General features: G+C 38.4%; 2 protein-coding genes across 2 annotated transcripts; one reads left to right on the top strand and one right to left on the bottom strand.

The window, feature by feature from the left end:
• Positions 1-40,678: 40,678 nt before the first annotated feature.
• mrpl22 (mitochondrial ribosomal protein L22) lies at positions 40,679-45,452 on the bottom strand. The gene is made up of 7 exons (XM_079586805.1): positions 45,372-45,452; positions 45,233-45,275; positions 44,924-45,059; positions 44,778-44,843; positions 42,101-42,178; positions 41,877-41,946; positions 40,679-40,965 (listed from the first exon to the last, which is right to left on the bottom strand). The coding sequence occupies exons 1-7, from the start codon at positions 45,397-45,399 to the stop codon at positions 40,757-40,759; spliced, it is 630 nt and encodes a 209-aa protein (XP_079442931.1). The 5' UTR covers positions 45,400-45,452; the 3' UTR covers positions 40,679-40,756.
• A 182-nt stretch (positions 45,453-45,634) lies between these two features.
• gemin5 (gem (nuclear organelle) associated protein 5) lies at positions 45,635-70,692 on the top strand. The gene is made up of 28 exons (XM_079586804.1): positions 45,635-46,161; positions 46,246-46,400; positions 47,764-47,945; positions 48,039-48,190; positions 49,531-49,632; positions 49,733-49,865; positions 49,944-50,106; positions 51,157-51,369; positions 51,470-51,555; positions 51,763-51,845; positions 52,181-52,317; positions 52,394-52,467; positions 53,831-54,012; positions 56,215-56,354; positions 58,302-58,473; positions 61,889-62,104; positions 62,239-62,355; positions 62,823-62,945; positions 63,677-63,772; positions 63,863-64,000; positions 65,628-65,775; positions 65,868-65,987; positions 66,398-66,608; positions 66,977-67,231; positions 67,619-67,781; positions 68,618-69,068; positions 69,144-69,222; positions 70,423-70,692. The coding sequence occupies exons 1-28, from the start codon at positions 46,020-46,022 to the stop codon at positions 70,591-70,593; spliced, it is 4,404 nt and encodes a 1,467-aa protein (XP_079442930.1). The 5' UTR covers positions 45,635-46,019; the 3' UTR covers positions 70,594-70,692.
• Positions 70,693-72,089: the final 1,397 nt, after the last annotated feature.

The following is a 72,089-nucleotide window of genomic DNA, read 5'->3' as shown; positions in this document are numbered from 1 at the left end:
AGAGGGTGATGGGCACTTCTCAGAATTGCTGCCATTGATGAAACTCCATAAAACTGGCTACATGAAGTAAATGCTTGAATACAGCTTTTAGATCTTATCGGTCTACTCTGGATGCATGCAGCCTTGCCACACAGGGTCAAACACTTTTACAAGCAGCTGGAGGAAAGGACCTTACTGAGTGGCACTTTTCTTGAGGAGTTATTGTGTTATCGCTTGGATGTTTCCTCTACATTCATGCCAACAATAAGCCATTAGCTGCCACTCTGCAAAGAGAGACACTTTTATTTTATTGAAATATTTTGGAGTATGACATGTGACCTCTTGGAATTGAATCAAGTGGAAAGAATTGAAAGTCCCTACTTTCCTACATTGAAAGCTAATTCTAGGACTATTAAACATGTAAATATCTTAAGTGATGTACAACTGGTGTCATAATAAAATCATAAAACCTGGCATGGTGATCAGAATCTGATTTCACCTGAAAAGAGGTTTATTTAGCACAAAAAGAAATGACGATGTCAAGTAAAATGTATTTGTATAGCACTTTCACATTGTTCCAAAGCTGCTTTACAGAAAATGATGATGTTATCATGCCTTCTAGTCAAATTTAACAGATTAGAGCTGTTATAATATTGTTACTGATATAGTGATTTCAGGTACACGCTAATTGTGGTTTATTATAATATTGTTAGTTATTAATAGCAATCATGTTTAATTTCAACAGGAAGTCAATTTGCGCATGCATATTATTTTGCCAGTGGTGACAATTATGTACACAAAAGATTATTCTTATCAATAGATGCATGAAATGAGCAACATTTTAGAGATAATGCCTAACCACAAGAAGGTTAAGACTGTATGATGTTCTAATCATGCTCATCCAACTTTATAATTTACAAATGATTATAGTCGCATTCCATATTTGTTTCTTCCCAAGAACATTTCCCTCTAATTGTCTTATGCAATTACCCATAACTTCAGGATGAGTGTGGCGGGAGGAGCAAACGACAGACACAGTGGGAGTGGTGTCAAGCCTCGGAGAGGCATTTATTAAATTAAATAAACATAAAATGTCCAAAATTGGGGAAATAAAGTGTTAAAATAAAAGGGGATCTGATGTCCTTGTCGTGCCAGGGAATCATGAAGGAAGGGTAGTGAAGGGGCGGCGGCTTCTGCATCACGGCTGGTCCTCTTCGATAGGCCCCAACAACGGAGGGAGGGGAATAGCGGCCCGGCATGTTTTTCTAATGAACCTAGCTGGTTTTAATAGCATTAAATAAAAAGTAAGTGTCAGTGTAAACCAGGAGTGGTTTAGGGTTTCAGGTAAGCCTAACTTAAAGTCGACATGAAATCAAAATGGACCCTATTTACTTTGTTAGCGCATATTACTAGTCTTGTGGTGAACAATTAATTCGTGCAAGTTAATACACAGAACTTTTTTTTTTTTTTGCTGTGGTAATCTTTAATCAAAATTTTGATGACGTCAGTTTGACGGCTTGGGTTGTAAACGCACCTGAGACGCGTCTCTCTCTGTAGGCAACGGCATGGTTAGCTGTTACCCTCTTATGTCACAGGGCCTCACAACTTCCAATAGGAAAATTCAACTGCAGTAGCCACCGTTCAACCTTAAGAGGGCAGCACTCAAACGTTTTACACCATATATTGTAGAATTAAAACACTTTATACCCAAATGTCAAAAAAAATAACTTGAATCAATGAACAGCATTAATAAAGCCCCAGTCTTACAGATCATTAACTAAAAAAAGTTTAACTAAAAAAAGTTAAGGGTTTAGTTACCCTTTAAGTACAAATCTTGCATAGTGTGCCTTTAAGGTTATTTAACATCAGAAATTGAATAGTCAAATGTAAAAATAAAACACAGCTTAATCTTCACTGTACATGTACTATTGTAAAAAGTGTTTTGAGGTCATAACATAATTGAGTAAGGGAGGTGAAAATAAGTCTTTAATCTTTAGTCTTTAGTCTATAATCTGCACCTGTAATCATACAGTAATTGTGTGTAAAAACGATTAAAGTGCTTGCTGTTTTACTGCCTCTTGTGTTCATTTCTGTTAGAAACTGTAGTGATGTATTGTTATGTATGTACATGTAAAAATGTTGCCACAGGTAGGCTACGTTTTTCCAGTGAGCCTGTGTTGAGTAAAACTCTGCTGTTCACTTTCACAAGTTGTGGGGATGCTTTCCTCTCACAAAAAGAATGTGAAACATGTATGTTGGTTATTTAATTTTCAGTTTTTAAATATGTTTTACAATTTTTAATATAGTGTAATTATATTCAATTGAAAAATTATATTTTTGATATAATTAACATTTATTTTATACACTCAAAGCATTATTGTATCGCATAGAGAATATCGGATTATTGCATATCGCATCATTGCATATCGCATTATTCTTCAGTATCGTGCAGCCGAACATTTATCAGGAGATTAGTGAATCATTATTATTATTATTATACGCTTTACATCCATCTTCTCAGAAAATCCCTAAAATGAATCCTGGATTACCACTGAAATGATGCTGATTTTGAAATACTAAATGTTTGTACATTATTTAATGAATTTCCTCTTGATTTTTTAAACTAAATGTATCTCTACACAAATAATGGATAGGGATCCAAAAATAACTTTATTTAATTTACAAAGTTATTCAACACCCACATCTCCTATCCACTTAAAAACACAATAACACATAATAACCTCAGGTTGTAATGACTGCAACCAAATTGCTTAGACTTAAATTTCCCATGTGTAGCAAAAAAATTAGCACACCAGTTTTGGATTTATAAACATGGAGTGATACGTATGTTCAAGCCAAAGAACCTTTTTTAGGTTTATTTTAATTTATTATGTTTTTATTTCACCCAAAATTACTTGATACATTCATGACATAATAATTTAAAACCATTCACAAAAAGGCTTTGTTCCAAAACCTAGTAAGCTGCTGCTTTGTCCTCCATCTTAGATGAATTTAGTCACTGAACTAATTGCAGTCCATTATGGGATAGCTCTCAACAAAATTGGTAGTACTGCCGTCAAATGAAAAGTTTGAAGCTAAAAGCAAATGATTGCTAAAGAAAGTGGTCTGATACGTTAAGAAAACATGTAGCATTGCAAAAATGTTTCGTCATTCTTTTGGTTTTTAGACACATTTATTCAATCTTATGTCTTACATTATTAAAGCTAATGCATAAGAATTGGGGTCTCTGTAAATGAATGTGACACTGTTTGTGTAAACATGCCGTGCCTGTAATATTTAAATAGCTGTATTTTTAGCCCTCTGGCCTAACTGCATCTTTCAGATCTTGCTAAAGTGTTTCTACTGGGTATTGGTTGTAATCTGGTCTTCATTTTGATTTCATTCCAACCATTCCAACCAGTCTGAATCATTGTTTTGCTGCATGGCCCAACCATGTTTTAGCTCACAGACATTTAAGTGACAGTGCAGTGTTTGCAGGATTCTACATTCAACAAAGCACATGGAAATGTTTAAATGTCTCTTTTTGTCACCAGAGACGTTCAAGGAATGTCTGGAAATCAGGGATGTTTTATCCTAGGAGGCAAGGGAAGGAATGCCTCATCCAAAAAAATGAATGAGAAAATAATCCATATTACATCAAATAAAAGCGCAAATATTACAAAATGTGACATTTAGACATGTATAAATAACTAGCATGTATAAATAAATAACCCCATGGCAGCTCCAGTAGTATAATGAAAAGATTTATCTTGAACTCTGTAATGGAAATTATGTATAAACCTTAAGTAAGCAATTTAATAATCAATTAAAAAGAAATTTATACCTGTATGATGTTATTCTGTAGCCACATTGGACCAGTTTAAAAAATGCATCAATGATTCATCTGTGGCCGCTATCTTGGTGAGACGGTGGAGTTAATTCGGTGCGCAACTTTTACAGTGCATTATGGGTATTGCCTACATCAAAGACTATAGATATGGGACTATGGCATACATCAGTTGTACACTCATTATTGCGAAGCATTGTGGAATTGAATGAGTGCGCTCGATAACGTCCACTGTGCTTTCGAACACCACTACAAATGGCTGTCCCCTTAAATAGTGCCCTATTTATGGTATAGGGATGGATTTTGGACACTGCCTTAGACCCCCTAAAGCGTGCGGTGGGTTTGATGGGGGGTAATTGAGAATGAATGGGGGAAAGTCACATGAGAGGAGGCAATACCTCCATCGCGCTATGATTGGTTATGGTTTGATATGATAGGTTAGTGATAAATCCTGCCTCTTGTTTTCGTGCACGCTCGCGAATCGAAAAATGATGATGCTAATAGGAAAACTAATAATTAAAAAGTAAGTAAACAACTCACCCACTTATATCACCCTTTATCACATCAAAATCAAACTTTAAATGGGGGGGGGGGGGGTAGTTTCGTTTTCATGGACATTTAGTTTGTAGGCCTATTCATTATTTCCTGCTGTCTTTGTTCAAGTTTCCCGCCAATCGTTAGTTTCTATGGACACTGATTATCATCGCAGTTCTTTGTCATTATCTCATTATCACTGTGTAGTTAGTTAAGTTCCTCATTGTTCACTCTTCAGTTGTCGGTTGTTGTTTGTGTTTGGCACACACTGTTACGCTTTCATGGATTATCAGAGTTTCTTTTATTATTAAAGTAATTCGTATTGGAAACTTTCGACTCATCTTCATCTTTGGACTCCTTAATCTGTGACACCTATATTTTTGCTTGTGACTGACTTTATTTATTAGTTTGGAATACATGTAAAAATGTGTAAAAGATTTATACTTGTTTTAATAAATAGAACATTAATTACATTGTTAAAGGGGTGGTATAATGCCCTTTTCACAAAATTGTAAAATAAATCTCAGTGTGAATGTGAAGTTTTAGCTCAAAATACCCCACACATATTTTTAAAGTTGTCACTTTTTGAGGGTGAGCAAAAAAGCACAGTTTTTGTCTGTCCCTTTAAATGCAAATGAGCTTTCGCTCCCGGCACAGGGGGTGGAGCTTCCACAGCTTATGTCCTTTTACCTCACACAGACATGCACTGAAAATTTCAAAACCTTTTAGCCTTTTATGTTCAAACCGAAGTCAGAAAGATGGAGAGACTCAAGAACAAGTGAAAACATGTAGACAACATTTCTGAATGGTTAGTTGATTAATTCGTGTAGCTTATTTGTAGTTATCTTCTAATCATTGATTAGCATATTCTGTCTTGATAATCTATAAATCGTGTTCCGGTTTATGTCAATTCTAGGGTTCATGAATTCACTAACCCGGGAGGAATGTTGTGTATACCAGCCGTTTGTTTAGTCTTTAAAAAGCAATTTCTTTAAAAGAAAATATCTCCCTTTGCTTTGAACTTTGAACGTCGTAATTTTGTTTATGCTCAAACACCAACATTACACACTAACTAAAGTTAGAAAAGTGACATCATAATCTACCACCCCTTTAATGTAAAAAATACCAAATAGAATTGTATTTATTTTTTTCTTTTCTTTTTGCTGTTATGTCAAGTAATGTTTATTTAACCAGGAAAATGTGACAACATTAAGTGTAACTGCAACATAAATTTACATTTGATTTTTAAAAAACAAAACAGTGAGGACCTTGCCTCCTCATTTCAGAACATAACTGCACGCCACTGGTGGAAATACAGCCAGGCAGCAGCATGTAGCATGACTCCTCACCTAGAACCAAGGCTGTTTTCTGCTCCAGCGCAACCGTTGCCTGCTATTGTCATTATGAATAATGTCGCATTGATCTCAGTGGGCTCTTGAAGTGCGCTCCACGCATTAATGAAATTCGCAGCTCCACTCATGTCAGGATCCAATCCAAACAGCTCGGAGATGAAAGTCGTGGTATCACTCAAAGCAAATTCTCTTTGGTTTTCAACATGCGTCTACGTTTAAAACATCAGCACCAGAGTGTAAGGGCATGGAGAACCGTGCCAAGACAATCGCTTTACACATTTATTTTTTGCAGGATCAGACAAATATTATCGTTGCAATCAGGAAACATAACATAATTTACTTTGAAACCTCTGTAGATCTTCACAACAGTGTGGACCTCTGTGAAGGTGTTTCTTACATTTTTAGCATATTTGATTTTAAAAGGAATAGCTTTTTACGCTTTTCTTTCTAGAGCACAAATAAAATACACCTTTGTCTAGAACTTTTTTATCTTGCCATTTTAGACCATCATTTACCTTTGCTACTTTTCAGTTACTTTTTTTGTTACATGTGATATGTGCAGAAAAAGACAAATCCAACCTGGTCTCATTAGAAACTATTTTTAAGATTTGGTACATTTATTGGTGAATTCCTATGAATTTGTATGATTTGATTCGTTCAAGAACATACATCCATACATAAAATAAAAAACATAAGCATGAATTTTGTCATATTGATATTTGTGAGATTTAGTCAGCCAAAATAGTTTTGAGGTTAATTCATCTAATTTTGTGTCTCTAGAAAATACATTGTATTACAGTATGATTAATATTTTTTGTGTCTTTTTGTTAATGAGGGATTTGTGGACACAATGTTTTTAGATTTGTGGAGTAAAAGTTAGTAATAACGTCTCGGGTTACGACTGGATCCCTTGTTCCCTGAGAAGGGAACTAGACACTGCGTCGATGGCGACACTATGGGGAACAGCGTAACGTGTCTGAAGCATGAATGAAACTAATCCAATGCTATTGAACATATTCAACATATACAAAATTTATATAATGAGCGAGTTCATCATGAATCCATTTTCCAATCCGTGTTTTTGTCTTATCCAGAACCACTATGGTACTCCTATAATAAGTGTTTACATTGGGACTATTTTACACTGGTTCGGATCGCTGCTGCTGCGGAGTAGCCCAGTGCCTGCGTGACTCGTCATAGACGTACACAGAGAGAAGTAGTTCCGGCTACAATGTTCTTCCGAAAGACGCATTATTCTGTTAATGAACGCAAGTTTATTATCGCTCGCTATAGCGCCAAAAGCGTCAAAAATAAAGCCTCACATTGATAAAGCCTCACAAATAACATGCAAGTATTGAGGCCCCAGACAGCAGTCATTTAGTAATAGCCTATATTCTTTTTTTTTTTACCTACACACCAGTGTGAATATTTTTGTTACTGCATTTCAAATAGGGCCAATTTATAGGCTACTCCTATGCTTACGTTTTTAAATTACAATGGGCCTACTGATGTTTTTGTTATTGTATTTTCAATATTATAGGCTAGTATTTGTGCATAAACATATCTGGTTATAGTAAACATATAGTATCATTAAATGTGAAGGGGGGCCCTAAAATATTTTCTTGGGAAAAAGGGGGTCTCAGACAAAAAAAGGTTGGGAACCACTGCTCTAGAGGACGCCATGCCTCTGATAGAGTGAGCCCTCACAGAAAAAAAAAGTGAAGGCAAACTGCGCACCTGATAGGCCAGGGAAATAGCCTGAACAATCCAATTACAGATGGTCTGTTTGGATGCGGGAAGCCCCTTCTTGGGCGACCCGAAACACACCAGCAACTGGTCATCCTTCCTCCACTGAGAAGACCTCTGAACATAGATGTTTAGTGCTTTGACAGGGCAGAGTAAATGAAGTCTCCCATCTTCCGTCACATGAGGTGCGGGATGAAATGCCTGCACAAGCATCAGCCTCGTCATATTAGGTGGCCCCTTAGGGACATAGCCCGGTCTAGGGTGCAAGATGGCCTTAATTCTCCCAGGAGCAAACTCCAGGCACTGCGGAGATATGGAGAGTGCCTGGAGATCTCCTAATCTCTTAAGAGAGGTGATGGCAAGGAGAAATACCACCTTACGCAGCAAGTTATCAGGTTAACACCTTACCTCAGCCGACTCCAGAGGTTCGAAGGGGGCCTCAACCAGCCCTTCGAGAACCACTGCCAGGTGCCATGTGGGAACTTTGGTCCGAGTTGCAGGTCTCATCCTCCAGGCCCCACAAAGGAAACGTACGACCAACTGATGTCTTCCAGGAGGCCCATCACTCAGAGGAGTGTGGAAAGCCGCAATGGCAGCCATGTACACCTCTCCCTTACGGGGCCTGTCAGGAGTGATATCATGTCTGAGAACCATACTCGGGCCAGCCACAACGGGGCTACCAGTAGTAAACTGACCCCGTCGTGACGGACTCTCTCGAGAACTCCCAGGAGCAAAGCGATTGGGGGAAAGGCGTACAGACGCAGCCTCGGCCACGCCTGCACCATGGCATCCAAACCCAGAGGGGCTGGATCCGTGAGAGAAAACCACAGTGGACTCTGTGTCGTCTCTCTAGACGCAAACAGATCCACTTCCACTGGGCCGAACCTCTCGCATATCGACTCCACCTGGGAGTCTCCACTCACCGGGCCTCAGCCCCTGCCTTGACAGGATGTCTGCTCCCCGATTCTGGTCCCTGGGACATACATTGCTCTGAGAGACAACAGTTTCCCCTGGGACCACAGGAGGATCTGATGCGCCAGTCTGGATAGAGGGCGCAATTTCAGGCGTAATTTTCTGGTCGGCTTCATCAAATACAGCCAGGCAGGAGCGCAGCATATCATGTGTGTCCCCACCCGTGATAAAACGAGGGCAGGGATGCACACACTTTTTAAACTGCTCGCTTGCCATTTCACAATATATATATATCACAAACAACACCAAATAGACGATTCATACAACAAAAAGCGGTTGTTTAAGAGCATTTGATGAAGAGTGTTTGCTGAAGAGCAAAAGCTAACGCTGTTGTGTGCTGGCGTCCCTTTGTAGCTTCCATGTATGCCATCACACGCTACGTCATCACGCAACGCCAATAGAATTGGATTAGTTTAATTTATGCTTCAGACGCGTTCCTTAGTGTCGTCATCGACGCAGTGTGAGTTCCCTCGAAAAGGGAACTTTGAATTTAAGTTAGTAATTATTTTGAAGTAATAAAAAAAACTCAAACTTTTGAGTTAGAGTGCCAGAATTGGCACAGGCACATTCTGTAAAAGTTTATCAAGGGTTGGGGGGCTCTATTACCCCTATTTTAATATTTTACATTTTGTGTTATAACAACTAAATCAGCAAATGTTTATATTTATTTCCTGTAATAACACATTAGCTGATGCATTATCATCCTGCACATACTAAACTTATATCTAAATATGTTACAGTTTAAAAGTAAATCTACATTGTTCTTAAGGGGGGCATCTTCCCTCATGTTGCCTTAACCCCACCCTTAGAAACCTAACTATCAGTGAGGGTGAGCAGAGTATACAAAAATCTACAAATTAATTGTACAAATTTATATGAATTTGCCACCAATTCGCAAAAATGTCAAATATTTAACCATTTCCAAGGGTTTGAGTTGTAAAAAGGTAAATATCACTTGACAGCAGAATTTATTTGTGTGTCTTTTCCAATCTAATTTGTATAAAATTACAGAGAGAGATATTGACTCAAGTGCAGGAGTTTATTCATCAAACAAATAAAAAACAAATAGGTATTCAGGCAATGTGCTTCGAGTGATTCATCACAGGCTTAATCATCAGAATTCACAGATTCAATGCACTCAACATACAGATTTTGAGTCTGTGAAAATCATAAATTCATATAATTATAGACAGATAAACATAAATATATGCTTCTGGGGGTTATTCCAGATATGTAGGCGGATAACCTTAACTTTCGGTTCCAAAAACAGAGGTAACTTTCAGGGTATGTAAGTTACTCTCTAAACATAAGCTGTTAGTTTCCTTCAGAGGTGTTCACCGCATGTGTGACCTATTGATGAGACTCATCAATGACAGATTGTGCACAATATTATATATATAGTAAAAATAAATTTTAATTGTCACACCTATAAATGTATTTCTATAATGAAAAAACATGATTTATCTTACCTTTAAAGAGTTAGTTCACCCAAAAATTTAATTTCTTTCATTAATTACTCACCCTCAGGCTGTTCCAAACCCGCAAGATCTTCGTTCATCTTCGGAATACAAATGAAGATATTTTTATAAAATCCGAGAGGTTTCTGAACCAGTCATTTCCAAGGCCCAGAAAGGTAAAGACATTGTTAAAATAGTCCATGTGACTACAGTGGTTAAACCTTAATGTTATGAAGATAAGAATACTTTTTGTGTGCAAAAAAATAACAAAAATAACAACTTTATTCAACAATTTCTTCTCTTCCGTGTCATTCTCCTAAACTGTTGATGTAGTGTACACAGTGAAGAGCTTATGGGTTCTACGCCAGTACGCCCAACGCTATTCACGTGAGAATCACAACATGCATGTGATGCTGACGCGACCCATCACCTAAACTTCATATTTCAAGCTTCTGTCACCTCATCCCGGCGGCGGAGGGGGTGAAGAAGTGAGCGGACAGCTTATCCGTTTCCATCATATAAGAGATGTCATACTCACCAGAACTCTGCAGGGGACGGTAATCCAGGCACCGTCCGCTTAAGAGTGTACCTCAAAGGTGAACTATAGGTGGCTTCTCGAATCATAGCTGCATGAGGAGAAAGATTCTGAAGCAGTTGGCGCCCAGCACTGGCTATACAGAGGCTAGGCCCGCCCACCGCCAGAGTGCTTGGACGCCATTGGCTATTGCAAGTGCAATAGCTTGATTCTATCAGGCTTCAGGAATTTTGGAGAAAGGAGTTTCCCCAAAGCGTAAGCTATTATGCAATGTCTCGTTCCCTCCTCTCAGGGAACCACAGTTAAGTTGAGTAACCCGAGACGTTTTCACTTTGTGTAATTTTAAGCCAACTTTGGAGTTCCCATCCACTTGCACAGAATAAACTCACAGAGACGGATTATTTTTCAAAAAATCTAAATTTGTGTTCCACAGAAGAAATTACGTCATATACATCTGGCACGACATGTGGGAGTAAATGATAAGAGAACTTTCATTTTTGGGTAGAGTATCCCTTTAAGAAAGTAAATAGGGTTCATTTTGATTTCATGTTGACTTTCAAGTGGGTCACCTTAAACTCTGGGCCCACCTAAACCTCTAAACCTACCTACGCCCATGTACATTGAGTGTTTTCTCACCTGTCACTGAAGGGCTTTCTTTTCCACTAGCATCTGTAACATGACATGCTGGAGAGAAGCTCTCCACTGCCATCCTTCCCAGGGGGACTGTCTCATTTGCTTGATGCTGCTGCCGCTGAGGTTCTCTGATAATAAAGGACAATGTCACAGCCCACACAGCTCCACTACCCCCCTGCCCCAAACACACACACACTTAAACTCCTTCTTCGCAGCCGGACCCGCCACTCAAATTAATCAGCCTGAAACGGCATCATCCCCGGCAACTCTGTCACCACACGCGTCGACAGAGATGTTCCAGACGCTTCTCTGCTGCCCGTCCAGCCCGAGTCATCATTAGTCCCAGCAGCCACAGCTGCAGCCGAGAGCTCCACCTGCCAATTAGGGGCACCTGTCCAAACACCACTGCCAGTCACTCACTGCTCACAGTGCGAACACACCCCCGTAGTTCACATTGAGCCGGGGCACTTTGACATTCTCTGCCGTTTTGGTCTGAGATTTTGCAGAAGAGGACAAAGTAATGGCTGAATAAATAAATGACTGTAAAGTGACAGATACAGTAAGACAGTTATTTATGAGTAATATGCATTCAGAGATTTTCAAAATGCCTTGCATAAAGGTAATTAAATATCATGTTGCACTTTAAACCATGTAAATCATGTTCTGTGCCAATAGGTGTGCCATATAGATGACATTGAGCTGTAAAGTTTTTGGTAAATCCTGCGACACCTGACTCTGTTACAGTGTTTTCGGTATTTAATCACTCTTGCGGTATTTTGATGTCACACACCGATCGGTCTGAGCAGCGTCGCTTCAAGTCAAACGGTGTGACATCTCTTCTCTGATGACGTGTTTACTGGCATCAGGGCAGGACAACCTGTTACTCACATGAGATCAACCAATAGCAAACCACAAAAATCCAATCAATTCCCAATGGACAAAATCAAATCCCGCTTTACATTTATACTTGTTTAAGAAACGGGAAGAAAAGACTATTGCAACTTCCATTTCATGCCAACTTGAATACCTGTAACTGCATTTCACGATCAGTTACATGTTTGAATTTGTGCTCTGCATTTCACCCATCCAAGTGCACACACACAGAGAAGTAAGTATTGAACACACACACCGTGAACACACACCCGGAGCAGTAGGCAGCACACCTTGTTCAAGGGCACCTCAGTTGTGGGTAATGAGAGTGGAAGAGAGCGCTGCTCATTCAATCCCCCCCCCCCCCCCCCACCCCACCCCCCACCTACATTCTCTGCTGGCACTGAGACTCGAACCCGCAATCTAAAAGTTTGACTCTCTAAACATTAGGCCACAACTACCCCAACATGAAGTGGAGGAACAACAAAGGTGAGTATTCAGGTAGGATACCTAGCCCTAATCTTAACCACATTTTTAGAATTTATGTGCATCATGGCGTTTCCATCCAGCAATTTTTTTATGCGATATCGCAAAATTCACAAAAATAATTGGATGGCAACACAGCAAGTGACTGAGTGTGACAGGAATACATCACACATGAACATTCACACAAACATACACAGCAGTTGTTTTTTGTGCAAAATTTTAATTCCTAAAAGAAATGTAATATAACGTTTTTTGTCACTTTAAATTGTTCAATGTATTCAAAAGGGATTATTCTTTGTTCTTTAAGTTATTGCATAAATCTAAATATTATTTATCAAATTACCTCTTATTGTTACATCTATGCCCAGCTAGTGTTGCAACTCACCCCAGGAGTGGGATAGGTTGTGACAACAGAACTCTTTGTATTCAAAATTATCGCACATAATCTATGATTGTGTCGTAGGCCTACACATCCAAGTGAGTTTTATTTGTAGTAGACAAAGGTGGTGTCAGTAACAGTAGGAGACAACGCAGAGAATTCAAACCAGTAAGTATATTTATTAGTAGGTTTCATCGGCTCAGTCTGGCCATTGGTCTAAGGGTGATAACCGGATGATAGGCTTATTTAGATCCCCAAAAGTCGAAAGAAGGTCTGCCAGACTCTGGATATGAATTGGGGTCCGCGTTCTGATGCAATATCTGCGCAAAGGCCGAAATGACGGAACACATGATGGAATAATAGTTCCGCTGTCTCCATGGCTGTTGGAAGACCTTTTAGAGGGATTCGTTTATAGGCCTTGGAGAATCTGTCTACCACGACAAGGATGCAGGTGTGGGACTGTAAGCAGGTAGGTCGGTCATAAAATCAACTCCTATATGGGACTATGGTCTGTGAGGAATGGGTAGTGGAACCAGTTTGCCTTCCAGGAGTTTGCATTTGGAGATGGCACAGACTGAGCAACCCTTCACATATCAGGAGACATCCTGGGTCATGGAGGGCAACTAGTAGCGATTGTGGAGGAGCGAGAGGTTTCGCTGACTGCCTGGGTGTCCAGATCCCGGAGAGGTATGTGATGAGTCCATGAGGGACAGTCGTAGGGCGGATGGTACATAGATCTGCCCCTCAGGACCTCCCGGCGGAGCTGACTCGGAGCGTGTGGCTTCGGTGAAGAGATCGTCGAGGGACCATTGGAGTGGACTGACGATGATGGCCGGAGGGAGAACTGGTTCTGGAGGTAGGGACTCAGGTTCAGGATGGTACAGATGGGAGAGAGCATCGGCTTTGCAGTTCTTGTGTCCAGGTCTCCATTCCTCCAAAGCCATCTTTATAGCCAGAAGCTCCCGGTTGCCGATGTTGTAGTTGCGCTCCGCCAAGGACAGCTTTTTGGAGTAGAAGGCGCATGGATGGAGGTGTGGAGGCTCACCCTGCCGCTGAGACAGTACAACTCCTACCCCGGTCGCGGACGCGTCGAACTCAACAGCGAAGGGAAGTTCCGGGTTAGGATAGACCATGGATAGGAGCCATACAGAAAACCTCTTTCAGCCATTGAGACAATAAAGTTGTGAGTGGTGAGCTGATGAGACTGAAGTTGTGGATGAATCGTCAATAGAAGTTAACTAACCCAAGAAAATGTTGAAGTTATTTCACAGAAGAGGGTTGGGGCCAGTTCTGTATGGTTTTCCAGCCCGGTCTCACCCCAAAACGTCATATACTGACGGGTCTTGACCATACGTCAACATACGACGAAAAGGGTACCCCTATAACGTCAATATGAGACGCAGACATAAGCGCACCAGCAGCGCCTCCTAGCGGTACCCTAACGCATACCTAAACCCAACCATACCCGAATCGTCACACATGGACGTTAAAGGGTACCCTTTTCGTCGTATGTTGCCGTATGGTCAAGACCCGTCAGTATGTGACGTTTTGGGGTGAGACTGTGTTAGGTTTCCACCTTCCTCTGGTCCATCTCAATACCTTGATGATCGATGACATATCCTGGGAAATGGATGGTGCTTCGTTGGGAATTGTATTTCTCTAGTTTCAGGGAGAGATGTTGTTCCCAAAGCCTTTGGAGGACCTGCGTCACGTGGAGTATATCGTCGATGTAAACGATGAAGAACTGCTGAAGGAACTCCCAGAAGATCTCATCCATATACCCCTGGAACACGGAGGGTGAGTTGGAGAGTCCATAAGGCATCACGAGGTATTCATAGTGAATAGTTTACCTGTGAAAGGTGGCTACCGTCTATCAAAGTTTGAGAGATCCAGCACAAACAACCTTACTGATGCTCAAACTAAAATTGTTACTACCATCCTGTCACCCCATAAATATTTTTCTTCATCCAGCGTTTTTTTTTTTTTCTTCTTCTATTTTGAGTGAGAAACCTCTCCAGGCAATTGAGTACATGATTCATTGCACTGTTCATGATTAATACTGAATCAACTGAAGCCGTTTCACTTTTTCATATAGCCTGGAGCCTCCATATTGATTCATTGAAAATAACTGACTCAAAAGAGAGATTCATTGGTTAAGCGGACATTGCTAGTTCTGATTCTAAACAACATTCATATACATATATGATTTTCATTATGTCATTAAACTCCAGTGCCAGGTCCAACAAGAGATGTGAACACATCAGGTAGTTTCAAACTCAGAACATTGTGTATATAAACGTAATCTGTAGAGGATTATGAGAGAGTCATTCTTGGTTATCCTCAAAGCTCAAGGCTGTCATGAGTTGTTTCTCTTGTTTATCTCTCTAAACAGGGGCTACAAACCTGCCATTAGAAGGTGATGGAGTGAGACCCCCAGCCTCCCACCCATCACCTTGTGTATTCATTCTGTGGTGTGCAGAGGTCACCATCCTAACCTGAAATCATCTTTATGGCCTCCTGCACGCTGGGACGGTCAATAAAGTCCACTGTATTGGGACACTCATGCTCTGTGAATTTAACCCCTAAAATGGTTCTTGATGACCACTAGTGTAATGGACAACTCTTTTAGCATTATAAACCAACTGAATCCTTAGATATGCTTTTAATAGATCAGAAGCTTTCCTGTGACGCAAAGTATAGATTATAGACAGGCATTGTCAAATTTATAATTGATCCAAAACCCTATTCAAATGTAAAATTTTCAGAAATGTTCTTTTTAACTCATTTCCAGTAAGGTAATTGAATGGATTAAAGCTGACGAAAATAAAAATGTACAGTTTGTCATGCTACACCATTGCTTTTTGAACAAAGTATGTTGTTACTGTAAAAGCTAAACTATTTTGAAAGCAGCTGAGCTACTGGCATGCTAGCATCACTACTTTTAGTTATATAAGGAAGGGTAAAATTCCCAATGCATGACATCAGACACATTTTTGAGCCATGACTTATTAAGATATAATTCCCAGGACAGTGATTTGACTCTATAGTGTGTAATGCAAAAGAAATAAAACATTCATTTTATCTTTAAATGTTTGTTTGTCGTTTGTTTTACCTGGCCATTTTATAATCATGACTATTTTAAAGAATTATAGCCTATATAACTTAAATCTAATTTGATCTAAATCTTTAATTTTAGTTCAATTTAAGTATGTTTATGAAAGAAGTCTCTTATGCTCACCAAGGCTGCATTTATTTGATCAAAAATACAGTAAGAACAGTATATTGGGAAATATGATTTGAATTTAAAAATGTTCTATTTGAATATATTTTAAAATGTAATTTATTCATTTGATGGCAAAGCTGAATTTACAGCAGTTATTACTTCAGTCTTTAGTGTCACATGATGCTTCAGAAATCATTCCTTTATACTGATTGGTAGATATTGTCAAATGAGAAAATGAGTTCAAACTGAGAATGTGGTGGAAGAATATCTCTTTATTGTCTCGCTGCAATCTATTTCAAGATATTTTTATTGCTGAGAGGTTGCTCTTTTGCTCTTTTTAAGCTCAGGAGATTCTCAAATATCTCTCTTTTTAGTACAGTGTCTCAGATAAAAAATACTTTCACTCTTATTATAGGCTTAAACTCTGAAAAAAGCACAGTGTGTGATGTTGTTGAGATCTTTCTGAATTTTTTAGACAAATGTGAGCGATCCAGAGTCTAAGGAGAAAAATCTGAGCACTGGGTGTGATGTTTTTAAGATCTCTTCTAAAACTTTAAAGGAGACAAATGTGAGAGTGTTAGAGTGTTTGTTTCAGGAGACAAGCGTGAGAAGCAGGAGATTTAAGCAAAAGTCTCCATTTGATGTTAAAATAACCACATTTTTGTCTAGGAGAAACGTTTGAGATGTTAAGGAGATCTCATTTTTGTATCTTTATTTCTTCTGGGATTCCCTGTGTATAGGCCTAAGCCTTTAAGCCTCATTCAGACTATCAGTCCAAATCTGATTTTTGGGCATATCCGACACATATTTCTACACATTGTCATGTTGTAACATGTTGCTGTTGTTATTTGCATGTGCCTACCAGCACCACATTATTGCCATAGAAACCAATGCAGATATTCAGGAAAATGAAAGAAAGCCAATGGACACACAAATTGGATCTGAACAGTTGCGATACATAATTACAATTCCAATCGTATAGACAAATAATAGGATTTAGACTGACCATGCCTAGCAAGGAATTTTGCGTTTAAAAGACATCTAATAGCCGGCCAAACACAGACCTGTCGTCTAGGTTAAGACAAGGCAAAAGTCAGTGAAAATGTAATAGAATAGAATAGACGTGCAGGCTACGCATAGAAAATGTCAAAGAAATGAAACCAAACACCTTGTAATCACTGTTGACTTTGCTTACCTGATGGAATATCATACATCTCGTAAGTTATGTTGGCAAAAACGACATGTAACCAAATTCAGCAGTAACCAAAGGTTATTTTGGCTAGAAGTGGGATACTCATAGCTGGACTATATCGGGTCTACAGTTAACCGAGATGGTGAAATGACAGCTATTGCTTGCTGGGTGGTGAACGTAGCCTTAGTTCTCAAAGTTCTTTGTTCGGTGTCATTATTTTATGTGATTTTGCTATTCTGTTTCCCTAGAGATCTCGTGCATGTTCCTTGTTGGATTTAATATTAAAGACTGTTTATTTGATATTCTCCTGCATCGCACAATGTAGCACTTTAGGGTGATTTGCGGTTGGAAACATTCAGACTCACTATTGCAAAGACGGGTATTTTAAGAATTGCTAATCAAAAACACATTTTTTATCCACTGTATATTTAAGAGACAGGCAGCTATGGAACTGTCTCTGGTGGTTACAGCACTGGGATTTTGGAAGCATATAATTTCTTGAAAATGTAGAAGTAACCTTTTCAAATGAAATGATAAGGGTGTGACTGAGAGGTTTTCAGGCACAAACTGCACCATTTCCTATAAATGACCTGTCACTACAAATGGCCAGAGTCCATATTGGGTTTCTTGGGGGATTGCCATACAAAACTGAACTTGAATCAATCATGACAGTGGTGCTAAATGAAACATGTTATATCTACTCAAATACTTCATGTAGGATGAACTTCATTGAATCAAGTTATTTGGACACATGCAAGTTTAGTTGAGATTACTCCATTCAGTTTAGTTCATCCTACAGTATGTTTCCACCTAATAGAACATTAACAAGTCTCCCCATTTTCTCATCTTACTAAAAATGCATAAAATAGCACTTTATTTCAACATTTACTCTCCCTATCCAGCCCTGTGCAAAGCATGATGTGAAGAAACCCTGTTTCATATTTGATTGAGATAATAAATGTTCTTTCAACATGAAAACATTGAGTTTTGAGTACAAAGAGTAAAGGTCCTTGCACACTGAGTCTGAAATTCTCGTCCCAATATAATGGACCCAATATTTCCTCTTTATTTTTCTCTTTTTAAGAAGAGAAAGGACAACAAATTCATGCTCACTGCTTGAAGACTCCATTTTGTATTGTTTTGTGATTTTAATAGCTAATTAATACACATCGGACTCAGTGTGCAAGGTTTCTGTGCGTGACGAATTTTAGGATGATGAATAAACTGTTTCAAGTCAGCTTACCATGATGCAATCATGAACACGACAACTGATACAATGGTGTTAAATCAAAATGAATTATTTAAATAAAGTATATTTTCTTGTCTTATTTTCTGTTGATTGCGTGATACTCCTCATCATATTTTTAATAACACAGCAAATCAGCACAATATGTCTGCACAGACTGTAAGAACAAAAGATGTATTTCATTTTTTGACCAAATTCTCAAAGAGAAATCTCCTCTACTTTTCTTTTCCCTTTGTCAGCTAAGACATCCCTCAGCTGAATAATATCTCAACAGTTATGACAGCGAGGGTCATCTCATGTCAGTACGCTCTGAGAGGCCTTTTTGTTTTCATTTCAAACAGACGAACAGCTCAAATTAGTGTATTTCATCTTGCTGGAGTTTGAAGCCTTTGATGAATATCTAAGTGGTGTCTGGAGCCACAGGGCTTTTGACCAACCTACAGCTCCATTGATATCCATCTTGCTGCCAGTCGCTGTACAGGGATAGAAAGAGAAGCACTCTGCCATGGAGAGCTGGAAAATGGCAGTCACTTATCCCCTCACTTCATTATTCAACATGGTACGAGTTAAGTCTAGTGAGACATGAGACATGAACCTCACAGGTGAGGCGCCTTTGTCCTGTTAAAGTACTTCAGAAGAACCGTGAGCTGGCGAGTAATTACAAATGAAATGGATGTATTTAACCCAGAAGTGAATAATCCGTGCTGCCTAGAACGCAAGGAAAATTTGAATGCTCTTGACTCTTTGTACCTTGCTCTCCCAGGGACTGTTTTGCTTTCTGAGATCATGTCCGTCATTGCCCGGGGCAGCTGTGGCATCTGCAACCGCCGGAATGTCTTTGCCACAGGCGATGAAACTTTGGCCCTCTCCCGAAAGATATCGGAAGTGAAAGAGTTCAAAGACGAGACTTTGTGTTCTTATTCTTTCGTTCCACCAGAAGTCACATCCAAATCTCCCACTGAAAAAAAAACTGAAAAGCGTATTTATGCAATTTCATCAGTTGCCTGCAGTTCCAAATCGTTGAATTTCTGATGATCTCTTCCCGGAATAAGAAATTCCCACTTACTCCTTGCTGGGTGATCAGCGGAGTACTCCATCAAGGTCTTCTCTCCGTCTCTCTCATTACACTTCTGTACCAAAATCAGGATTCCGTGTAGGTCACTAGGGTCTCCACATTACAGTCGGTGTAATTGAAAGAACAGTGATGAGAACCGTACGCCTGGTGCAGAACTTCACTCATGCATGACCACACCTTTTCTTCAGAAAATGTAAGAAAAGACACTATTAAGAGCGTTCAGGCCAATGTCAAGTGTATTTCACATGTTCACTTGTGTATTGAATACTCACAAGCTGGTCTACAAATGAAAACACTGCTGTTTTCAAACACGGCGAGTGCTAACCTCTAACATTGCAAGTTACTTAAAGCATCTATTTTCTAAGCATCGAAGATTTATGTTTCACAACATTTATTAAGTCTTCTTGCCGTAGAGATAAATCACTCTCAAAAACAATTATTCACTTGAGTGCTGTCCTTAATACACAAAAAGAAAGTCAAATTCCTAAATAGAGGATTATAGCCCAAAAATAAAATATAAAACTAAATAAAATATTGTCTGGAACAGGTTTGTGCTTCATTCCGATTTGAGAACGGCATTTAAATTCCAATTCAATTCCTGAATTTGCATTGAGGTTTGGAAATTGGATGCAATATGGCTGGATGGATGGATGGCTGGATGGCTGGATGGCTGGCTGGCTGGCTGGATGGATGGATGGATGGATGGATGGATGGATGGATGGATGGATGGATGGATGGATGGATGGATGGATGGATGGATGGATGGATGGATGGATGGATGACCATAGTAGTCACTAGTTAAGCAGCCTGGCAGGGACACCAGCATCCAAAAGACAACATATGCTGTTTTTTGCTGTTTTTTGCTGTTTTTTTTAGTAGAGTCAATATTCATGGTCCAGCTGTCAAGGATTCTGTTGGATCTCAGTAAGCCGAGCTGTAACTCCCTGTGATAGCTGTTAGAGGGTGGTTTCATTTGATGATAGTGTCATCCAACACTCAGTGCATAATGCAGGGAACATGTCAAAATTATAGAGCGTAACGAATAAGTGACCGAGACTGAGAATTTTCCTCCTAATGGGGTTGCCTAGAATGTGATCCAGATGCACATGCACATTACTTTTTGAAGGGCAATAAAAGGGGGATTCTTGATGGTACTCTCAGGCAAGGAGAGAACATTATTAGTCTCAGTTCCTGCAGATGTAAAGAGAGTTTGTTCCTTATTTATCTCCTGTCGGCTGCAACTGGATCTCCGGCAAGTCGACTTCTTGAGATAATACATTTCCAACATTCGTAATGCCACCTTAAGTGCCTCTAGAGGAGTACAGTAAATTAATAGGCTGCATACCTCGATCTCAGGCAATTACATTACCCACTGATTTATGAAAAAAAACAGTCACAAATGGGACAGTAACCTTGAGCCTGTGAAATGCAAAGTGAATTGAGTTTTCGTGGAATTCGAGTCCCCGCAAGAGAAACTTCTGGGTGAGCAAACTTTTAAGAGTTTGGAATACTTATCAATACACCCCACGTCACTGATGGCATAGTCAGTCTGCACAGAAGTAAAGGCTGGTATACACTACACAACTTTTAAAATAGGAACAGATTTTAAAACACTAGGCAATTATACACTTGCGGACTTTGTAAATGGTTAGAAAGGAAAAACTGGGCATCATGCACAAAACGACTGAGGATCATACACCACCAGACTTTCAAGCGGTTCCAAAAAAACAAACTCATGCAGAGCCTTGTGCCTCATTTCTAGGAGACGCATGACAAATGAAAACAATATGTGTTCTAAAATCAGCTCAAAATATCAGGCACATTTGTTTTCGTTCAACTGGACAGATTCAAAATTTGAAGCTAAAAAATGTTTCACTTTATTTAATGGTCCCTTTAAAATCTCATTAGAGTGTTAGTAGAGTATTAGTAAACTGGTAGGGTTAGGGTTTGAATTAGTTTTTGGATTGCAAAGTTACTTATAGTCAGTAGAATGTCTGTTGGCAGACCGTCACACTAAAGAGTTAGCAGATATTAAGCAGACAGTCTAATAATACTAGTTAGTGAACATTTAGTTGCAAAGTTACTTATAGCCAACATAATGTTCAAAAGCGACCATCAAATAAATGGTACCCAAAAAATGTGGTCTGAATCCATCAAAATCCCTATGTGATTTTCTTTCAACTGCGGGCTGGCTCTGACTTTCGGCAACTGACGTCAACTTATCCAGACTGCAAATTGGGGCAAAAGTCGTGTAGTGTATTCCAGCCTTAAATGACATGAGGCTTTTTTTTGTCCTTTAGTTTATATTTATTAAATATTAAGTTCAGTTACATAACTACAAAACTTTTAAGCTTCTCAATGAAATATGCTATATACTCTGTGTGCAGCATTATAAACTAGCTTGCGGGTGGTAGATTTTGCATACCGACTGTTATGTCCCTGAGCATTTAAGATGTTCTACCAGAAAGACTCAGGAGATAGATTGATGTAACAAAGCATTAATTTATTGACAGCCCAGCAAGCAACTATTTATAAAGTTCTTTGGCGTAGGCCCCATCCATAGTGCATAATCCGAGAGTAGCTGATCTGCATCTCCTGCCTGAAGACGGAGGCAGGGGCGCAGCCGACCCCCCCGGGAGGTGTGGACAGGACCATCCTGGTGTTGGTGGGGAGGGTGGAGGTAATTTTTTGCGTCAGCATCTGCGAACTCAAACATGTGTAATACCGATCTTTTATTCAGCAAGTATTAGGACATGATTGGATAGATGTGAAGGTAATAAGTGACGTACTAATCGAGTCTTCCTGGCAGAACTTTGAATCGGCTCTGTCACTCTCTCTCCTCTGGTGTGTGGTGACATGATTGTAAAGCGCTTTGTACAGTAGTACATATGAAAAGCGCTATATAAATGCCTCATTCATTCATTCATTCATTCATTAAGCTAAAGCTTTCATATCTGTTAGCCAACGGCAACCTTGTTTCTAAATTGTATTGTCTCTTCATTAAATTCTTTCACCTCTTGAACACAAACCCCCTGATGGTATTCACAGGCCACTTCCATTGTCGATATTTAATCAGCTATATGACTTGTTGTGATCAGCACACTTGCCTTACGGCTCTGGGGAACTGAAATGGAGGAACAACAAATGCATCTGATGGACACTTTGCATGATTTGCTTGTCAGTTGCATGAATTTGCCACAAGCTGGCGAGCCCCCAATAACAGATTAAAGCAAGGCCTGTTATTGTTTGAAGCCTAAACAGCTAGTGACAGCTTATTGTCTCAAGAGGCTGAAAAGAACCCTCCCGAGTTACCGCCGCTGGACTTGTCACCACGGCGTGTCAATATTCTGACAAATCGGCCGTGCTGCTTTCATCGTAAACATTATCTTTAGCTCTTGTGCGCATTTGTGCATGGCGGGGCGAGAGGCCGGCAAATCTTGGACTAGCTGGTTCTGTGCCGTTTCTATTACAAAAGGTAATGAGGAGAGGCTGAAGGTGAGAGTTCTCATCCACCCGCAGTAATTCCCGGGAGCGAGTTGTGCTGCATTTGGAATCTCACAGTGGATGACTGCACACCTCCTGTATTCGGCAGCTGTTAAGTCCTTGCTCTTTTTCAGCAAGTGCTGGGAGAGTATACTGCAAAAACTCATCAAGACAAACAAGCCCGAATGCATGCGGTATTATAATGAATATTTTCAACATTAAGGTGCAGGTGAACCATGTAGCCTTTGAGAAACTCAGTCCAGACTTTTGTGAAGGGGATGGGAAGGGTAGAAGTCGTTTTAGCTAGTCACTTTGGCATCAGGATCCCTGTTGAGTGACAAAACACTTAAATTCTCTGCTAGAGTATACACTAAAAATGCTGTTGCCATTAGACAAGGGCAAGATCAATTTGGGGGTGTCAAAATGGGCCTTTAGAGGTAAAGTGCTATTCTGAAATGCTTGACACCGCTCAATTTGGCAGCTATAAGGTGAGGTCTTGTTTTTATGAGACTAAAGATTGCTGACTCCATAAAGATCAGTACCAGAGAGTCTCGGTTTCCAGAATCTATTCCCTCACGCTACATACAACACATAGAGTGTGGCGCATGATGCGATGCTTCTAGGGATACGACTGACGCATTTGTTCCTATTCAGAATCTTCTGTTCCAAGCAAATCTCATTTATGCTGGCAAAAGCATTTATCTGGGTTTCTGTTCCTGCTGTTGTTGAAAAATTTGCCCAGTTGTGACAATAAATCGTTAGAGTATTTCAGCCAAATCCTGCACAGGCAACAAAATGCAGCTTTACTTTACTGTAGCATTTACGCGACGTGGCGGGGAGGGAAGACGGACACACGGGGGATTACGGACACGTGATTTTAACAAGCTTTTATATGACAAAACACAATGCATATAAAAAGAACCGAAAGGGAGTAAGGAGTAAGGCAGGGGGTTGTGTAAGTCACTGCTTCAAAGGGATAGTTCACCCAGATATGAAAATTCTGCTATCATTTACTCACCTAAATATCATTCCAAAGCCGTAAAAAAAACAATCTTTATGATGTCATATAGGGCCATACACGAAAATAAAACTTTACGAAACGTATACGAACCCTGAAAGGAATAGTTCACTTAAAAATTTAAATTCTGTCATATACTCACCCTCAAGTTGTTCCAAAGCTGTATGAATTTCTATCTTCTTCCTAACACAAAAGAAGATATTTTGAAGAATGTTGCAACCAAAAAGTTGATGGACCCCATTGATAAAATACTATGGAAGTCAATGGGGTCCATCAACTGTTTGGTAACCGACATTGATTGTTCATCAAATTAGATGACCATGCACAAAAACAAAGCGAGTAATACAATGAAACAGCATTCGGAAATGAAAAATAATGTAGTGAGTGCAAAGTCGCAAACATAACATATTTCTGTAAGGAAACAACAATTGAATCCAAATTAAATCTTTGGTTTCATAATCTGCTTTGGGTTCTAACCACAGCTGCACTTGGAAAGCAGCATAATTCAATGTCCTATAAGATCATACATCGCCACTTTGACACAAAGCAATTAATATCTTGAAATGTCCTGCAATGGATGATGACAAAAGAAGGACAAAGACAGTTGGCAAATATCCTGTTGTAGTCACAGAGATTAGCATATGTGCACAAGCAAATTGCAGTCCACCCATAGAGCCGAGCTGTTTATGATGAACTTGATAAATGACCATTAGCACATACACAGGGGTCAAGTGTGCGGGGGTCACAGATTAATTCTCACCGACAGGATAAAAGGGGACGCAACTGTCTGGCTAAATAATTGTTGGTTTTCTTACGGTATATACTTGATTTGTAGGGCCACTGAATGTAAGCTAAAGGCTACATTCATGATTAACTCATTCACTTTAGTCATGAGGAAAGTGTCCTTTGACCTACCCTATTGATTTTTGAAAATATATAGGGGTGGTTACACCGAGTGCTTATAATTAATTAGCATGTCATTCTCATATGTATGCAATGAAATATGCAGGGCTTAAAGAGTTTACCCAAAAATTAAACATTCTTAAAAATATCTTGATTTTTGTGTTACAGAAGAAATAAAGTAATACAGGTTGGGAACAACTAATATTTTTCTATTTTGGGTAGCAACCCTGCTGGAAAAAAAACAAACAGCTAAAACCTAAGCCTAAGCTGGGATGCATTTCTCAAAGTCAACTATGGTCCAAAGTATATGGTGCTTTTTTACTGCACTCAAAGCGCTTTACATAGAAGGGGGGAATCTCCTCAACAACCACCAATGTGCAGCATCCACCTGGATGATGCGACGGCAGCCATATTGCGCCAGAACGCCCACCACACACCAGCTTCTTGGTGGAGAGGAGACAGAGTAATGAAGCCAATCAGTATATATATATATATATATATATATATATATATATATATATATATATATATATTATATATATACATGTAGGGTATATTTGGGGATAATTAGGAGGCCATGATGATGGATAGAGGCCAATGGGCAAATTGAGCTTTTAATGACCACAGAGAGTCAGGACCTCAGTTTAATGTCTCATCCGATCTTTTTTGACAGTATAGTGTCCCCATCACTATACTGGGGCATTAGGCACCAACACAGGGTAGCAGCACCCCCTTCTGGCCTCACTAACACCTCTTCCAGCAGAAGCCTAGTTCTCCCAGAAGGTCTCCCATCCAAGTACTAACCAGGCTCAATCCTGGCTTCAGCTTAGCTTCAGTGAGAAACCAGTCTTTGGCTACATAATGATAACGTGGTGCGACCATGGTCGGCTAACAATGTTTTTGGGAAACGCACCCCTGGTTGGCTGGTCATAACTGATGTTCAGCATGGTTTCCCATCCTGACCAGCTAAGACTCTCCGAACCAGCTAAAGAAATTGCCAAAAATCCTCTAAAAGCAGAGCTTTCCTGTAGCTCAAACAGTGGAGCATTGGCGCTTGCAACGCCAAGGTCATGGGTTCTATTCCCAGGGAGAGCAAGAACTGATAACAATGTAAATGTGTACCTTGAAATGCAATGTAAGTTGCTTTGGATAAAGGCGTCTGCCAAATGCATAAATGTAAAACCAGCCTGATAAACCAGGTAAAACCAGGCTGGAAGACAAGTCAACCAGACTTTTATTTATCCCTTTGAAGAAGGCTGGACTGAAAGTGGAATTTTAAAACTTGCATTTTATCACATAGGTTGTTTAAAATTACGAAAATGTAATTGTTATTCTGCAGACAGTCACTTTAAAGGCACAGTACACTGCTTCACTGCTAGTTTCACTGCTAGAGGTCGCGTATTCAAAACAGTGGAAAAGACTTAGCTTGATGACGCAGTGATGGAGCGTGGAATCATGGGAGTTGTTGTGTTCACCCCCATGGCAGTTTTCGCTTTATGGGGTTATCTTTGGCGACGGAACCCCCAGCAAACTATATTGAATAATTGTGGTCCATCACGAATGTGCAAAACAAACAACTGAGGCTAGCTAGACACTACCTACACTCTAAAAGATGCTGGGTTGTTTTAACCCAAATTTGGGTCAAATATGGACAAACCCCAGCCATTGGGTTACATTTTTTAATTACATTTTTAACCCAATGTTTGAGTTTGTCCATATTTGACCCAAAATTGGTTTAAAACAACCCAGCATTTTTTAGAGTGTAGGTAGAGATCGTCAGGTTTGATGCTACAACTACTACTTTAGCATTTTTTCAGGAAGCGTTCTGTGTTTCCATGGTTTCTACCATATGACCATACGACACAATGACACAGGCCATGTTACTGGTTAAAATTGTGGATTTCTCTGGATTTAAACATTGTTGAAAACATTTGGGATAGTGTAAGTATAGAAGTCAACAAAATATTTAACAATGTTCCAGTGGTGTTTGGATATTTGGTAGCACTTTATTTTACAGTCCTGTTCCCCATGTACATACTAACCCAGGTACTAACCCTGAACTTACCCCTAAACCCATGTAGTTACCTTATTTTAACCAGTACTTTCTTAGGTAAGTACACTGTAAGTACACGTAAGTGCACGTACTGTAAAATAAAGTGCAACTGGATATTTGAATGCAAAAAAATTGCACATATTGTACCTTTAACCCAAGGGCACATTGATCGAAGTCCAACCGACTAGCTGGGCGAAATCTCTGAGATGATATCTCTATATCACGCTTGTAAACATTTACGACTAGGCCTCAGCATTTTGAAAAAGTGCTCATCATAAATGTCCTCGTTGTATATAACCGATGCCTGGTGTCTCCTGTGTGTTTGTGCACCCTGCCCCATATGTCATTTTGATCAAAGGGAGAGTGTGTGTCAGAGAGGGGAGCTGGATCAATCTGAGTGTTTCACTCAGGGCTTTCTTCAACCCTGAGCTCTGTAATCACCTGCTTTAATGATGCCCAAGAGTCGCCATCATGCAGCCTTGACTCCGTCCTGGCACTTGGCAAGTCAGCAGCTGTGTCCTTACTGCTCCATGAGCAATCATGTCCATGAAATTCTCACCTTGTGTTGCTCGTTCCTGCATAGGGAATAGAAGTGTTTTATATGCAAGAATACACAATTACAGGTATGCTTAAAGGGATAGTTTTTTTTACACAAAAATGAAAATTCTGTCATTAATTACTCACCTTGATGTTGTTCCAAACCTGTAAAACTTTCGTTAATTTTTGAAACACAAATGAAGATCTTTTTGATGAAATCTGAGATATTTCTGTCCCTATGTTGACAGCTTCACAACTAACACTGACACTGCAAAACATTCATAAAGAGATCGTAAAACTAATCCATATGAATTGAGCGGTTTAGTTTAAATATTCTGAAGAGACTCAATATCTTTATGATGAACAGATTGAATTTAGGCTTTTATTCACATATAATAAACATTGATCAGCGAACATAAACAGAAGCTCAACCTAACCTGCTTGATGCTTGAGAATAAACCCTTATTGGTTCTTGCAGAAGCTCAAACGTGCTGCGTAACACAAGAATGAACCTCATTGGTTCTTGTGGAAGCTCAATCGTGCTGCGTAACACAAGAATGAACCTCATTGGTTCTCGCAGAAGCTCAAACGTGCTGCGTAACACAAGATTGAACCTCATTGGTTCTTGTGGAAGCTCAATCGTGCTGCGTAACACAAGAATGAACCTCATTGGTTCTTGCAGAAGCTCAAACGTGCTGCGTAACACAAGAATGAATCTCATTGGTTCTTGCAGAAGCTCAAACGTGCTGCGTAACACAAGAATGAATCTCATTGGTTCTTGTGGAAGCTCAAACGTGCTGCGCAACACAAGAATGAACCTCATTGGTTCTTGCTGAAGCTCAAACGTGCTGCGCAACACAAGAATGAACCTCATTGGTTCTTGCAGAAGCTCAAACGTGCTGCGTAACACACGAGAATTAACCTCATTGGTTCTTGCGGCAACTCAATCGTGCTGCGTAACGCATGAATGAACCTCATTGGTTCTTGCTGAAGCTCAAACGTGCTGCGTAACACGAGAATGAACCTCATTGGTTCTTGCTGAAGCTCAAACGTGCTGCGTAACACAAGAATGAATCTCATTGGTTCTTGTGGAAGCTCAAACGTGCTGCACAACACGAGAATGAACCTCATTGGTTCTTGCAGAAGCTCAAACGTGCTGCGTAACACAAGAATGAACCTCATTGGTTCTTGTGGAAGCTTAATCGTGCTGCGTAACACATGAATGAACCTCATTGGTTCTTGTGGAAGCTCAAACGTGCTGCACAACACGAGAATGAACCACATTGGTTCTTGCTGAAGCTCAAACAGCACGTAACACAAGAATGAATCTCATTGGTTCTTGTGGAAGCTCAAATGTGCTGCATAACACAAGAATGAATCTCATTGGTTCTTGTGGAAGCTCAAATGTGCTGCATAACACAAGAATGAACCTCATTGGTTCTTGCTGAAGCTCAAACGTGCTGCGTAACACAAGAATGAATCTCATTGGTTCTTGTGGAAGCTCAAATGTGCTGCATAACACAAGAATGAACCTCATTGGTTCTTGCTGAAGCACAAACGTGCTGCATAACACAAGAATGAACCTCATTGGTTCTTGCTGAAGCACAAACATGCTGCATAACACAAGAGAATGAACCTCATTCGTTCTTGCACATCAAAAGCGAACATGTTTGAGCTTCTGTTTATCACAACTTAGTTGATGAAAGTTTATATAAATCCTACATTAAATCTGTTCATCATGAACTATCCCTTTAAGTAACCTTTTAAAACTGCACTGTAAAAATGTAAAATTAAATGTTTTACTGTGAAGCATTTTAAATCAAATTAAGTTATATTTTGTTAAGTAACTTTTGTTATGTAAAGTACTTAATTTTAACTGTTGTGTGTTATTTGACAAATTAAAATTAAACTTCAAAAGTTCAACATGCCTCTTAATTGCTAAATTTAAACTGGAATACATGTCCGTTTAATCATGAAAACAAAAACATGCAATTAAAGGGATAGTTCACTTTGAAATTAAATTTTGGTATGTTTTAGCTTACCTCAAGGGCATCCAAGATGTAGGTGTCTTTTTTTTCCGCAGTAGTTTCAATTTTGATATTTTTAGGTCAAACCGTTCTTGTCTGACAGTCATATCATGCAGGTCTATGGTCACTGTCTCAAAGAGCACGCACAGAGTCCAAATTAAACAATTCCCCATCGTCCAAATTAAACAATTCCCCATCGTAAGTACACATTGATGGCCTAAGACACGAAACGAGCGGTTTGTGTGAGAACACGAACAGTATTTATATCGTTTTTACCTCTTGTAACACAGCCTCGACCAAGTGATCTGAGGGCGCGAGCGCATCCTGGTGTGTGACGTGTGCGCAGACTGGTGCATAGATGTATACACTAGAAGTCGCCTTGGCTACGGCAGTTCATTGGAACGAATGTATTTAATGCGAAATCTAGTGTATATATATCTACGCACCAGTCTGCGCACACGTCACACACCAGGATGCGCTCGCGCCCTCAGATCACTTGGTCGTGGCTGTGTTACAAGAGGTAAAAACGATATAAATACTGTTCGTGTTCTCACACAAACCGCTCGTTTCGTGTCTTAGGCCATCAATGTGTACTTACGATGGGGAATTGTTTAATTTGGACGATGGGGAATTGTTTTAATTTGGACTCTGTGCGTGCTCTTTGAGACAGTGACCATAGACCTGCATGATATGACTGTCAGACAAGAACGGTTTGACCTAAAAATATCAAAATTGAAACTACTGCGGAAAAAAAGACACCTACATCTTGGATGCCCTTGAGGTAAGCTAAAACATACCAAAATTTAATTTCAAAGTGAACTATCCCTTTAATTTCTTGTTGACTTTAAGTATTTGTTATTTATATTGTTTAAAGTAGCCTATATTATTCCCATAAGAAGTACTCTTTTTAAAAGTATGCTAAAGTGTACTTCTTTTTCACAAGGGTATTGCTGTCAGCGCAAAGTCTGTTCCAAAAGACAGATTATGTTGTCTTCTAAAATATCTTATTTTGGTCGAATCTTATGTATTCTCCTTGCAAAATGCAATCCCAGAATGCATTGTGCACAGTGAAAGTATTCATTCAAGATGGCAGCTAGGCAAGAGACATGTTGATTATACATTTATTTCATGACATTTAATATTCAAAATAAAAGTGTCAATTAAAAACATTTCATGTCTTTATTTGCTTGCAGTATAGCATTGCTAGCTTAGCAACATGTCAATTTCAAACTCTTCAAAAAATTAATTGAAATCAATTGTGAGTTGAGTCTCCCATGCAAGTGTTACTTGTGTGGCAGACAAATTAGGGCATATTCATAGGTGTCTATTCAGTAATGAACACCTTAGAATACTAATAAGATAAGAAGGTGGCAGTGGTCTATAAGGCAGCTCACTTGGTTTTGGAACCGAGAAATAATGTAATGTAATTTAAAGACAAGAAAATGAGAATCTGAATGAGAATGGGATCTTTTTGGCAAGTAAAATTGCTCTTACAAATACATGGGACATGGCATTTAATAAGAAATGGTCTGCAGTCTTCATATACTTAAATACAAGTGAAATACAATTCCATTAGAATCTTCTCAATCAATCAATCAATCAATCAAACTTTATTACACTCAAAGTCCAATAAAAAAAACTATATCAAAAAAAGACATTAAACAACATACAACCCATACAATCCATTACAACCGTACAATTTCGTGAACAAAGTTACAAAATACACCAGTACCAGTGTCTCCACAGCTTCGACTGATACCGTGTAGTACTAACCCTTAAATTTGATAAAATCACAATATTTTCATTTTTAGAAGCATTAAGTCGGCAGATAAATCTATACATAAAATGACGTAACAGTGCTTTAAAAGTGGTTACTCGTACACTGACAAACATTTCACTTGCGCTATGCCATCTAGGTCTCCTTAGTAAGATTCTCATAGCATCGTTATAAGCTACTTGCAGCTTCTGTAAGCTAGATGTTCTAGTTACACCACAAATGAGCAGTATAAAATGTTGTACAATATGCTTTAGAAACTAAACTTACGCAACAGTATATTTGCCCGCATATACATCAGGCGGCGTTGCCTTTCAATATCATCATCATCTGTCATGTGCTCAGTGATAATATGTCCAAGGTATTTCACTTTATCGCACACCGTGAGATTCTTGTTAGACAACTTAAAAACTGGAAAATTTATACTTTTATCCTCCTTAGTTCAGCAAGTCATAACCATACTCTTATCAGGATTATATACAATATCATGATCAAGACCATAATCAGAACACACATTTAAAAGCTGTTGAAGACCAGCACTGCTTGGACTAAACACCACAAGATCATCTGCATACATAATATGATTCACTAACGTATTCCCAATCATACAACCAGTTTTACAAACATTCAAACGTTCAGACAGCTCATCCATATAAAGATTAAACAAAATTGGGGACAAAATCTCTCCTTGTCTCACACCGTTACTGACCCCAAAAGGGGCAGAGACCTTATTGCCCCATTTAACTTGCATCAACTGGTGGGCATACCAATAGGCCAAGATTCTCACAATGTATTCTGGTACCCCTCTTTGTCTCATTTTAAAAAATAGCTTAGCATGGTTAACCCGATCAAAAGCTTGAGACGCATCAATGAAACACATAAAAACTGTTGAATTTTTATCTCTGTACTTATTTACAATTTCCTTTAATGCATAGATGCAAAGATCAGTACCATGTTTAGCCTTAAATCCAAACTGATTGTCTGTAGAATTAATAAACACATTTAACCTATCAAGCAAGATTTTTTTCTAAGACTTTAGACAAAATACTAGCTAAAGCTACAGGTCTATAATTATCTAAGTTACCCACCATTCCAGCTTTGTTTTTGATAACTGGTACTAATAAGACAGACAACATTGAATCTGTTCAATGTTCTCAGAACCTGATAACTAAAAAACAAATTATACGGAAGTTATATTGATTAACATTCATACCATAGCTCAGCATGCGTTTAAAAAAAAAACATAACTTAAAAAAGTGTGAGGAGGAAAAGAGGAGGAGGAAGAAAAAAGCAATAAATTAATTTATCCTATTGGGGCCGAGAGCAATTAGCATCAGTTCCTTATGATCCCATTGCCACCTCTCAAAGTTGTGAGAAATTTTCAAAGCGATTATGATTTTAGTCTTTGTGAAGGAACACCTGTAGAGAGCAACCCCCTCGGGACAGTGAGAAATGTCAGCACTGAAATTAATTAAGTAAAAGCTTTTTTCCAATTATTCATGAACAGTCTGCAGTGAATCCGTTTGCTTAAGTGATGATGGTATCGTCAGCATTAGGGTGAGAATCTTACGGCTCTCGAGACAGCACACTCAAATGACTCAAGGCCATCATCTTTTGTTTTTGCCATCACTTTTGCTTAAAGTATCTGTGGACAAAACTGTCTTAACTAATATGTAGTGCGTTCTATGACATTATTGTATACGATTTTGCATATTAAACATCCCTTACATTTTGTTATCTATAAGAATAACTATATAAAAAAGTTTTTTATATTAAAAAAAGTGTCAATAAAAATAATTTAATGTACAGTAGTCAACATTTAAAAACCTTTCATCAAAGTTATACATGAATTTTGAACAATACCCGTTCCCATTCGATCCACTTTGAATGTTGACTGTATTTTATGCTTATTGCTATTATGCATTGTTAGCTTAGCAACATGTTAATGTAAAACTATACGATAAACATATCTGCTAACTGGATATTATGTAAACATAGCTTTAAATTTTGCATATTAAACTTAAATTCGAACTCTAACATAACATCATCTAAAACTTTTAAAGTGTCACTTCAGCTAAGAGATCAAACCTACATCATCAATAATGAATCTTTTGAATAGCCTTCTTGTGTTCTGCAAATAGCTTGAGGTTTTGCTAATTATTGTACAAAAGCCCTAAAATACCTCCAGCCCGAGGAACATTATCACTCACAGAAGAACGTAATAGAGGATCAAAATGGCTCCCGGCTAAAGCACTAACCGCTTTAAAAACTTCCATGGCTTACAATACATTCTCAAATCAATATTTCATTAACTGGATAGAGGCGAAATGTTAATATAAAAAGAACTTTTGCAGCACTTACACTGAAAGTTTAGCTGAAATGAAACATTGATGGTGATGAAATGTTCATTGTTCCACCGCAAGTTCAATACTGCAACATACAGGACAGTAAGAAGCACTGAGGTAACAAAAAAACAGTTACATTATCAAATAAGCCTTTTGTGATTTTTTTTTTAAATTGGAACATTTCAGCCATTCCACATAGAAGTGATGCTAAACCTGTAATGTCCTCAGCAGTAAAAACATGATCTTTAAAAAGTTATGAAATGGGGCTCTGAGTAAAAACAAAACAAAAAAACTTAAATTGATTTTAGACAAGTGAGTGACACGATAAATATATTGGTTAATGAAACAAAATCAACCTTATTTAAAACCTAAAAATCTGAAACTGATAGCATATTTTACCAACTAAATAGCCATTCTTTTATTCACTGGTTTCAATGTGACATTGCAGAGAGATTTATTAAAACATATATGTTATTAGTGTTTAAAAATAATAATAATAATAATAATAGAACGGAATAGAAAAGATTGTCATATTTGCTAATGGATGTTGTTGAGAGAATTTTATCAAATTCCAACAGCGCCACCTAGAGGCTGGCATGAGGAGGAAGCGTCTCACATTTGCTCTGCATGTTTTATTCCTCTAATTCGAGTTTGAGAGAGAGTAGGCCTACGGAGTTTTAAAATTTAACAAATGAAAAACGAGAATAGATTCAGGAACCCTGAAATGCAGTAATAGCACCTTGTTCATACTGGTTATTAACTGAATAAATTGCTTTTCCTCTCATATACACACTTTTAAGCTTGTAAACTGACTAAACTGATTGCAATTTTATCTTTGCGTTTGATGCAAATTATTATTCATTTTCATAACTTGGAATGTAATAAAACAAAAGCTAACAGTTACCATAACGAGAGAGTTCAACTCTAATTTCTGTCATCATTTACTCACCCCCCATGTTGTTCCAACCTTGTATGACTTTCTTTCTCTTTTCAAAAAGAATTAGAGATTTTTTTTTTTTCATCTATGGGCACCAAAACCGTTTTGGTTTACCAACATTATTTAAAATATCTTATTTTGTGTTCCTCAGAAGAAAGACAGTATAATATGATACATGTTTGGAAGGAACAACATGAGAAGAGTAAAGGATGACATTATTTTCCTTTTTGGGTCAACTATTTCTTTAACCATATGGTTTAAAGGTTTGATGGTTTAAACTTCTACATCTCACAGTAATGTTGGAACAAGAAGATAAAGGTAAAAAAACTGAAACATTTTAGTTGCGATTTACTAGAAGTTCTTTACAGTCTCTCTCTCTCTCTCTCTCTCTCTCTTCTCTCTCTCTCTCTCTCTCTCTCTCTCTCTCTCTCTCTCTCTATATATATATATATATATATATATATATATATATATATATATACAGGAACACTTAGGTGGAAAAAAGTGAAACAGTGGTGTGGCTTTTACTTTGGGCCTCAAGGGCTAAATATCCCATAGTGCCTTGTGGTTTGGGCCAAGTGGTTTCTGCCACAGATTTTTATTAGTAAGCCGAAATCATTTGTTACCCCCACAGGCTGATAAATGAACTTCTCTAGGCACTCCCTGAAGACAGTGGACAGCTCAAAGTGTTTTTTCCTGTGTCAACCTTAAATCTGTATACAAAGAATTTAAACAAATAATTCAAAGAAGTTAAGGAGGAACATTATTTTTGTAATACCCAGTAGGCTTTTGTTTACACCAAAGCCATAATCCGTTATTTGACTTGCTGTTGCTAGTCAGGCAGTTAGCCTGCAGCAACAGGGGACATGCTAGTTCTAGAGAGCTTTTCATTGGGCATAATATCTGTATATGTAAGGTAAGTCATCAATATTTTTGCTGCAAGACAAATATTTTTTTTGATTTGTAAGTTTACAGATGACCTGAAAGCTAACATAAATGGACTGAAAGCCACTGAAATGGATGCACATTTCACATTGAACCATATGCTATATGTATTGCGCTTCGGTGAAATGCTAAGCACATAGCAACTAAATTGCTTGAATATAGGTTTTGGGTCTAACGAAATGTCTCAGTTGAGTGCCATTTGCTCATCTTGCGCATGTCTTATTTATCATAATTTCTCATGCATATAAAAGTTTAGAGATGGATCAGGCTCTTGCCCTGTCTTGACATTTAAATTGCATGTTTTGTGATGGGTTAGGCAAGTCTCTAAAACCAATGACAAAATCCCTGCAATCAACTGTATTTTTTATTTCCAACAAGAAGAAACACTGAACCCATGATATTTAGGTTTCCAAGAAAGCTGTTTACAGATGAATCTTTTTTTATAGACTTACATAAATTAACTCGAGGTCAACACAACATTAATCTTTACCTGATGTTTATGTATAGGCTATGTGAGTGTGCCCATGCTAAACCTGTAGCTATGATGCTACTCTGAGTGGTGGTTAGCGCACAAAATGCATTTGCTAGTTGATTACTTATACAGATATGACTTGTGTCTATCCTGTAGTGTTAGATTATTGGATTTATTTATGTTTATCATCCGCCATAAAAAGTGTGTTTCGGGAACACTTAGAAAGTAATAGCACACCTCTCCTCGTAAATACTAGCCACATAACACAGTGCAGCAGTCAGCTTCCAGAAGTAAAAACCCCATTGATTTTCTACAAAGGGGAATAGAGTCCTACAGGGATAGACTACAGCAATATAGACCTGTATTAGTGATGCTAACATACTAGTCAATTATTATTTGAAACAACACACATCAAAGTTGCATACTCAGGTTAAATACAGGATACAAAAAACATGTATTTTGACAGGGTTTCCAACTATACTCAGAGAAATTAGAAGATAACCAGTATTGGTAGTGTTACGTGTTGAGCTGTCGAAGTGAAGGTGTAGACCAGGGCTCTAACCTGAAATTGAGGGCACTTGTCTGCTGAAATTGGGGCCAGGAGATAGCATTTCATTTGAGACCACACCACAGGCCTCAGGAGCAGAGCTATCTAACAAGAGCCACATGGAACTATGGGGACATTAGCGACAACACTGAGCGCCTCCGCACTGAAATCTTGCTCTTAGCCTACACTGATCCAGGTTTGGGTTCCTCTAGTGATGGCTGGGGTTTTAATGGATTAATGTCAAGCCTGATACCAGACCAGTGTAAAAGGGCATGGTATGCCTGCAGCATCAAACCCCTAAAGGTCCAGTGGTGGGAATTGAACAACATTTGGAGTAAACAGTATACAGCGCGACTAGTCTCAGGCTCAGGCGTCACACCCACAGACCGTTGGCTGGATGTCTCATGCATAAGGCAGTGGTTGCCTAATCTGAGTACCCGCAGCAATGCACAGTTTAGATGTCTACCATATCAAACACACCTGATTCAACTCGTCAGCTCATTAGTAAAGACTCCAAAATGGATGAGTCAGATAAAAGAGACATAAAAAAATGCAGTGTTGGAGGTCCTCCAGGACCAGGATTGGAATGGGAAATGCTTCGGGAGTTTCGGAGTCGTCGCCTGATTGGTTGAATTCTATGTGATTTCCCGGGAGACGTGTGTGTCGCATTCTTTAACGATCCAGCCTGGAAACAAAGCCAAACCCCCTCATGGAAGAAGAAAACTTAGAGGTGGTTTAAACTAAAAACTGAACTTTTTATGCGGTTTATATTTACATTTATTCATTTAGCAGACGCTTTTATCCAAAAACGAAACAATAGAAGCAATTAAACTAGCAGTAGGACAACAGTATGTAAGTGCTATGACCCTTCGCAGTTCAATCTAAGTATCTAACTTAGTACTTTTTTTTTTTTTTTTGATAGAATAGAGGAGAAAATGTTAGTATTACTGGATCAAGTGCTGCCGAAAAAGATAGGTCTTCAGCAGTTTCTTAAAAATGGTTACGGACTCCGCAGCTCTGGTTGAGTTAGGAAGATCATTCCACCAGCAGGGAACAGTCATGGTAAAGGTCATGAAAGAGATTCTGTGCCTCTTTGAGATGGCACCACAAGACGCCGCTCGCTTGCAGAGCGCAAGTTTCTGGATGGCACATAAGTCTGAAGTAATGAGTTCAGGTACAGGGGAGCAGTGCCAGTGGCAAACGTCAATGACTTAAATTTGATGCGAGCGGCAACCGGCAACCAGTGCAATTTTGTGAGGAGAGGAGTGACGTGTGCTCTCTTCGGCTCGTTGAAGACCACTCTAGCTGCAGCATTCTGGATCAGTTGCAGAGGTTTGACAATAATCCAGTCTGGATAGAACAAGCGCCTGAACAAGGAGTTGTGTAGCATGATCTGATAGGAAAGGCCTGATCCTTCTGATGTTGTACAAACATGGGTTTGTCCATTCAGTTACACGACAATTACGTTTTGGGGGTCTGAAAATGCAACATTTTGAAAATCGGATTTCAAAGTGAGAGTTTTTGAAAATAATATTGTTATTGTCTGTAAAAAACACGAATTTGTGAATCTTTTCTTTTCCTTTAATCCTCCCTTGTTAGGCTTATGCTACTCTAAGCAATGTCTGAACTTTGTATTTTGAGTACTACATGTTATTTTTACCTCTTCATGATGACTCGCTTGCTGTATTCCTCATTTGTAAGTAACTTTGGACAAAGGCGTCTGCTAAATGTAAATGTGGAACTTTAAAGACCAAGCAGAGTAGGATCCAAATGCCTTACACAAGGAAACTATAAACAAAAGAATATACTTAAGTGTGGAATTAATGTAGTTTTCAAACACTTATCATGTTACTTACAAATTAAATTAAAAAGTATAAAAGTTTAAACTTATATTAAATGCAATTGAATTTTAGAGTGCTTTTTTGACCTACTTTAATGGGACTTAACTACATCTTTATATGTAATTTCATAATTACTTATATTGTCTTTGAAAAATACAGGACTTGCTACTGCCATATGCCAACATACATGACACGCTGCTGTGAGCAAGTAAGACATGTTGCTGCTGTACAATATAGCATACATGAATTACCCGTAGCAGATCTATACAGGTGGAGCTGGGGAAGGTGGAGGGTTTCTGAAAGCGTGCTGCAAATGCTGACCAGTATTTGAAGGTTGATCACCGAGCTCATTGGCTACTGATACAGCAGGATCCAATCAGCTGTGCCCTATAGAGAATGATGTGATTGCAATCAGTCTGCGCTACCTAGAGTTTCATGACAGAACTTTGTATTTCTAAACTTGCATGTCATGTATTAAAATATATTTGTAATTGCAATTTATTATAAGTAAAATATATTAACTTTAAATGTAATATCAAATAACACTGCCGTTAAAATTATAATCAAGTACTTTAGACAACACCTCGAAAGCCTGACAAAAGATGATGAAAACATGATTTAAAATGTACTCTAAAGTAAAACTTTTAATTTGACATTATTGCAAAGTGCACTTTTCAAAAAAGCTAACTTAAGTAAACATTATGAATATTACCTGCAAGTATAGTTTTTTAACATTTACATTTAAGCATTTGGCAAACACTTTCATCCAAAGCGACTAACATTGCAAAATAAACATTTTATCTTTCCATGGGAAGCAAACCCAGGACTTGGCATTGCTAGTGTCATGGTTTACTGTTTGAGATAAACAGGAAGATACTGTATTTTAACAGTATATTTTAAGTACTTTTATGATTTGAAGTATACACTATGTGCATATTCAATCCAAGGCACATTTCTTTTTCACAAGGGATACTTTTCAAACAGTTCATATTTTGTTAGTTAATCTGGTGGGTTGTCAAACATTAAGGCCTTGCTGGTTTTGGAAGGGTGGAACACTCTTTTACGATCAGATTCAAGGTTTACAAGGTCTCGGCTGATAGATGAGGCAAATGCACAAAGCAACACTATTCCCTCAAATTATAAGCCATTAAGGAGCTGCTTCAATTTCACCCTCCTAATTTAATGAGGGGGACTAATGACACTGCAGAATAGGATAGAGGACCGTGTCTGTTTCAGATAGAACAACCAGTGCTGGAAGGGTTTCAGGTAATTTGGCATTGAATATTTTTGGGTGAATTAAATCCACTTTCTACAAATAAAAAATTCATTGCATTCCTCCCTGTGCACATGAAACCGTTTTATATATTCAAATAATTTATAGGCCTACCTGATACAGCAGAATCCAAGCATCTGGGACTACTGGTGGAAAGGCTTTTTAAAACGAAATTTACATTCTACATTATTTTCTGATTTAGTACAAAAGTTTCTTTACAGAAGTGAAAAATCTGAATTACAAAATGTCTTAGAATTTAGTTTTATTATCACCAGCATGATTTGAGAATGTTCCAGAAAACATCTGACAAGACTTGGCTAATAATAAATATAATAAAGATAGAAGTAGTCCATATGAAGGTTTGCATTGTATATGTGTTCAAATCTAACCACTTCATAACTGTGTATGGTCTACATTGTGACAAATTGATTTGTATTTGACTAAATTGAAACACCATTCATTTGAATGGGAATCTTCAAGTGCAAATGTGTGTTTATTTGTGTGTTTCTGTGGATGTTATATAGTCTCATGCCTTCATTTGAGTGTGTGTGTGTGTGTGTGTGTGCGTGCTCTGGACTGTGCCAGGCTTTATTTAGAAAAAAAAATATATATATCGCCATTTCCCATTCATTTCAATGACAGGTCAAATTGACCCGCAGGGACATGGGATTAGGGAGTTTTTTCTTTCTTTGCTTCAACCACAAAACCACCTTGACTGTAATTTTTTTTTTGTGCATGTTCCCCAATTTCAGGTGGATTAAAACTAAGCAAGGTCTTGTACCATCTAATTGAGCATTCGTTTTTTGAGAAAGAAAATCTATTTTAAGCCATTTTGGATCAAAATGACCCAGACATTTTTTTCCTTTAGAAAATCAAAATCACAAGCTTGCGAATCACAATCGAATAGTTAAATTCGACCCCAACATATACATACTGACATATATATATATATATACAGACATACATACATGGATAGTTTCATACACAAACGCTGTGCTTGGCATGATTTCTTTATTCTTCAATTATTATTTACATGAACACAATAACAAAAAAAAAAATCAATGTTAATTTTACACTACAGTGAGTGAATAATTGTTCGGTTCCTCAGTTGCTCCACATACTCCTTGGCCTGGTCGAATCCGGTCTTCTGCTCGACGATGGGCGGCACCCCCTCAACAAGCTTTACGAAGTAGTGGCAGTGCACTTTATCCATGATGCCGCACATGCCACGTCCATGATAACGAATGCGCTTCAGGTATTTCCCTTTGCCAGAGAACGACTCGGCTGTAGAAGTCAGACCGGAGGAAATATAATTCAATTGTTAGAATGACTGGATTACTTTAAAATCCAACAGGCATATTTACAAATATATTACTCAGAATATATTAAAAAAAGTCAGAAGCATACATAACAGATCAAACATAAAAAATTGGAACTAAAAAAATAATGCCTTTTCATGCAAGATATAGATTTATTTTGTCTTTATCCAACAAAACATTGGTAACACTTTACAATAAGGGTTTATTTTAGTTAACATTAACTAATAATGAACATTTCTACAGCATTTACTAATCTTAGTTAACATAAATCTCAACATTTACTAAAAGATATTGAAGGTCCAAAGCTGTATCTGTTATCATAAGTTAATGCACTGAGAACTGACATGAACATTAACAACGATTAATAAAAGCTTTAAAATATTTAGCACTTAGTTCATGTTAGTTAATGCATTGACTAATGTTAACAAAGGAGACCTTATTGTAAAGTGTTACCAAAACATTTAGCAAGAAAAAACACCCATTCATTTTTCTCAAAGTAGTTTTTTCAACAAAACGATTTTCACCAATTGTTTTTTCTTTTTTGGTTGAGACACGTGTAGTCTTAAAATTTTGAGTTTCATTTAAGCATAAAACTGATTAGATTGAAACCATTTTTTTTTTTGCAAGCATGTCAAGACTTGTGAATAATTTTTTGGTTTAATGAAAAGTTTACTATTTATGGATTGGATCGCTGATTAATGACAAAAAGCAGGGTAATGTTTACAGAATATTTAAGATAAACGTGTACTTGTGTACATTTAAAAGTATACAAAAGAAATTAAAAAAGGATGTCAAAAAAATACCAAAATACCTCCGTAGTAAAAAAAAAAAGTGCTAATAGCTTTGATATTAATGTTTGGCATGTTTGCGACTTACCAATATATAGATTTGATTTGTATTCCACATTGTGATTCTTGACCGCCATGTCCTGAGCTTCCAAAATAACCTTTAACAAAACATTTAAAACCTTATATCTTCTGAAATGGATTTTGAAGTGTGATATTGTATGATCACATTGTTTTCACAGCAAAAACATATTTGAATCAATATGATTTGAGCAGTTCAATAGAAATGTTCAAGTCATATCACTGTATTTTTACCTCTTTGATGATTTTAGCTCCCTTCTTGTCGTTGAACTCGAGCTGAGTGAGTGCCTGGTCAATGGTCATACCTCTGAGCTGTAAAACACATTCATCACTATAACATTGCAACAAACTTCATACCATCATCATTTCTCCATATGCCGTATTATTATATCATTATCAACATTTAGGAGTATAACGGTTCTCGTTGAAAAAATTTGTTTTAAATCGTACAGTTCTCCACCCACGGTTCGGCACGCAACGGTTCATCTCAAATCTGACTACGCATCTATATATTGGTTTGTTGAAAATAACAACGCGTAAAACAGACCGACAGAGTTAGGCTAACGCATGTTAAACTTTGTTCAATGCGAGTGCCGTATGCTTGAACACGACCAGTCATTTACACCGTCATCACCCGGGTGTTGATAGCGCACAAGGTGAGACCTCGAACAGCACATTGCTATCTGGGTGTAAACTAAACATTTAATTTAAGCCTTGCCAATTTAAACATTTAAGCGCAAGAAGACACGAAAGAGAACTCGCTCGTGCCGTAAGAAGACTTGTGTGTGCTGCGCACTCATCCGAAGCGCACACACGGAAAGCCGCGTCTCAGACAGCGCGCAAATATTGAGTTCTCGCCATAGACTGTAAAAAAATATGGACGTAGTGTCCGTGACGTCACCCGTAGGTTTCTGAAGAGCATTTCTGAAGCCTAAAGTGGGCGGAGCCGGCCGTCACCATCTTGGCCTCGCGTCACCGCTCGTCACTCCCGGATAACAGAATATGGGCAAAGAGGCGGAGCTGAGGAGCCTGGCTATCTGAAACCACGCCCACCTAGCGCGACATTATGGAGTTAGCTCCATGGTTAGCGCAGGCTTGGGAGCTAATGCTATGTGCTACTCACAGTACCAAGTCTGCGACTGCACAGGGGCTCGCGCTAAAGTGACACTGACAGTTGATGATTAAAATCAGAATGCCAATTAAAAAGGTCCTGCTTTTGCCCTTCGAAATATTATAATAGTTAAAAGACATAGCTTCAAGTGAGACTGTGTATCGTGATTCTGTACAGCTATTCTGCTAGTTGAAAATGTATTATGCAGTAACTTTACAATATTACTCCGAGAGTGTGTGTAAGTGTGATAGTGATTATGTGCATACATGTCAGTCACTCTTTATTAAGTTACAGTCTCTGGTCCGTCAGCGTGGCATCGCTCGTCAAGTTCATAGAGCTTTATTATTCAGTCCATTTTAAATTCTGATTTTGCCCGCATCTCAATTCTCAAATAGGTCAAAACATATATATACTAACGTTACCTATGAAGTTAAAGTAAATGCGCTAGAGATCCGCGCTCATTCAAGGATGTACATTTAGTGCATGGGCGGAGAAACACAGACACCTGCAGGATTTCATCTGACGGTACATAAGCATGTTATAATCTGTCCCAGAGCAACGGCACCGCAGAACGAGTGTAGCCTTAAATCTGAAAACTCCAAAAAGCAACGAAATTGTCAGACATCAGTGCATGTTCACCGAGGAGAACAACTGGAATACAGCACTGGCTGTTCTCTCGAACGATAACGTTACTCGACGACAACGATGGAATCCAAAGGCGTGGGCGAAGTAATGGGTGTATTAAATTATATGAAATAATCCCGAAGAAAAGCACAAACACAGCAGAGATGGCAAGTTCAGCGGCTGGAATTTGCTGAGGTGAAGTGACGGCTAACCGGCTAGCATTTACATCATTGGGAATCCACCTGTCACTCAAAAGTGGACACACCCTTAATTTTGCAGAACTTTAAATATTAATCAACTAAATGGGTGAGTTATAAAAAAATGCACCCCCCTCACAGTTGTTATGAATGGAAAAATTAGCTGTATAGACCAAAGCCACAGAGAGAACCAGGCTGTAAACATGTTTTTTTTCTGCTGTAAAGTTGGGCATTTTAACATGCGGGAGATACAGATTTGACTCACTTCTGCAGCCAGCCTCAAGCGGCCAGTCGATGAATTGCCGTTTAATTCACTTCCGTGTTGGTTTCAAGAGAGAGACGGGGAGGTTGCCGCTTGGTTCTCGCTCAAGTCTTGCGCTTGAACGGACAAATTCACTCAAAAATTGTCTCAACACACCTGTCTTGGCAAGTATCCTAGCAAACGTAGTAGGTTATGTCTTAAGTGTGAACGTAAACAGTCGTTAAAGACAAAGCATGTGTACAGTATCAGTGTATTGGATCAGTGCATCATGTCTTAAAGTGACAGAGGCCTAAATATTCCTCTTAGTCAAACAACATAAGACAAGGAAATCACTTACTGCTCTTGACTGATTAGCTTTTGTATCTTTATTAATTATTGACTAATCTTTATTTAACTTATACAGTGCAGTGAAGATTATATGCTGTTTACATTTGATAACTTTATTCAAGTTCTGCACCAGAAAACTACTGTTAGATGCTTGAAAAACCTGAAAAGTAGTGCTTATTTTATTTGTGTCTTTGCTCTATTGTATTTATCAGTGCTGTTGCTTGTAATTTGATTATTCGTTCTTATTTTCTTATATTTTTATTTGACAGTAGTCCTATTTACCGTGAACATAGCAGTAGCACATACCGATCCGTACCTAAACCGTGACCCTAAAACCTGAACCGTGAGCTATTTGAACCGTTACACCCCTAATCGAGATCACTTACTCACCAATTTAGCCAAGTACCACATCTTGTCTTTGCTGTATTTAATCTGGCGTCTGCAGTGATGGATCTCCTATTTCACACACACACATCATAATTTAATTAACTTAATTAATTCACATACTGTAAAAGTGAATTAAATGTATTACTAACAGCTGGTCTGCGTGGTTCATCTTTCTGTTGTGGTGGATATACAGTCAGATTTCTCCTTTCCCAGTGTTTGCAGTTTAACTCTGGGCTTGTGTGAAGACATGACACTTGTGATAATGTAGAGGAAGATCCAAGCAACCTGACGAAAAGAGCAAGACAGATCGAAAAACGTTAGAAAATAGTATTATATAAGCTGTGTCTTAAAATATAGCGATCTATTTTGATGCCCAGAAATACTGTTTATCTAGATAGCTATTTGACACACATTCTGTGTCCTTTCTTTTGCACAGCACCTGCATGGGATTTTCTTACCTGGAGCGAATATGTCCACAAGCACGACCAATGGAGGCTAAACCTGTCGATAATGTTCATATAATTCCCAGTTAAACCAAAAGCAACTGAAATGCCAATATAAATATACATACAACGGAGTATATTTGATTTGACTTACCAGCCCATGTCACTGCGGAGGCCGCCATATTGATTGTTAGAGATGTCCGATTCGTGAGGGAATCGTCCTTTTGATTCGGATCTTTTAGATGAGTCGGTTGAACACAGTCAGTCAAAAATATATTTTAAGTGATTTTTTAAGTTATGTGGTTACTTTGTACCTACATACTAGCTTTACTGGGACGTTTTAGAGTAGGTAACTAGGATGTCACGGATTGACTCGTGTAAAAGAATCACTAAATTTGAAACGAACTATCCGAAAGAACCGATTCTCGGAAATGATAGGTTGAATACGTTACGACGCTGCGCTTTACGGCAAGTGTCACTGCAAATGAGTTTTAGTTATACTTTTTATCATTAATGAAAGGATCGTTAACTACTAAAATATTCAAATGACAAATTAGGCCCACTGAAATATTTTCCGGCCAACATGTTTATTGAATGTAGGTCTTAAAAAAAGATTTGACTGTATATGTGGTCCCCTCTCGCGTTCCGTATAATTTTTTACAACACAGGCTGTGGTTTTTCGGCAGCTGGTGTGTTTTCGGCTTTTCGGCAGCATGAGTACATGTGAGAAGTGAATTCACTGTCTGTCACCATCCGTAGATTTGTTTTCTGATCTTGATGCAGCGATCACTTGCTCTTTATAATGCACCAAAGACATCTGCCAGCCTCTCCAAACTGGTACTGTTCCCGCTGCAGTGACATAAATGAAAAGGGAGTGCTGGGTTTTGGAGCAAAGAATAAAATCTATCTGCTAAATGTGACCGCAGCATCTCCAGCAGTCACAGGTAAGAGCGCTGGTTGCTTTCATTCAGTGCTTTGCTTAATGCAAAATCACATCGATCTGATCTGATCAGTCCTTCTTTCTGCAGGTGAACTCAGTGGACACACGGAACGAGTTTCTGGTTTTGCATTTTGCTCCTATGATGGACAAGAACACATTTGTGCCAGCACTTCAGACGATAAAACAGTCAAAATCTGGGATTCTGAGCAGAAACTTCTGCTGAAAGAGCATAATGTCCACCAAGTGAGTGAATGTTTTACCTGCCGTGATTTATAGAGTTGTGACTGGCTCACAACTGTTCTAGATTGTAGCTTTCTGTCTGCCCTTTTACACTTTTACAATAACTTTTGCAAAAGTATAACGATTTTTAATTGCATTGCCTACATTTAAATGTAGGCAAGGTAGGCACATTTATATTTTAAATATGTAAGTATAAAAATGATTATTATTATACAAATATAGAGTAACTAGTTACTCATTAAATATTTCTGTTTCATTGAACAATTTTATTTACAAAAGTTTGCCATTTTAGTTTTTTTTAAATAGATTTAGATTTTTATTTTGCAGTAACATCAAGCAGTTGTTCATCTTCTAGATATTGTAACTAATAATATAATTTTGCCCATTGGGAATTGATTGGATCGTTGTCGTTGGCTAATTGTTAATCGTTACTCTTAACTATTAAATAGTATAATAATAGTTATTGTATAAATATTTACTTATATTTTTCATTAAACATTGTTTATAAAGTTAGCAATATTAGAGTTTGTTTGTAATATTTGTATTTTAGTTTGCAGTAAGCTTATTGTAGCTTTTGCTTAAAATTTTACATATATAATGTATCTCCATGACAACCACAATATCATAACTACTTTTGCTGAAACATTTTCTTTGCTGAAGCACTTTATTTTGTCCATTTTGATTACATATTATGAGGACACATGAATTTAAAAAATAATGTGTTTATCTAAATAAACACTACAATATTCCATAAAAATAAGAATTATCTATTCAAATTTCATGGTGACAAAATACCATCTTTTTAAGTTTGCACTGCATAAAACACATGTACACAGGGCCTAAAATGAACACTTGCCAAGCGCCAAATGCGAGTAAAAATCAGTGTTGGTGAGGTAATATTTTTATGAATTCTAGCAATGCAATGTTGTGAGAACATGAACAAAAGCGAACAACGCTCTGTACAGTTTGTGGGCCACGGCTGCATCATCACGAGAGTCTTGCCAATTGAAATATTCAACCGCAAACAGACGCGAAAGGGAGCTCAATTAGTTGTGGGACACAACTGTGTGGGACATTTTCTGTGCGCAAACATCCGCGTGCTCAGAGATCCACATCCCAGACAGCGTGTGTATACTGAATTGAACTCTTTCACATCTTCCTACGCTTAAATGGTCACTAGTATCTCTAACGTTTTGGTGTCATAACTGCCTGTTTTAGCAAAAAAATTAATGGCTGGTAAAAAGTAGTTATGGACGGTACATTTTCAAAGTCACAGGTGGTGGGTGTGTCAAAAAGTTAGTTTTAGGCCCTGCATGTATGTGATCAACAAATGTAAATGCTGGTGACTGTGTTTGTGTTTGAACAGAGCACCATCACTGCGGTCCACTGGTCTCCAGTGCAGAAACTTCTGCTGGTCACGGGAGATGAGAAGGGCATCGTGGTGTGCTATTGGCTCAGCAGTAATGACACCCAGAGCTTCTTCCCTGAACCTCGAACGATCTTCTGCGTGTCCTGCTCTCCACATGAAGAAAACTACATCGCAGTGGGGTAGAGGCTTGTTATGTTATGATTTAATTGTGATGCTAGAGAGACCCTGACTCGTTAGCTATGCTTGCTAATTGTATATGCTTCCTCCTAAAGGTATAAGGATGGAATGATAGTAGTAATAGACATCAGTAAGAAAGGGGAGGTGATTCATCGACTGAGGGGGCATGATGATGAGATTCATGCGCTGGCATGGTGCCCTCGTCCCAGAGAAGAGCCTCTATACGGACGATTTGAAGACAACGCAGGTAAGCAACTTTAAGATCCGTTTTGCCTCTGTCAGTTGGTTATGACCATTAAAGGCAGGGTAGGCAATTTCAGAGCGGCTAACAATAGCAATCTAGCTTTAAAAGTATAAGATCCCACCCTCCCTGAAAGTATAAGATCTCCAAAACCGCGCCTCCTTCAAAACACTTGAACCTGTACAAACGGGTCACGAGACGAGAGACGGCGTTAAATTACCTCATGTCTCAAAGCACATAACATTACAATAATAATGAATGTAAACAACTAACAGAGCGCTTTCTTGTACCACCTGACTGCTGCAGACTCATTTCGGCGTTGATAGTGTTGCCAGAGAAACGCATAAATTCCAGTCTAACGACGGGATACATCATAATCAGCTAAAACGCATGCACAGGTTTCTTCACTTCCTGAACAAGTGCGCACCCGAATCCTCGGCACGGTTCGAGTGCGATCCGAACACAGACCGCCTCCTCCAGGTTGTCTCGTGTTCGGTACCCCAGTGGTGCGCACGGCAGCGTTCACATTAGCGTTTTTTCATGCGAACCGTGCCACGTTCTGAAATAAACCGCCAGTGTGAAAGCACCATCCGAACCCTGGTGCTCACCAAACAGTTCATATTTTATTCAAACCGCGCTAGTTCGGTTGGAAGCGGACCGAGACTCATCTTTTCAGCGGTGTTTTGACTGCCGGTCACTCTTTACTGTATTCACTCTTTTACACATTTTATAAGCTCTTCATGAGTTCTTAGCTGGTCAAGATACCATCATATGCAAGCTACGCACATACAACAAACGCATTTATCCCAGCACATTGCGTTGTTTTGGATGTTCGGTAAGTTCCGACGCGAAATATGCGCAATAAAATCCGACCAATCAGGTTGTGAACATATGCCTTTAGGTTCGGTATCTTTAGGTCCGGTGTTAAAATGGCAATGTGAACGCTAAACAGACCAGGGCTAAATGGTTTTTGTTTTGGCCCGGACCAAACGAACCAAGCAAATTACAAGTGTGAACACACGCAGTTTACATGATTACCTGAATATTCCCAGTAAAAGCTTGAGAATTTGACATGTTCAAACCGTTTAAATGTTTGAAAATGACGAATTTAAGACATGCATACAGTATTTCTGTTGTAACTAGTGTCAGTAAGCCAAGTATGAACCATGTGACCATTACCTGACACCGGAGAACCATGAACATGCGAATGTGTCGTTGACTTAATGAAAAATTTACTTAAAATCTCAGAGGGTACTTAAAATGAAATATTTGCTGTCTAAGGAGTTCGGCTGTCAAAAAAGTTTTGGACAAAAAATCAAGTGACATGTCCTTGACTCTTTCCGTAGATGGAAGCAATTTGGCGACAGAAGGAGCAGAAGTGGGGTGTTACCTGGTGTCGGGAAGTCGAGATCAGACTGTGCGGATATGGAGTACAGCCAGAGGCAAAGGTGACAAAGAGAGATTCATTACCCAAAGATTGCACAGACATAACTGCTTTATAGTAGCTTTCAGGTGCAGTGTCATTGAGGTCACCGTGTCTCTTCTCAGGTGTAATGACGCTGAAACTTCCCTTCCTGAAGAGACGAGGAGTGGGAGTTGATCCAGCGTTGAAGGAAAGACTTTGGCTGACAGTCCACTGGCCTAAAGGGAGGCCGTCACAGATTGTGTCCAGCTGTTTTGGGTATGTTGTGTTTGGTTATTGTGTGTTGGAGGATGTTTTGTAGTAAACGAACATGAATCACTGAATGTTGTCGCGCAGCGGTGAGATCGTAATGTGGGATCTCATGAAGTCAGGCAAGCAGAAGTGGAGTCTGTTGGGCAGTTCCCCAGATGGAGAGAATCACAGCCGTATCGTCTTCAACATGAGCTCGTTTCGCTCCGGGGACAGAGAACTTCTGCTCAGCACCTCGATGGACCGAGAGGTGAGATCTTCCTCCATTAGTATGTGGTTGTAAACCATTTTCAGCAAACTCTGCTTACACAATACAGAATAAATACCTATATTACTCTTTACAAAAATACAATTTTCTAAAACTGAGGTATGATATTACCATGGAATTGAAATGTGATAATCTTTCAATATCATGGCATACGAGTATCATCAGTGTATTGTGATACCATCACAATACTTTTTGTAAGTAACATTCTCCAAAAATGTGTGAGAAGTAAATATATAATGCATAATTATTTAGGGCCCGCTTTTTTTTACAGTACATTCACATATGTGTACTTGCAGTGTACTTGCCTAAGAAAGTACTGGTTAATATAAGGTAACTACTGGGGTTAAGTTAAGGGTTATGTTCAGGGTTAGTATCTAGTTATTACCCAGTTATTGCAATTACTATAATAAGTACATAATGTGTACATGGGGAACAGGCCTATAAAATAAAGTGCTACCATTATTTGCTAAGTTTTGGGTGAATCTAGGGTATTTTCACCCCAAATTCAGAAATAAATACTAAATTACTATATTTAATAATAATATTCAATTATATTTTGCATGAAGAAAACATATTCGTTGTATAATTGAGTTACATTTAGCTTAAAATAAAGTTTAAAAAAAAGTTTATATACATATTTCAGTCATGAAACACTTCAGAGCAGCTGATTGGTTCCCCTAAAGCCAGCTGCATGGCCAATCAGTCTAAATGAAAAATATTTATTTCCAACACGAGCTGGCTCAACTCCATGAGAATTTTCCTAGTCCTAGTCCTTCTCCTTGCCCAGCACCACCTGCCTAGTTCTGCCAAGGGATTCTCCCTACTTTCCTTGCAGCAGCTTGTATCCTGTTCCCTATATTTATGTGCATGTGACCGTAGCCTTCACTCATGCCAGCAGCAGATCTAGTCTGCCAAGACAAAGCCTGTGTACGTTCCATTATTATCAATGCTAAAAAATTATGTTTAATTCTATTCCAAGATTCGTGATGATTTATATTTATATGTTTATTCTGCATGGATGCCTCATTTCAGATTAAGTGTTGGGACCTGGCGTCTCTGGAGTGCTGTTGGACTCTGCCCACTCTGGGTGGGTTTGTGTACTGCCTCAGCTTCTCTCCGGTGGGCACCGGCTGTCTGGCTCTAGGGGTCGGAGACAGCATGATCCGGGTCTGGAACACCATGTCTATTCAGAACCAATATGACATCAAGACGTTCTGGCAAGGGATCAAATCTAAAGTCACAGCTGTGAGTCAGATGGGTTTAATTCACAGGTCTATTTCCCACAGTGCCATTCAGTTAGTTTAAAATCTAGCCCACTTTTTTTTTTTGTTCACTTCTCTTACAGTTGGCATGGCATCCACTAAAAGAGGGCTCTCTGGCGTTTGGTACCGATGATGGTAAAGTGGGCATATATGAAGTTTACTCTAACAAGTAAGAGCAACAGTCGTGCTTCATGATTTTTGAACTGTATATGCACTGTCTTGCGATTCCTTAGGTTTGTTTTGATGCAAGATTTAATCATAGAAAACAAAGTAATTTTAGAGTTATGGCAGCGTAATTCAATTAAACTTTCAAATACATAAAAAAAAAAAAATGGAAAATGACACATTTCACTTCATTATTTGTTTTCACGCACAGACCTCCTCAAATCTCAAGCACTTACCACCGCAGAACCATCTACTCTCTTTCATGGGGCCCTCCTGTGCCGCCCATGTCTTTCGGTAAGTCAATTCATTTAAACACACCCGGCCTGACATTGAACTTGAAGTGGCGCCAAGAACAATCCATCAGCAATAAGTGATGCCCAGCTCCTCTTTTACGCGCTCTGTAATTGAGCGAGCGTGAACAAAATGCTTGCTTTCCCTCCGTAGAGTTTGTTGGGTAATCAAGGAATGAAAACATAATTTCACCCCGCCGCTGACAAATGACACGTTCATCACCGTATCCATCTCCGATGCTCGAGGGGCTGGAGATAATTGCTTTTGTTTGTTGAAGCCGGGATGAGCAATAGTAATAGTGATGTTCCCGCTAATAAGTGTGTACGTGTGTGGCTCAGGGGGATCAGGAGACAAGCCGTCCTACAGCTTATACAGCTGTGCCGGAGAGGGGGTCATCTTCCAGCACGACCCCTGGAAGCTCTCAGGGGAGGCCAGTAACATTGACAAACTCATCCGAGACACTAACAGCATCAAAGTAAGATGAGAAATCGCTCGTTCATATTTGTCTTTATTAAATTTGTTCGTGTTGATAAGGTTATTCTGTTCTTCAGCACAAGATCCCCCCACACACAGACCTCAGCTGGAAGCCGGATGGCAGCGTTTTGGCCATTGGAAATGAAGATGGGTAATGATGTTAATCAAACCATTGTTAATCATTTTCTCTTTGGGGTTACCTTAATTCGTAACCCTTTACATCCAATTTGTGTTTATTAACATTAGTAATAAATTAATATTAATTGTATTAATCCATTAATCATTTATTAGTCTAAATTAATATGCTATTTGTTCTTTATGTATTTTTGTTTTATTCATAATACATTGATGTTAATTTATAAAACATGAAATCGTTCTAATATAGTACTATATACTACCATTTAAAAATATGGGGTCATATTTCTTTTTGAAAGAAATGTATACTATTAAGCAGGAATGTGTTCAATTGGTCAGTAAATTAGTGACTGTAAATACATTTATACAAAATACAAAAAACTTCTTTTGAGCTTTCTATTCATCAAAGAATCCTGAAAGAAATTATCACTTTTCACAAAAATACTAAGTATCACTCACAACTGACATTCAAAATTGACAATAATAAGAAATGTTTCTTGAGCAGCAAATTAGGATGTTGGAATGATTTCTGAAGGATCATGTGACACTGAAGACTGGAGTAATGATGCTGAAAATTTAGCTTTGCATCACAATTATTAAAATATATTAAAATTGAAATGATATTTCGCAATGCTACTGTTTTACTTTATTCATTTTGTAGAAGCTTTTATTCAAAGTGATTTACAAATGAGGAATACAGCAAGCGATTCATCAGGCAAACAAACGTAAGAAGTGCTCAAAATAAAAAGTTTCAGACATTGCTTAGAGTTGCATAAGCTAGAATAGAAAGGAATTAAAGGAAAGTGAAATCATATAATTATTTTTTATTAAAATATTTAATCAATATTAAATGCAGCCTTGGTGAGCATAAATAAAAACATAAAAAAATCTTACCAACCCCAAACTTTTGAATGGTAGTGTTAAGCTAGAATAATCAATGCTGTAAAAGTATTGTTTATTTTTTAGTTGATGATATCATTAACTAATGTTAACAAATTGAACCTATTTATAAAGTGTTGTTTTGGTTAATTTTCAAATGAGGAGACAGAGAAAATTTTATATTCAGTAGGAAATGATGTAGGACGGGTCTTGAGTGTATCCATCTGGATTTAATTGGGTTATGAGGCTGAGATATTTCTTGTTAAGATCATTTTTCTCATTCCACATGGATTTAGTTACAACATCTGAAAGCATCAGAGGTGGAGAAATGTAAGATTAAAAATGACACATGAATTGTGCACAATAAGACCACAATCCTTTTTTATTTTTAAATATGAAATCTATCATATGCAACAATATTTTAGAGTATTATGCATCAAATAAAGCTCATTATCGGAGGTTATATTAAGTGTCTCACTCCAGAAGGGTTTTTGTTGTAGGTCTATAGAGGTGTTGAAGGCTCCCACGCTGAAGCTCTTGTGCACAGTGCAGCAGCATCATAAGATCATAAATTCACTGCGCTGGCACCATGAACACTCGTCTCAGAAGGAGCTGCAGTTTCTGCTGGCGTCCGGCTCCAGCAATGCCACGGTCTACGTCCATGACCTCAGGAGCGCCATAGGTGAGAATCGGCTCTTTATCATTGTTGGATTTTTCTTGTTAGCTATTCTATGCATACAAAAAAAAGAAAAAAGAAATACATACTGTGCACCGTAAACATGATATGTACTACTGGCAGTGTTGGGCAAAGTCACTTTTAAAAGTAATGCGTTACTATATTTCCCTACTACCTAATTCATCACGAGTTCACACTTACGAATGATCAGAGAGTAAATGGTTATGCGTATTTGGCGTGCTGTCCGGGGGAGGGCTCCGAGCTCGGAAATTGGGCCCGAACCCAGAGTACTCCCCCGTCTCTGGTTAGGAAGATAGCCATGCAAGTGTGAGGAGATGGGGTGGTGGAGGGATGCTGAAAACTGTCGAGGAATAAGGGTGAGTTGACTGTGAATATTTATAGGTTTTACTCATGCTGATTGAGTGGATCTGTTGATTACTGATTGATGACAGCTGGTTGGAGTGATTTGATTGCTTGATCATTAGAACGTTTTCCTCCCGAACCTTGTTATTAATCAAACATCATAAAGTGACTAGTTGCATTACTTGGTTACTTTTAATAGAAGGTAATGTGTTACCTTACTCTTGTGTTACGTACTAACCTGGTTTGGGCTTACTTGTTTGTGTTTTAATTAAATTGAGACCTAATTTATTTTTGGCAAATATAAAGGTCCAGGTGTTCCAAACCTGTACAGTAGAGGGAGTTCAACACTATTAAAAACCAATATTGATCTAGTCATTTTTGCTTATCAGTATGGTTGAATTATATCATCAAATGTCAGCAGCAAAGACATTGGTTAATAACATGAGATTGACATTACACTTGCAGAACGCAAGGTATAGGGAGGCAGAGCCAGTGGTTGGTCTGCAGGCAAACATCAGTACCTTGAATGATGTGGTTGGCAATTGGCAACCAGTGCAATTTTATGAGGAGAGAGGAGTGACGTGTGCTCTCTTCGGCTTATTAAAGACCACTCTAGCTTCAGCATTCTGGATCAGCTGCAGAGGTTTGACAGTTGATGCTGGAAGGCCTGCCAAGAGAGCATTACAATACAAGAGCTTGGACAGGGAGTTGTGTAGCATGCTCCTATAGGAAGGGCCTGATTTTCCTAATTTGTATAAGGCAAATCTTGAGGACTGGGCAGTTCTAGCAATGTGTATCGACAAAGTTAATATGCATAAAAATATTTTTGCGAAATTATCTGTCTCCTGCTTTCCATCCAATTGGCCTTTTACCAATGAAATGGTGTGCATAATTAGTCACCCCTAAAAAGTATGCATTGTTGATGAATAAGTTTTGTTGTATCACATAATGACACTTAATATCACGTTTATTGCAAATATATGTAATGAGACGAATGAAATCCGTCAGTTTGGTCCTTTCTATTTTCCCAAATAGGCTGGTTTTGAATAGTATTGAATTAGGAAATATTAGAAGTGGAGCAGTTTGTCTGACAGGACTGCATGCATGTTACTGTCTTTATGTGCCCATGGGTTTGGACACGGGTCAGGACAAAATTTTAGGGTCCATGAATAAGATTGGTACTGTGAAATGTTCAGTCTTTGCCTTGAGCAGCAATCCTTAACATAGGCTACCCTTTTACATACAGTGGAACCAGTCGTTGTTTGACGTGGCTGACAGCGCATCAGATCATCAGATCTAAACTAAAAACGTATTTATTCTGGTTTCCGAGTTCAATAACATAAAATTGATCAAAAACATCAACCTACTCTGAATTTATACACCGTAAAAAAATAATGTTGATAAATGCCGTTACTATCGGTTATATCGGTAACCATTTTAAAGAACTAAACCTTTTTCCGCAAAAAAATCCTTGAATGGAAACCTGGCTAGTGTTGCTTTCAATTAGAATTACTACTTACATTTCTACTGTAAAGTAGCTCTCCAGTGTGTTCATGTTTGACCTCGACGGACTGAACAGAAGAAATGAACCAGAGAGAAGATTTCGACATCAAAGGCGGCAGCGCGTTAGAGCCACACCCACTTATTACGTAATCGCCACTGACCAATGGAAGTTCGAAGGTGTTTTTGGACAGTTCGCTTTGGCAAGCTTCAGAAACAACTCCAAATGAGTTTTGTTTTGGCCTGATTTTGCTCGAAGTGACGTCACAGTAGTTCGTTCTTCGATATAGTATATCAGGGCTTTGAATTAGCTTGTTTTTCTTATTAAGGTTTTTTTACTTATAGAAACCCCATCAGAGAATCCAGTGCTGGTGACTGAACCTTTCAGAACTCTCTCTGGTCACACCAACAAAATCACCGGCCTAGCCTGGAGTCCCCATCACGATGGGCATCTGGTGACAGCATGTTATGACGGAACCTCTCAGGCAAGTTACACCTTTTATTTATTATTTAAAAAAAATTTTTTAGAAGGTTTAAAAACATTTTATGTCGCAGTAATATAATAGAATTCAAGGTTATTTTATCTGGAATTTTTATGAAAATATGGTTTATATTAAAGGGGTCATGATATTGTTTTTTTTATTATATATATATATAATTGTATTATTTTTGCACACAAATTTACTCTGAACCTCTGTCTGAAAGAATCAGTTTTTAAGGGACTGCTCCTTTAAGACTTGTCTGTAAACGGCCACTGGTATGATTGGCTAACATCATTGCATAGGAAACCGTATCAACGCCCACTCGCTATTGCACATGAGTAAGTGTTTTGAAAACATTATCGGTATAAAAATGTAATTTACAGACAAAGAATTCTGAAATCATTTACTTTGCTAACTCTTCATTACACTGTGCTTGGTTTACAAAACAAAATGCTCCGAACAAACATGTAATCCTTCAACGCAATCTGGGACGGCATTAAAATAAACCATCCACTTGTTTCCGATGCTGTGATCCTTCTGAAGTCTGTACAGAGCCACAAACGAGCCATTTAAATTAAAAGCAAACGCTATTTCACTCTTCCATTTGTCCTGTTGTCGGCAGACTCAAGTGTGTTGAGTATGTCCGAAATTTAACGCGCATCTGTATTGTATACTATAGCCAGTGTAAACGGCATCAGTGATTATAATGTGTTCACATCCGGTATAGGCAAATGTCAGCCGTTAAGAGACTAAATGCCAGTGGATGATAGGGCCCTATAAAATCCATTTTATTTTTTCCCAAATTCAGTTTTTTCCGTTTTCATTTTTGCAAATTCCATTTTTTTCTGTTAAAATTTGAGAATTCAGGGTTTTTTTTACCTTTTACTGTTATTTTAGTCGTTAAAAGAGTGTGCTTTTAATGTTAATTATTAAAATGTATACAAATATAAAAGGAATGAAATTACCTTAAATTTATTTAAGGGTAACGAACATCACATTTACTGAGTACTTTTCAGGACAAATACTGCATGATGCAACATAACACTGCACTCGAAGTACCTTAATTAAGTCAAGTCAAGAATATTTGTATAGCGCTTTTCACAATACAGATTGTATCAAAGCAGCTTCACAGTATTAATTAAAATAATAATAAAACGTCCATGTTTGGTAATGCTAATCAATAGTATTATTCATTGATTAATTCAATTGAATATCCCCAACTGAGCAAGCCAAAGGCAACAGTGGCAAGGAAACGAAAAATTAACAACAAAATATGAATGCTTATGAGCTTAAAAATATTAATGGTTATATTAACTGGTTAAAACGCAGTGCAGCTGTGTTTGCTGAGCGTCTAGCGCGGTCATTGGCTGTGCTGCGGCAACTGCACGAACCTATGGCGAGGCGGCTCAGACGCACGAACCAATCAGGCCACTTCGCACCCTGGCACGTCAGAGCACACCAGAATGGCCGTGGCTTATAGTTTCATAAGCCCTCATTCAGCCATAGAAATCAATTTGCTTCCCCCGGTCTGCATTTTCCCCAGACATACGTTCTTCTCCCACACAAAAACAGAATTTCATTTCAAATATGTAAAATTCTGCGTTTACACTGGATTCCGCGTTCATTTGCCGATTCCGTGATCGTGGAAAATATAGGGCCCTATAACTATTTGTCAATGTCTTGCTCTGGAGGTAGGCATATGCAGTCATATTTGCCCATGTGACGTCACAGATCCCGCAATATTGATTAAATAAGTGCTTTGTTTATTATGAAGAGGATGTTTAAAGCTATGAAACTTGCAGAATGTACAAAGACCTCTTATATGTCAAAAGGCAAATTTGGTTTCTTATGTAATGACCCCTTTAAATAGTCATGCGTTTTGTATTATCCATCGTCTAGAAAAAATACAAAAAAATTATTTATTAGTGTGTAAAAACTCATTGTTCACAGGTGTGGGATGTGCTGAAAGAGCAGCCGGTGTGTAACTACAGGGGTCACTCAGGCCGACTGATGTGCGTCCAGTGGTCCGCCGTTCACCCAGATCTGATCTGGACCGGCGGAGATGACTTCACCCTCCAGGAATGGGCCATATCCAAGCAGGAACACGTCACACCTCCCAAGAGTATGTGTATCGTTATATTCAACTAGTGATGCACCGAAACTTTGGCAAACAAACATATTCAACGACGGAAACACATTTTTGGGTTTGTCCGAAACCATCCAAAATCAACGTTGGTTTAAAATAACACTTCTCTAATGGCACATTGTGACTGTCAGTGTCTATTTTGTGCACAAAACATGGATAAGCTAAAACAGGTAAACATGTCAGCTGTGTCTGAGTTGACAATATCGATTTATTTTAGTCTATGCTGTTTTCAGTTGATGCAAGAACAAAACTTCACGTAACTTTATTTATAGAGCGCATACCATCTAATAATTATGGAAGCTTGTTTCCGCCACAGAATAAAACATTTTAAAAGATAATTGCGAACTTTCTCAGTCAGAATTGCGTGTAGGGGTGTGACGGTTAGTATATAACCGTGAGACCGACGGTTATAGTTAAACACCGTCATTAGGTAAGGAATAATTGACGACAGGCCGTTGAATTATTATAAAAATAATGCACACCCGAGGTGGTAATGCGGTCACGACGCGAAGCGGAGTGGCCGTTACACCTCGGGTGTGCATTATTTTTATAATAATTCAACGGTCTGGAGTCAATTATTCCGCTTATACTACAGTTACCACACCTCGAAATATTGTTCAGATGATGTATTTCAAGACGTTTGTAAAGTTTTTGTCATTAAAACGCTCTTGTATGTAGGACTAATTCCTTGCGCATCTAAACCCATGCTCCGTTGCTAATTCCAAAACGTCATTTTAGAGTTAGTAACGGAGTTTTGAGCCGCTGATAGCAGAGTAATGCTGGACACACACTTAACGACTAGAAACATTCTCTGACTGTGAATGCAGCAGATTTTAAACACCGCGCTGTGAACACAGACTGAACGCGCTGAAAACGCGTGCATGATTAGTCATGACTCATAAGTATCAAATTACATTCATAACCGGCCTTAGAGAGAAGCATGTGCGTCAATATTATTATTTATTTATTAATTCAATTCGTTTTAATTAATTCGTTCATTCTTTTTTTTCTATTAGTGACAGTAGACTAGAAGACTAATAAATGAAACACAAAGCCCTTTTAACAAGTATAGGCCTATCAATTTTATTTATTTACTTCAATAATTACGAAAACCCGTGCAACAGGACTATCAATTTATTTAAATATTCAGTTAAATTTTTTATTGATTATATAGGACATTGAAAATTGCAGATCAAGCGCAGGGGCTGCAGTTTCTCTTGTTATGAATTGTATCCTATTGTCCGTTATTACAGTTAACTACGCGAAGTGATATGGAACTGTACTGAGGTCAAGACCTGCCTGGAACTACTTTAGCCGTGCGGTTCCCTGAATATAATTGCACACCTCAGAACGTTCGTCAACCAATCAGATTTAAGCATTCAACGGCCCTGTAGTATAAACTCTATAACTGCCAAAACCGTGTTATTAAAATATTTTTTACAAACATAAAAAAAAAAAAAAAAAAAAGTTTTTACCACTTAATGAAGTTTTGTTTTGTAAATCGTCAGAAATAATTTTTACCACTTCATATAAATTTTGCTTTGTAAGCCTTTCCTTAAAGCGAATTTCGTTTTGTACAAATTGTACCTTAATTTTAATAAATGTTTCATCAACCAATTGCATGTATTTAATAATATAGCAGACAATATAATAACCGTGACATGGAGGCGCCGGCGCGCCGCGTTCACTTGCATTGCGTTGTGAACTAGAGCGCATCTCATCGTAAATGAATGAAACTATGCCTATGCCTCATGCATTAGCATTAAATATCTTTGCTACATCCTTTCTAGACGGGTGCGGCTTTGAGAAATCTTGGAGATCTCCCTAATAAACGGAGGTCTGAAATATCTGCCCCTTTACCGATCAGAGCGCGCGCTGACACGGAGTTAACCCGCTATCTCCAAGAAGAACCAATTGACTCTACGGCTAATCCACTAGCATGGTGGGGAGACACACGCTATCCGCTCTTAGCAAAATTGGCACGTAAATACATGTGTATTTGTGCTACAAGCACAGCATCAGAGCGAGTGTTTAGCCTCGCGGGTAACATAGCTACCCCTGTCAGATCGTCACTAAAACCGAGTAAAGTGAACATGTTGGTGTTCCTGTCACGGAACTTTGAAGTCGAAAAAGATTAGGAATTTAAAATGTCATTGCACTTTTTTTGTTTCCTGTATTTAGTTAGTTTAATTAAGGTATTATCACAACAATCGTTGTTCGACTTTTTTTTTCTTTGATAAAGGTATGTAGATTTTATCATTTGTAATTTAGGCCTACTCATTCATTTTTATGCAGCTCTTATATAATTTAAGCAGCCTACGTTTTTAAAAGGATTTGTTTAGTGTGTGTGATTTATTTAAAACAAAGCATGTTCATTGCTTTTTTTTTTTTTTAAAGGATTTAAAAAAAACCCTGACGGTTATGTTACGAACCGTCACATTTGACTCACATCATAACCGTCATCACCAATTCTGAAACCGGCACACCCCTAATTGCGTGATATAAAGTCGTAATTGACCATTCGCAAAGACCCGTCCCTCTTAGCTACTGTCACTATGTCCGACAAGCTACGCCGCTCTCACACACACACCATGTTCTCACGCAGTGAAAAACACATCACGGAGCAGAGAGGACACTGACAACGCGCTGACAGACAGGACAGACCAGCTTACTTTTCGGTTACTTTTGACATTAAACATATTAATCAAAGTCTCGCCTTTCAAATTCGGTCTTTTTTTTTTTTAAAGAAATTTAAACAATAAATACAACATACCGTTTTGTGGCTCTTTAATGTGTCTGACAGATCGCTGTAGAGCCTCAGTTAAAGCTGCTCGTGAACCGATCATCTTTTCCTTCTAGTTCATTTATAGCATCAAATAAACATGAAGGAATGTTGTTTTAACCGCGGAAAGGCGTCAGTACTCCGTTTTTCAAGTTCAAATCCTCCCATGTCAATACTAACTCTCCTGACTGCTTTGTCGGACAAAATGTCGGATGGCGAAGTATGATTGGTCAGATCACCTGTCAATCAAACTCCCTGTGAAGGGTCAATTGCGTGTTATAAAGTCCCAATTCTAAGGAAAAAAAGACTGACTTTTCCTCAGAATTGTGAGTTTATATCTCACAATTCTCACTTTATTCTGTGGCGGAAACAAGCTTCGCTAAATATTTGCAGTAAGCTTTGTACTTTTGAAATGAAAGTCTGAGCTTTCAAATTCTGTCAGGTTTTATCACAAAATTCGAACAATAAATGTAATTTCTTTTGCCACTCTTTAATGTGGCATCACTGTAGTAGTTCAAGCGGCATGTGAACCAATCATTTCTTCCACTTTTACTACTAGACCATGACATAAACATTAAAATACACATACTTTGATGTTTTCATCAACAGGTAAAAAACGTGTTGAGGTAGAGAAAAAGAGAGGACCTCAGAAAAAGCCCAAGAAGAAAAAGAAGGCACCAGGAAAAGGAGGGATGAAGGCGGAAGAAAGTGAATTAGCTTTAGGTGAAGAAATGAAAGGGGCAGCAGGCAGCGGAGCAGAAGAGTGCCAGTCAGACAATGACGAGGAGGAAGAGAAGGAGAACACAGACGCTCCTTCAGTCACGGGTAACGGCCCGTCTTTCATCTCTCGCTGTCTCTTCCGCTTCCTCTCGCTTTTGTGCTTCCAGCGCCGTCTTTGAAATGTCACTCCGGCTGTCTGGGTGTTGTGTGATGAATAACCTTTATCATTGGGGTCACAGGCTGGTCCAGAGAGAGCAGTGTGGACACGCGTGGCACTGAGAGGGTTCAGAATGGAGAAAAGTTCATCCATGCAGTTAAAAGGGAGGTCAAAGAGGAGAAGAAAAGAGAGAAAGCAGGTTTGCAGTCAATATATTCTTCTTTCCCACTTGGGTGTCTTTAACTACTATGTACTTGCGTCAGAAAAACAATTGATGGGTACATTGTACTAATATTTTTGCTGTTATTGATGTGTGATAAGGATTCTTATTGAATGTATCGTGCAAAAAAAACTGATAATAAAATTATGTTGTTATTTAGTTACAAAATGCACAAAAAATTAATGACCTCATTCCATAATAATTGCGGCTGGTTGCTCTATTGCTTGGCAACTGTAATCACAATTATTATTAACAGTAAAAAGTTTATTTTTCTCATATGACTTAATATTATTGTTAATTAACAAATGAACACATTTAAATGAATAAATAATGAAATAACTTTAAAAACCTATGGTGTTTGTTTGTCGCCATCGACATCAAACCTGCTTTGAGAAAATAAAAAACATTGTAAAAGCTCTTGTTATATCATTTGTTGTTCATTTTAGATCTGTCTTTAAAAAAGAGAAAGCCTCGCTCCATTCTCCCGCTCAGTACTTCTATGGATCACCGACCCAAAGAGGAACTTCAACAAGACTGTCTGACGCTCGCTGCTGTGAGGCACTCGCATGGTAAGTCAGGAGCCCAACATCAGGCTTAAAGGAACACGCTGACTTTTGGGGACTTTAGCTTATTCACCGTATCCCCCAGAGTTAGATAAGTCCATACATACGCTTTTCATCTCCGTGTGTGCCGTAACTCTGTCTGACGCACCCACCGCTAGCCTAGCTTTGCACAAAGACTGGAGGTAAACGGCTCCAGCTAGCATACTACTCCCAATAAGTGCTAAAATAACGCCAACATTTTCCTATTTTACATGTTGTGATTTGTATAGTCACAGCGTGTACAAATAACAAGGTCACATGAGACACAGCCATCTTCTAACCGCATACATACGGAACTATATTCTCAGAAGGCGAAGCACTGCTACTTCTGCGGAGTGATTAGCGCAACACTCTGAGCGAACTCTCTGCTCCTCACCACGGGGCTTCTCAGGCGCTGCGAGCAAATCACTCCGCAGAAGTAGCAGTGCTTCGCCTTCTGAGAATATAGTTCCCTTTCTTACCCCAAACATTTGAGTGGTAGTCTGGTAGAATGGTAGGTTTATGAATATGGAAATCATTCATTTCCTTATACCAAGTTGCATTTATGGCATCAGATGGTATTATCGCTGCAGTACAAGCTTTTCTGCTCATGGAGGTCACTGAGGAATTTAAAGATTTCCACTTCTGCAATGACAAAATGAGAGTAAATATGCGGTTATCATGTGTATAGTGCATGTCTTTTCTCTTCTGCTCCTCAGGGCAAAGCGGAGCTTGTGTTCCAGGATCTGGAGATCATATTCAGCTCGGCCTGTTCACAGACAGGGATGCCCTCTACAGGATGTTTGAGGAGGAAGGTGAGTCGGGCCCAGTGCTTGGATGCTGAAGATCTGAGGTGAATCCTTGATTTGGCAGCAGTGTTAAGTTCATTGTGGTGTTTTGAACAGAGGAGAGCCACGTGGAGGCTGGTCATTATGACTCAATGGTGTATCTGAGGCTGTGGAAAGGAGACGTGATCGGAGCAATAAATGTTGCTGTGGAGAAAGGAGAGCTGACTGACCACCTCCTCAGTTTAGCTCCAATGGGTGAGACGTTTTGTGGTATTATGACTATTGTATAATTTAATTTATATTATTATTTTATTATTATATTTGTATATTATTGTTTTACTTGTTACTTCAAAATACTTACTAAGAAAAAATGTAAATATTACTATAAAATAATTTTTATAGTAGGGGTGGTTGCACTTTTCTAACTTTAGTTAGTGTGTAATGTTGCTGTTTGAGCATAAACAACATCTGCAAAGTTACAACGCTCAAAGTTCAAAGCAAAGGGAGATATTCGCTTTTAAAGAAATTGCTTTTTAAGGACTACAACAAACGGCTGGTAGAGACTACACGACATTCCTCCCGGGTTAGTGACATCACCAACCCTAGAATTTACATAAACCCCGCCCCCGGGACACGATTTATAGATTGTCATGACAGAATATGCTAATCAATGACTAGAAGATAGTTAACTCCACATCAGCAACATAAATTCATCAACTAACCATTCAGAAATGTCCTGTTGCATTCTACATGTTGTCACTTCTTCTTGAGTCTCTCCATCATTGTTTGACTCTGGTTTTGAACATAAAAGGCTAAAAGTTTTTGAAATTTTCAGTGCATGTCTGTGAGGTAAAAGGGCACAAGCTGTTGTAACCCTGCCCCCTGTGCCGGGAGCAAAAGCTCATTTGCATTTAAAGGGACAGACACAAAAACGGTGCGTTTTTGCGCACCCTTAAAAAGTGACAACTGTAACATGCTATATAAAAATATCTGTGGGGTATTTTGAGCTAAAACTTCACACACACACACTCTGGGGACATCAGAGACTTATTTTACATCTTGTGAAAAGGGCATTATACCACCCCTTTAAAAATTATTATTTTAATATGATTATTTTGTATTCTCTCTTAAACGTCATGCAGAAAATGTTGTGGGTTACAACACATATAAAAATAAAATAAAAAAAAACCTGTAATTGTCCAGAGATTGTAAAAAAGAAAAAAGGTCTGAAGGACTTTGAACATTTTCTTGGAAAAATGCTTAAAGTCCCCCTGTGGTGAAAGTCAAGCTGTTATTGTTGTTTATATGTCTATGTGGTGTTTTTATTATGCCAACACCAATAAGTCAACACCATTGCTGAGTATTTTCTCCTTAAAACTGCAGTGAACCAAAGACAGTCTCAAAAACACGAAATTGAAATCGCTGGTGTTTCTGACGTCACAAACTACCTTGTAACCAATCAGGTCACCGAGTGGATCTCTGAGCTGGTGTGAGTGAGTGGAGGCGGGGCTAATTGCTTATTCATAGAACCGCATAAACTAAATGAGGCAAGAGTGTAGTTACATTCAAGCTATTTTAAGGGATAAAGAAAAGAAAAAAATCAAGGAAAAAACGCTTAAATATATGATGAGTTTTAGGGGATACAGTTATTGACTACAGGGGAACTTTATTCTTTTATCATTTCTTTTTAAAAATGCAATGAAGCAGTTTTCAGAATATTGGCCAGTCAGTGTGGTGTAACCAGCATGCAGGAAACACAGTTGACAGGAAAATCATAGAAAAACAATTTGTTTTGTATGTTTTTAAATGTCCAGAAAAATAACCCCAAAAAGGTTTCTCCTTTTCTCCTGGACATCTTTATTTGTCATTGACCCTCTCTCAGCGGGCTACCAGGTGTGGGCCAGGACTGTAGAGGTGTATGTGAAGCAGCTCTGCCACCAAGAGCAGTTCCTCAAAGCAGCGTCACATCTCGTCTCCATCCATAAACTCTACGAGGCCATCCACCTTCTGAAGGGCCACCAGTTCTACCGGTTAGAAACATCACGATAAGCAATTGTTTGTCATGGTAATGGTGTTTGTCCCGAGTAGAAGGTTCACGATTGTTTTTGCAATAAATCTTCAGCGAGGCCATCGCTTTAGCCCGAGCCAGACTCCAGCCAGAGGACCCTGTGCTGAAGGATCTCTACATGTGCTGGGCTGCAGTGCTGGAGAAGGATGGACATTATGCTACTGCGGCGAAATGGTGAGTGAAAACACATTAGCATATATATATATAGTGTGTATGTATACTGTGACCTCTAACATGTCACAGGATCAAGGAACATTTGATTTCTCAACTCATGATCCCTTTAAATGGTCTGGGTGAAATTAATTATGCATGCAAAATGTTGGGCTGCTAAATATAAATTTTTGGTTCTAAAGTTTATCATTTAAAATGTAGGCTACTTTCTACAATTTAAAAGGATAGTTCACCTAAAAATGAAAATTCTGTCAACCCTTACAAAACCTGTCAACATGTATACCGTATCATAATATTGTGGTATGATTTGAATTGCTGTATACAGTCAATGGGGTAATATAATAGAAACTGACTAAAGTCTTTTTTTTTTTTTTTTTTGACTGACTAAAGTATTTTCTTCCTCCATCTGTCAGTTACCTCGCCGCAGACTCGAGCTTTGATGCAGCTAAAGTCATTGCCAAGAAAGGGGATGTGATGTCGCTGAAGACCGCGGCTAATCTGGCGTGGGTATCTGGAGAAAGTGAGCTCGCACATTCTCTCTCTCTGAGGTGCGCCAAAGACTTGATGCTTTCCCAGGACTGGGCCGCCGCACAGGAAGTCCTGAGGACGCAAGACTCGCTTATGGTTTGTGTCCATCTGTTGGTTATTAGATATACATGTATATTCAATAAATGAGTAAGCTAAACTGGCACTGATATAAACTAATTTACGGTTTTATAAGGGATGAAAAATATATTTTCAATTGTTGTCTTTTAGTGGATTTTGTAGATCACCAATACTTTTTTTCGGCAAGAACTATATAAAAGACAATACAATATCTAATATGATGAATTATTAATATTATTATTACTATGAATATTGTGTGCCATGAAATATACTTTATTCTAAGGTAAATGTTGCCTTTTTCCTCCCTATAGCATATTCATTGTAACTATAGAAACGGTATCTATGTTCAGTGTACCTAAAGCATCTTTCTCTCCTCCTCTTCACAGGGTCACAGACTCATGTTCTGTGTTAATGAGATCCTCACTCAGAGACTGGCAGATACAGATGTGGTCACCTGGAGCGTGGCTTCTTCGCACACCTGGTCGAAGCCCTGTGAGGAGAACGTTCTCTCCGCGGTGCACAGAGTGTGGCAGAGCGAGTTTGGAGTGGCGGCTGCTGACCTGGTCAAAGTGAAAACACTTCATCAACAGCTGAGAGCCGTCGAGAATCCTCCTGCCACCACTAGTGTTCCCATGAAGCAAGTATGTGGGAAATTTGATCTACTTGACACTGTTTACAGATTGATATAATATAATATAATATTGAACTGAGCAAAATCTGTATATAATACAAATATGCAATATCATACGTGCGATATGGCTCTATTTTAGCACTGCTGTAATTTATGGCTCTTGTGTGCGCGTATGTGTGTGTGTGTGTGTGTGCGCGCGCGTTTGCAAGGCTGCAAGATGAGATGCACTGTAGTACTTAAAACAGCTGGTGGCCACATCAGATACTGACTGAGATTATTTCTGACCAAAAATTAGTTTTTCAGTGATCAGGACTGACCATAAATACTATTATGAGAAGTCTATTTGATGTCATCGTCAAATTCACTAATCTTCCGCTCATTTGTTTTTATTCCTCAGCTCTTATCTCACATCTCATTGGACGTGACACTGTGTGCTTTGAGTCAGCTGTTGTGTGATTGGCCGTCTACTCTAGAGGAGCTACTGCAAGCTCTGACTCGAGGTTCAGAGGCGGGACACTTCACGCTGATGGCGGAGATGTGCCAGCTGCTTTTACCACAAGGTGAGGTACACGACCACGTACACTGAACACTAAAATAAAATTAATCCAAGTGAACTTTAAAGTCGGCATGAACCAGAATTCGCAATAGTTTTTTCTCCTCTCTATCGTGACGTATATACAAGTGAAAAGGTTTCTCAAACAGAAAATAATGTAGGTTTTTGTCCATTGGGAATTGATTGGATGGTTGTGGTTTGTTATTGGTTGATCTCATGTGAGTGACAGGTTGTCCTGCCCTCACGCCAGTGAACGCATCATCTGAGAAGAAAAGAGATGTCACTGCAAGTGGGATGGGAATTCATTTTGATTAAAGATTACGAGGGCACATGATGTGCACGGAAATCATTTATAATAAATGCTGCAATATTCCATAAAAAAAAACAAGAATATTCCGTTTTGTTTCCATGAAGACTTTAAAGTTAACGATTGAAATTAGGGATGCATCGAAATGAAAATTCTGGGCCGAAACCTAAAATTCTGGATGCACTTGGCCGAAAACCGAAATCAAAACTGCTTTTTTAAAAATTATTTATTTATTATTTTGAAGTAGCTTTTTTGTATAATTGTATTAATATTAGACTTTTTAATTAAATTCAATCATTTTAATGACAAAAAATACAAGCCAATAAAATAAAATAACCACACTTCTATTGAAAGTACCACCTAAATTGGATAGGAAATATATTGATATTAAATCAATAATCACACGCTTAATTAATTTTTATACAACAGAATCAGATTTATTTTTTAACCAATTTTCCAAATAATGTATAGTCCTACGACGGGCGAAATTTTGGTACATCCCCAATTCAAATCTTTCGTTGTCCTTTTTGTTGCAGGTTTGGAGTCAGTGGCGCTTTACAAACAGAAACTGGACCCAAGTGATGAGAGAAGCTTGATGGTTTCTCAAAGCGTGGAGGCTTTCGTCTGTTACCAGCTCATGTATAAGAAATGGTGGAACTGCAGTGATGAAACTCCAGCTTTGACCAATAACACCATCAGCAACGGTCACCGTTTAACAGAGAACAACCACAGCGAAGATGAAGCAGACTGTAACGGAGAAGCTCAATCTGAAGGCGCTTTCTCTGAGGGCTTCTGGAACGTTCTTCTCTCTGAACCTCATGCCAATCTTCAGGCCACCCAGAGAGCCATAGCAGAGATTCAGAAGAGAGTGACGAGCCTGATCCAGCAGCACAGCCAGTGTAAAGAGACTCACGTGAGCCCAGAAGCTCTTAGTACGTCTCCGTCTGAAACTTCAGAGGAACACGGAGGATCTGCTAGCGGAAGCAGGTATTTCTGACGCTGTATCTTTGATTCAAGTGCTTCAAAGAACTGTCTAACAGCCTTTTTTTTGTCTCTCTTTAGCAGTGAATCACTCTCTACACTGACTGCCCAGGTTGCTGAACACCATAAAGTGCTCACTGCCATTCCGGAGCTGCTCAGAGTAAGATGCTCAGCTTTCTTAAAGGGACAGTTCACCCAAAAATTCAAGTTCTGTCATCATTAACTCAAAATCAAGTCGTTCCAAATCTTTATGAGTTTCTTTCCTCTGCTGGGCACAAAAGAAGATATTTTGAAGAATATAGGTAACCAGACAGTTGATGGATCTCATTGACTTCCACAGTATGGAAATAATGCTATGGAAGTCAATGGGAGCATCAACTGTCTGGTTACTGACATTCTTTTGTGTTCAACAGAAGAAAGAAAATCATACAGATTTGGAACGACTTGAGGGTGAGTGAATGACGACAGAATTAAAATTTTTGGGTGAACTGTCCTTTTAACCCCGTAATGCCTGACATATAACAATGATAGTCAGAAAAGGTTTGCATGTGTGTTTTTTGTTGAGTATCATATTCGATACATCAGGCTTTTATGGCTCATTAAGTATGATATAGGAGAAAATGGAGATCATACGAGTAGAAAAACACCTCAAATTTATTCATCTGAGCAAAAATATGCAATTTGGAGCAGTTGCTGATATACAGTAGTCAACATTTGAAGTGTGTCAAAACCTTTCATCAAAGGTAAACATGAATTTTGAATAATACCTGGTCGTGTCTTAGGACACCTTTAATTAACTTTTTTTTTTAGCCACTTCAAATGTTGACTACTGTATATGTCCAAAAAATAATTTAAGATGAAATTCTGATAGCTTGAAATGTTGCACAAATAAACATTCCTCAAAAGCCTGATGTGTCATATATGATACTCGCATATGATGAATAATCAAGTAAACCTAAGTTGCTTCAGTGTAACTGTTAATCTTGAAATATTACTAACAATATATTTAAAAAAGCTTTACTTACTTTTACTTTATAAAAATCAGTCAGTATTTCACAACAAAATACTAAAAGACCTACTTGAATTATAAACTGTCAATCAGATGATAGAAGGTATGTAGTAATTTGCGTACAACAGGTTTTTTCAGCAATGTTTAAAATTTTTGGAGGCCTTAGAAATTTGTGTCTCAAATATGATGGCGGCCAGGTTTCTTATTGTTCTGACCGCTGGTTCAGGGTTAAATTATGGGGGCAAAAATGAGCTTTCTCTATTGACAGCCATTCAAGAGTAGCCATGTATTCTGACCAAATTGATTTCTTTTTAATGATAGATTTTTTTTCTTTTTTCTCTCTTATTTTAGAAATACCCATTTCCGGATGTCATGGAATGTTGCGTCGTCTTCCTGCACATGGAAAAACAGTTTACTCCGTTTCCACAGCACATCTGTGCCGAAGCCGCAACTTTGTTGCGCAAATACGGCACTACAGAATCGCTTTGTAAAGCCTGGCAGAGACTCGCACTGTCCAAATAGCACTTAGTGTTTTTGATACGCAATTACTGTTGTTTGATATGTAAAATTCACTTATGTCTGTAATAAAACTAATTCTCCCACAGTTGACTTTTTGTATTGAACCAATAGATTCTGTTTGACCAAACTTTGTCAGCCGAACCTCGTTGACTTAAAATGTTTATTTGAAGCACCCCCTAAAATTTGAAATTAATATTTCAATAATTTAACACATTTGCATGTTCACAGATCTTTGATGTCAGTTGTCACATGACATGCAGATAAACATTCTTTTTTTGTGGTTTTTCATTTTAAAATTCTTTTGACATTTTTTTTATATAAAATATATATATTTTAATAAATATTAAGCCAAGTTTAAAAAGTGTAAATGTTAAATCCTAACAAACCTTTTTTTCACCGTATTGTGACGTACATCCAAATTAAACATCGAAAAAGGAAAAAATAGTAGTGCGGGACTTGGTCTCATCCTTCAGTTGTTGATTGGCTGGATGCAGCTTGTAAGAAAGGGGCAGGGGTTAATTAGACTAAATGATTGGAGACGTTTAGCATACATGATACATCATCATAGAGAACTCTGATGTTAAAGAAAAAAGAAATGCATGGATGAATTAAAAAAAAATGCGCATGGATGAATAAAAAAAAAGATAATCGATAATCGCCTTAATATCACAATATCTGATTATATCGTCTACCTGATAGCAAAGTTAATTTAACAATAAAAAAAATCAAATAAAGATGTGTAATCAAGAAAAAATATTTGCCAAAAGTTAAGGATAAATGATGTTTGATAGGGAACACCTCGCCGAACAGGCAAATAAAACACAAATTAGGCTTATTAAAGTTACAAAAGTTATTCTGTCAGGTTCAGCGAGTGATTTTCTTCGGTTAACATGAACGGTGGCAGGAGGTATAGCGCGGTAACAATGTACGGATCCAATAGGCCTGTTTTTCTTTCTCAAATGTTTACGTTCACGAGGATATATTGACATAATTGTTTATATCTGTCTGTGCACTTTAAAAGAGGTGACTGCGCATCACAGAAAACAGCTCGCATGCTGAAGAGTCCTCTTTGGCGCTTAAAGAATATCAAGATTTGGAATTGATATTCTATCCCCAATCCTACTAACGGTCCTGTGGGATTGTGGGAAAACACCCACTAAAACCTTCCTACTTTAAAGGAATGTTTCACCCAAATAAATGATCTGGTTATTTGCTCACCTCAAGCAGCTCACCACAGCCGAAGAGAAATTAAGGCTTTGGAGGGAGAAATATCTGACTATTTTGACGGTCCACAATTTAATATTTATACAGCTTCAAAGGCTGACCAATAAAGGTCTTTAACACAACCATCAGTCATTACAAAATAATAATAATTAGTTTGATACTTTTTAACTAGTGTTTTTTAAATAATAAAGTATAGGAATAATGCAGTGCTAATTGATGGTTGTGAACGTGCTTCGCTGAGATGGACCAAGGTGAGAGTTTGTAAAAAAAAAAAA

This window comes from Phoxinus phoxinus (assembly GCF_949152265.1).
Source record: "Phoxinus phoxinus genome assembly, chromosome: 17".
Taxonomy (NCBI): domain Eukaryota; kingdom Metazoa; phylum Chordata; class Actinopteri; order Cypriniformes; family Leuciscidae; genus Phoxinus; species Phoxinus phoxinus.
This window is presented reverse-complemented; position numbering and strand designations above follow the sequence as displayed.

Coding starts and splice junctions, on each gene's coding strand:
- mrpl22 (XM_079586805.1), bottom strand. CDS start 45,399: ATGGCGGCCTCCGCAGTGACATGGGCTG. Junction 44,844..44,923: donor ATGAACCACGCAGACCAGCT/GTTAGTAATACA, acceptor TGTGTGAAATAG/GAGATCCATCACTGCAGACG. Junction 42,179..44,777: donor TGTGGTACTTGGCTAAATTG/GTGAGTAAGTGA, acceptor TGTGTTTTACAG/CTCAGAGGTATGACCATTGA.
- gemin5 (XM_079586804.1), top strand. CDS start 46,020: ATGCACCAAAGACATCTGCCAGCCTCTCCAAACTGGTACTGTTCCCGC. Junction 46,162..46,245: donor AGCATCTCCAGCAGTCACAG/GTAAGAGCGCTG, acceptor TTCTTTCTGCAG/GTGAACTCAGTGGACACACG. Junction 47,946..48,038: donor GAAAACTACATCGCAGTGGG/GTAGAGGCTTGT, acceptor TTCCTCCTAAAG/GTATAAGGATGGAATGATAG.